General features: G+C 33.2%; 5 protein-coding genes across 11 annotated transcripts; 2 read left to right on the forward strand and 3 right to left on the reverse strand.

Annotated features, from left to right (window-relative positions):
* Positions 1-657: 657 nt before the first annotated feature.
* LOC122602348 lies at positions 658-9,641 on the reverse strand. 7 transcript variants are annotated; one of them, XM_043775046.1, is made up of 6 exons: positions 9,593-9,641; positions 6,623-7,222; positions 4,636-4,726; positions 3,149-3,240; positions 1,884-2,356; positions 658-874 (listed from the first exon to the last, which is right to left on the reverse strand). In XM_043775046.1, the coding sequence occupies exons 5-6, from the start codon at positions 2,344-2,346 to the stop codon at positions 867-869; spliced, it is 471 nt and encodes a 156-aa protein (XP_043630981.1). In that variant the 5' UTR covers positions 2,347-2,356; positions 3,149-3,240; positions 4,636-4,726; positions 6,623-7,222; positions 9,593-9,641; the 3' UTR covers positions 658-866. The 7 variants fall into 7 exon arrangements, 4 of the variants coding, with proteins under 4 accessions (XP_043630981.1, XP_043630980.1, XP_043630977.1 ...); XM_043775045.1 differs by having other exon boundaries at positions 1,884-2,359; XM_043775042.1 differs by having other exon boundaries at positions 1,884-2,382.
* Positions 9,642-23,665: 14,024 nt separating this feature from the next.
* On the forward strand, positions 23,666-24,710 carry LOC122600542 (acetyltransferase At1g77540-like). Its single transcript, XM_043773271.1, has 2 exons — positions 23,666-23,969; positions 24,461-24,710. Exons 1-2 carry the CDS (start codon positions 23,709-23,711, stop codon positions 24,530-24,532), a joined length of 333 nt encoding a protein of 110 aa, XP_043629206.1. The 5' UTR covers positions 23,666-23,708; the 3' UTR covers positions 24,533-24,710.
* A 2,950-nt stretch (positions 24,711-27,660) lies between these two features.
* Positions 27,661-30,252, reverse strand: LOC122600849 (transcription factor MYBS3). The gene is made up of 3 exons (XM_043773624.1): positions 29,708-30,252; positions 28,793-29,001; positions 27,661-28,352 (listed from the first exon to the last, which is right to left on the reverse strand). Exons 1-3 carry the CDS (start codon positions 30,015-30,017, stop codon positions 27,807-27,809), a joined length of 1,065 nt encoding a protein of 354 aa, XP_043629559.1. The 5' UTR covers positions 30,018-30,252; the 3' UTR covers positions 27,661-27,806.
* Positions 30,253-39,943: 9,691 nt separating this feature from the next.
* Positions 39,944-48,636, reverse strand: LOC122600791 (E3 ubiquitin-protein ligase HOS1). The gene is made up of 10 exons (XM_043773552.1): positions 48,427-48,636; positions 47,799-48,186; positions 47,523-47,657; positions 47,268-47,443; positions 46,772-47,164; positions 46,081-46,239; positions 44,771-45,262; positions 43,778-43,915; positions 42,342-42,940; positions 39,944-40,437 (listed from the first exon to the last, which is right to left on the reverse strand). The coding sequence occupies exons 1-10, from the start codon at positions 48,556-48,558 to the stop codon at positions 40,278-40,280; spliced, it is 2,772 nt and encodes a 923-aa protein (XP_043629487.1). The 5' UTR covers positions 48,559-48,636; the 3' UTR covers positions 39,944-40,277.
* Positions 48,637-50,420: 1,784 nt separating this feature from the next.
* Positions 50,421-51,693, forward strand: LOC122600706. The gene is made up of 3 exons (XM_043773461.1): positions 50,421-51,121; positions 51,205-51,284; positions 51,385-51,693. Exons 1-2 carry the CDS (start codon positions 50,594-50,596, stop codon positions 51,259-51,261), a joined length of 585 nt encoding a protein of 194 aa, XP_043629396.1. The 5' UTR covers positions 50,421-50,593; the 3' UTR covers positions 51,262-51,284; positions 51,385-51,693.
* Positions 51,694-72,089: the final 20,396 nt, after the last annotated feature.

The following is a 72,089-nucleotide window of genomic DNA, read 5'->3' on the forward strand; positions in this document are numbered from 1 at the left end:
TATAATTAAACACATATTATTTAAGAGTTTGGACCTAAATAAATTATAAAGTGAATATTTTAAAATATTTAAAGTATATAAATTATAACTAGATACAGGTAGTTTTTGTTGTTAAATCCATTAATTATAACATACCACCAAACTTTTAGAGTTTTAGTCACTCTTTTTTCATTCTTAATTCAAATTCTCTAATTTTTAAGACACTAAACATAGAACAATACTTTTTCAAGTAATGCTATTGTGTAATAATAAAAACCCAACAAAAAGTTTAGCGATATTTAAGAAAAGGTCGTGAGAGGAAACTTGAAATCAAAAGGAACCTAAGATTATACCAAGAATCAATCCTTACTATAAGAATTGTACAATAATAAGAACTCATTTTAATTCTTCATAGTTAAGTTAGTGGTCGAAGTTAAAAACAGTAGGATGACATATGAGGATTGGTTTTATGTTTTATTTATATTGTTTTATTAAATTGTTTGATTAAATTAAATGAAAAGGGAAAAAGAATATTTTGAGTTGAAAAAATCATGAAATGCCAATAAAATGGATTAATTAATCGAAAAGGTTGGAGGCATAAAATGAGTTAAAAAGATATGATTGGTTAATTTAGAAGAATTTAAAATTTAGGAGTGAGCCTTAAGGGATTGGGGCACATTAAAAACCAAACCATGACACATGTAATTTTAATGTCATTGTTACAAGTTACAACAACTAGATCATCAAAAAAAGGACACAACTGCAGAGCACTCCCAACTTCTTTCCAAACATACATCAAGACCATTACTGGAGTAGTGGAGTACCAAAGATTGGCATGCACATCTTGCGGCTATTTGACTTGTGTAAGTTTCTGAATCCTTGGCTCTCTATGGCCCTGAATAAAAAATAGAGAAAGTAAGTCACATAAGGAACAAAACTAAAAGCATACATGATTTCGCTCAAGTTTATCGCAGAGGAACACACAAATGAACACATACATAAAGATAGAACTGCAGACGGAATTCAGATTCATACGGTTAACAGATACGAGAGACAATCATAGATTCAATTTAACAGTTTGGCATTCAAAGACAGGGTTCAAGTAAATAAGCACAGACCTAAACATAGACTTAGCACCTCTTGATATGAAGAAACAAACAGGATTATCTTAACCAAGCCTAATAACTGACCACTTTTTGCATTTGAAGTTGGCCACTTAAAGCACATATATTCCCAATCAATATAATTCATAAGCCCGTAAAGAACAATAGGATAACCATTCATGTGCAAGATTTCTAACAGTGCAATCGTCCCAGATAAAACACCATACACAAGCTTGTTCATATTCTTGGGCAAAGTAACAAAGTTCACACAGGTAGACAGCTGAACAAATAGAAAAACATGCAAAACTTTGCAGGCTGAAGCACATATAAGCAGCAAAACAAGAACCGTGAATGGGGATGCTAAGAGGTCCACCACTCGAATTCCTACAACTAAAGTTATAAAACACCATAATGCCCAAATCAGTAGATTGGTCGAAACAGCATCCAAACAACCAAAGAAAATCCACAGATCACATTCAAAGATTACATAGATGAGGAATTTACAAAGTTATGATCCACTAAAATTTCTTTAAGGAAAATAAGAGGCCTAAATCATAGGCGACCTAACCCAGACTCGAGAATCTGTTGGTCAATCTAACACTAACTAATCCCATGGAATTAGGGGTGTTATTATTTTTATTATTTTTTTTGAAACAACTAAAATCAAAAACATATAGAACAACGTATGTACGTACGCACGTACTCAAGAATATAGTAAAACTGCGAGAGATAACATGAAAAGGAAGTAACAAGAGATTCTTGTCAACCAAGCAATAATGTTGTAAACCGAAGTTGGATTACCAGCATGTGTTGCAACAGCAGAAAAGAAGATCCATTGGGCAATAGAAGCCACAAACTCTATGATCAAACTGGTCACACATAGAGTGTACCACTTATGGAGTGTGGGACCATGTGGTGCTAGCTGCCATTTAATCTGTGCTAAACATAATAAACCTGGAAGTGTAAAGTAGATAAAAGTTGCTGGAAATGTGGGCATGATCATGACTAGAGCTGCTCTATTGAAGTTTCCCAGCTGGAGGAATTTGAGAGCATTGGTTTCTCCTGCTGCCTCTGTTGGTCCAGCTTCCAAATCATCATCTTCTACTACAGCAGCAGCTTCTTCGTCTTCTTGAATTCCAAATGCTCTGACTGCAAGAGATGTTGCTGCATCTCGTAACTTAATCAAGAAGAATCCAGAGACCATGCAGAGGTGCTGGAAGAACGAGAAGGTGGCGGCGCCGTCGTTGGTTTCTGCTGCGTTCATCGTCGCCTGCCTGCTGGTGAGCTGTGGCAGGGGAGGCTGAGTGATATTGTATTATTCTCATAAGTAAATGCTACTGTAATTTATAAAATTTAGCCAAAGGAAAGTATAAAAACGTTGCTTTACCTGGAGGGGCCCAATTAATTCTTACAATGTTGCCAATTGTTGGCATTTCCGAGTTGAGGGCCCCGATTACTTTTTGTCCAAATAACTTTCACATTCCACATAGATTGTTTCTATTTGTTTAGTTAATAATTACTTTTATCATATTTTTATCTCCTTCAGAATGCTTAGTTAGCACAATGTTATGGTGGATATTTTTCCAAGTGATCATCTTAAGTTACTTTTAACTTTAATTGTAAAGTTGGTGCTCTTAACCCTTGGATTTCAATCTAGACAATTTTTGAGTACATTGGTGTTCTATACACATATTCAAAGATTATTTTTGTACGTTGACCCTTAATACAAAAATTACTTTTGACTAGTCAAAGATTATTTTTGAATCTTTAGAGATCCTCTACCGACTTTGGGTATAATGGAAGTTATTATCAAATATACATCTCAAGAACCCAATTAAATGATGATCATTGCCAACAAATAACAGAGCAATATGCAGAATTTATACTTTTAGAATGGCATGGCAGTTTAAGGTTATCAGTTGCGTTGCTATAAGTAGAACAACTAAGCACAACCAGCTACAACATTCTAAATTTACAAAAGTTTTAAACACTAAACATGGCCATACAACACTTCCAACATGTCAAAAGTTGATGCATACAGACACGTGATCAAAGAAAAAACATACCAAATCGGCAAACCTCCCTGTACGGCTGTACCAAGTCGCAGTTGCCCAATAAGCTACAAAACAACTTAATCATGGACGAAAGTTCTTGTTGCCTGCCACCAAAAGGGAAAAATAGTTCACAAGCAAAACAAATAGGTGGATATGGAAAAACCCCATGATTCAAGATCATAATCTCCTAGTAATTACATTGTAGCATCCCATAACCCTCAAGTCATGCTTTAAGGCAATATACTAAATCAAACATGAGGATATGCTAAAATGTGTGACATTGAAGCCTATAACAGTAGAATCATCTGGATAACATCAAAAACTGCTAATACTATAATGACATTATTGTTGCAAGTTAATAATTAAGATGTTGCAGCAGAAGTTTTTTAGTACAATGACGGTACAAGAGTTGCTAGCTCCCAGTGGGAGATATAGGTACAAATGAAAAATATTCCTAATTTACAACTTCAGTCACATATTAAAAATTAATGCTAGAGCCTACTTGCTAAAGATACAACATATACGCCACTACAACAATATATATTGGCACGTCAGACATGATTACAGGTGGTAGTGGTTGTTACATGAGCATGCTGCTAAGGAAACTCTTGAGATATTGGCTCATATATGCCTCAATGCAAGCTTAGAATCGAACATTGGATTGTTGAAAAATCAATAAACCCTCTGATCTTCCAATCCAGATGCTGAACAGATGCGCGGCAATCTTAGAAAAATGGACCAAGCTAAGAACCTTGGCTATTGACTATCAAGTATCAACTCTCGCGTTTATATTCAGTACCACACAAACCATAATCACTAGCCATGCATTTTATCAGGCTAATGAACCAAAAACAGATATCAAATCGTGTGGAAACCCTCAGCGTGTCATCACCTAAAAAAATGACTATATGTTGATTAAAATAACCTTCAAACAACTTAATAGGACAATCTGAAGCAGTTTTGAACTTTTGATCCGAGCAAAGAATAAAATCTAACAAGTGAATAACAGAGATCACTTGTTTACTAGCTTGTGCCCCTACCATTGTGTTTATTAGCAACCATTTGCTTGCTTATGCCCCCACAAATGGCTATACTATCACTCAAGTACTTTCTTATGCCCCTGTGATTGGCTTTACTATCACCTGTTTTACTTGCTTACGCCCCGGGTGATTAGCATTCTTATCACTTGTTTCACAAGCACTGCGATATGATTTCTGCATAAGCACGTAAAGTAAACAAGTAACAAATAACACCCGATGTGAAACCCACATGGTCACAGCTTCTTTCCTAAATGGTCCTTAATGGTGATAGTTGGTCTATAGTCGACCAATTGATATCAACAGACTGCAACATTTTTACTTTAGACATAATTAACAGATCACTTGGTTCAACCAATATTAAGAATTTGATTTGTTTTCCGAAACTTCGTGATTCTTAACTGTGAACATACAATCTTATGACTTTTTCCTAATTATTAGCCTCGCAGATGAGTTAATTACCTGATTGTATGCTGTTTTCTCAGGAAACCGCTTTGAAAAGAACCTTTGACAATTAATTGACACCTTTGTTGTAGCATTTACTTTAGAATACCTGCATAAAAAGGATCTGAATTAGTTACATAGATAAAGACCACCACTATGGTAACAGCCTCCTGCAATGTGCAGAATAATAACAATCCAAGTCACATAATTTGTACAAAAGATCAAACATCAACAAGCCAAAACTCCAGTAAGATAATCAGAACTGCAGAGCAACAGGCATATTCAGTGACAATGGAATATGGTTCCACATTTCCAAATCGAACTCTGGATCTTTTTTTATAGCAAAAACAAGTTCTGCATCCTCTAGCCATACATTTCATCAGCTCATAAACCAAATACAAACAAATCTCTAAAAGCAACATGCTTAAAAAAACCACATGTTATTTAAGCATTTATAATTGTGTTCAGTGAGCCGATTCACATATGAAATGTAACCCGGCATTACAAATGTTCATAGTTAGCATACAAGTATTCTCCATCAAGCATGAAAATAATGAAACGGGGTCTAGAGAAAAAGACGCACACACACTATAACTCAACCTACATGGATATACATAGATTCATGTACCCATCCTTCCAAAATGTGAGACCCTTGACTCAAGCTACTTCACAAAACTCAGATCATGCATCTTACGTGTGGCGGTTTAGAAAAAACTAATGCCTTCACCGAGTATCTTAACAAAGTTTCAATATAAATACATTAACCACTAAAATTAAGGTCTTAGTTGAAGCCGAGACAAATTAAATCTATGTTGTGAAAAAGTAAGCTATGATATCTTTATTCTTCCTGCTACGGGGTGTTGAAATAGTCTAGGAGAAGAGAGACTATAGATAAACATGCTATATGTGTATTCAGATTAGGCGAACTTCAATTTAGCACTACTGACTCATGTTTAATGTCAGTTTATACTCAGTAATACAAAACAGAGCAGTTGGAGGAATTTATACTTTTAGAATTACAGGAAGCTTAGGATCATTAAATGTGTCACAATGAAGCTGGGTGGATTATCTAAGCACAACTTGCTACAGTTTTTCTCAACATGTATCATGGTAATACAACACCTCCAGAATGACTAATGCTGACAAAAACAGACAAATGATCCAAGGAAAAAGCATACTAAATTAGCCTGTTCCAAAGCACAAATACCTAAAAGAAGTTATAACATAACTAAATCAAAGGCGGAGGTTATTTCTAACGATACTAATAAGGAGAAACGGTTCAGATTTCAAAACACATCCGAAACAAATGGATGGATCCTAGAAACTCCAAGATTCAAGCTCCTGTCCTTGTGGCAATGGAGCATCCGATATCCTCCAAGTAAAGGAAACTTACAATATCAATCTTAACCTTATATAATAACCAGTAGAGGCCTCTAAATTAACATAAAAGCAACTAAAATAATGGTGGGTGTTTAAACACCCACTATACGGGGAGTATACATTGATACTTCCCGTATGGTACTTTGACTTTTCTGGCGAGTTACTTCCCATATAACTGTATAAGAGCATACTCGTGTATAGTGGGTGTTTATGCCTAATTGGTGAGTGTATGTATAGACGTTCCCAATCCTAACTTGACCTATTTAATATTAGAACACATAACCTATTTAATATTACAAGACACAACCTGCACACTAAATACAAAATGGAAAAAAATCACCATCTTTCCTAGAAAAGACAATTGGGGCTTTACATTTTGTCACCATTAGCAAGTTAGCACCTAGAGGCCTAACTTATACCGCCAGTTCATGAAGTTTTGTTATATTAGTTATATACATGAGCAAACCAGCTGTGGTACTGTAATATAAATCAAGTTAGAGATATGAAGAATATTGAAAATAGAGTAGATTGCTAAGAACCAATCCTTAACTACCAAACAAGCAATAACTGCATAAAACAAAGTAGGATCAAAACCTGAATCAGAAATGAAAAAGCCAAACCATACATGGGTGTCAGAGGCCACGATGATCTGAGGGTGATTTTGGAAAGGGAATCCAGGCATCCAACTTACCACTGCGACTATAGTTCTGCAAAACCGATTAATAAACAAAATCTGAGTCATCTTCTAGTAATAAACAAAATGCCAGATAACTTTACCATATAACACCAAAATCAAGTGACTAAAAGAATCAGGGAAAGGAAGGTCCACTATAAGCATCACCTACCTAGCTGTTCAAAAACACATAAAGGTATCTATGATGAAAGAATCAAATATCAAAGATAGAACATATTTGCCAAAAACACTAACACATACCTGAAACCCCATATTTTCTTAGCTATGAGTATTCAATAAATTACGGGTGGGAGACGAATTTACAATCTGGTCTTCCATTCCCAACACACCCCAAGACCGCCATCAATATACTGTCAATGTCCTTGTTACAATAACCGGGAACCATCATCAAAGAAAGGATACAACTGCAGGGCACACACAATTTCATTCCAAACAAACATCACGACCATTACTGAAGTACCAAAGATTGGCATGCACATCTTGCGGCTATATGACTTGTGTAATTTTCTGAATCCTCGGCTCTCTGTGGCCCTAAATAAGAATAGAGAAAAGAACATAAGTCACATAAGAAACAAAACTAAAAAAAGCATGATTTCGCTCAAGTTTATTGCTGAGGAATAAATATACACACACAATAAAGAAAACTGCAGAACGCAGATTCATATGTTCAACAGATACGAGAAACGATCTTAAATTCAATTTAACAGTTTAGCATTCAACTCAAGTAAATAAGCACATAACCTAAACATAGATTTAGCACCTTTTGGTATGAAGAAACTAACTAAAACGTTTTGTAAACATCAATCATGGTAACACACACATCCAGCGTGACTCAAGCTGACAAAGACAGACAAACGATCCAAGAAAGAAGCATACCGATTACCGAATTGCCTGTACCTTTTACCCAAAAAAAAGTAAAAAGATCGCCCTGTACCAAGGTCCAATGACCTAAATTAAGCTATAACATGACTAAACCATGGGCAGAAATCATTCCTAGCATGGTACTAATAAGGAGAAATGGTTTGAAATACAACCAAAGCAAATTGGTGGATCCTAGAAACTATATGATTCAAGCTCATGTAGCATTCGACATCCCCCAAGTCAAATTGAAAGGAAATGTACAATATTAGTCATAAACTTATATGATAAACGTAGCGTTTAAGATTAAAACAGTAGACAAATCTAAATTAACATGAAAACAACAAAAATAAAAATTTAAAAAAAATAATGGTGGGAATCTATTAGTCACCACATAAAACCAAACTGGAACCATCATCCATGCATCAAAAAGATAGAACCATCATACACGTAATGAAGAGATCAAGCCTGAGGCGATCTCTAAAATTTAACCTGACCTCGTATGACTATTGAGTACCTTCCTCCTCCAAAACAATATACCAACTCAAAATATAACTTCTAGACAACAAAAAGCAAAATTATTAGTAGCGTGAAACCAAGATCTTCAAGTTGGGGCATCCCATATGGAACATATTTAAGTTTCACACAGGTAGACAACTGATCAAAGAGAAGACGTGCCATAACTTTGCAGACTAAAGCACATATAAGCAGCAAAAGAAGTAATTAAAACAGTTGTAAGTTATTATGAAGAATCATATGGGCTGCATAGCTCAAAAGCACAACCACATCATTCAGATACTAAATATCATCCTAATAATCAACAACTCAACCCATGAAATCAGTCTACGAAAACAAACGAAACCGCCTTATACACCCTAAAAAGGTAGACAGGTCCAAAAAATCCTCCAAAAAACTAGAATTATGATTGGGAAGGGGGTTAGTAATTGATGGGTCAGAACCAATCAAGACCATACAATGTTGGATATTTTAGTGTAATTGGGTTAACTTGTTTGATCAGTATTGTCATAATAATACATCATATAGGATTGGTGGTGCGGAGAGCACGCCTATTTGAATTTATTATGACCTTAGGGGCGAAGCCCCTAAGGTACGGGGGTCCGGGGGCAGCTCCCCTGGGAGCGGGGTCCAAGGGGCGGCAGCCCCTGGCGGGGTCCAAGGGGCAGAGCCCCTGGCTGGGATCGAGCTAAGGGACTAAAATGGGGCAATTTTTTGGAAACTTGAGGGACTAAAATGGGGTCGAGCTGAGGGACTAATGGAAATTTTTTATTTCCATTAAATTGCTATAGTAAAAATCCCTCCGAAAATTAAATTTTCGGAACTTGAGGGACTAAAAATGGCAATTTTGAAACCTTGCAAATAACTGCCTTCTGGTGGATTTATACAACCCGTAACAAACTTTCTGATCATTATTTTTCTTCCTTCTTTCTGGTTCTTTTCTCTCAAATAATATACACACAGAACGTACTTAATTCTCTGAATTGTATCCGATTGAATAGTTTGGGTGAACTGCCAAATTGATTCAATCTGAAAGTGATTACACGCCTTTCAGAGTTTGATTATATCGGTTATCTGTTCGTTATTCACGAATTTCCCCAACATACAAGTGGTTTAAGGGTTTATGTACAATCACAACAGCCGTGAATGGGGATGCTAAGAAGTCCGCCACTCGAATTCCTATTAGTAAAGTTACATAACACCAGCATGCCCAAATCAGTAGATTGGTCGAAACAACATCAAGACAGCCAAAGCAAATACAGAGATTACATTCAAAGCTTACATAGACCATAAATGGGGCAAAAAGTTACTGATCCCATAGGCCTAAATCATATAATAGCTGACATACCTCATATTGAAGAATCTGTTAGTCAATCTAACTAATCCCATGGAATTATGAGGAATCTCATGGTAAACAATACAATGAAAGTATAGGGGTTTTTTTTTTTGGTTCTGAAACAACAAAAATTACAAACAATATAGAACAACATACAGTAGTCAAGAATATAGTAAAACACCGAAACATACCATGAAGATAAAGTAACAAGCAATTCTTGCCAAACCAGAAATAATGTTGTAAACCGAAGTTGGATTACCAGCATTAGAAAAGAAGATCAATTGGGAAATAGAAGCCACAAGCTCTGTGAGAAGACTGGTTACACAGACAGTGTACCACTTATGGAGTGTGGGAGACCGAAAACCATGTGGTTCCACCTGCTGCCATCTAATCTGTGCCAAACATAGTAAACAAGGGAGTGTAACGCAAACATTGGCTGGAAATGTGGGAATGATGACTAGCGCTTTTTCACAAATAGAGTTTCGAGCCGCTCTATTGGAGTTTTCCTCAAGGAATTTGAAAACATTGGTTTCTAAAGCTGCTTCTGGTGGTCCAGCTTCCAGATCATCTTCTTGTTGTTGTTGAGTCCCAAATGCTCCGCCGGCAAGAGATGTTGCTGCATCTCGGAACTTAACTAAGAAGAATCCAGAGACTGAGTGGTGGAGGTATTGTAAGAATGAGGAGATGGCGGTGCCGTTGGTTTCTGCAGCATTCATCCTCGCCTGCTGGGTGGGTGGGTTGGTTGGTTGGTTGAGTTTTCTCTCTTCTTTTTCTTATATAAACAATAAGAACGAGAGAAGATAATTGTTACTCAGAAGCAGTTACATGAAGCAGCAGTGAAGCTTCTTCCTTACAAACATAATTTCGGGGTTGAATTCTGTTTTTGATTTGTTTATTCCAGTTTCATCTCACTTTTGTTCGTATCTGATTTTTTCTTCCAATTTCATCCCAAACGAAACCTTTCATGATTACAACGAAATGTGGTGATGATTTTTATTACTTGAGATGGCCCTCTTTTTTGTTTTTGTTTGTTCACCGCGGCACGAAATCATGAAGCTGGAATAACTCAGAAAGAGAGTGGCGCCTAGCCGTTGAATTTCAATAGTTTAGGATTGAAATATTTGATCTTTCTAAACGTAGATGACTATAACTATCCCCGTAATTTCTAGACTTGTAGTTGTTAGTCATATTTATTTCTAGACATTGATAAATTAGTATACGCTATTTAATGGTGAACAAAATCAATAATTATAAAAATAATATATAATCAGTCTAAGTAGTAAGATGGTAATAGTAATAGTAAAATATCATATGTTTAGTAAAAAAATTTCAGTCATATGTATATTACAACATTACGGTGAGCAAGGAATTTTAATTTCATTAGAATTCTTATGATGCATTAAGTCTAATCATAAACTAACTAAAACACTTATGTCTCTATATATATATAATAACTATACCCTAAATAAATAAATAAATAAAAAACCAAAACCCTTTTTGATTCTTTTTTCTTTTTTGTCGACCAACCAACAAAACATCACAACATCAAATATTTTTTTATTATTATTAATCATCTCATTGTCAAAGCAAACTTTGGTAAGTTTAATTATAATTCTATTGAATCTTGATTTAAATTACAATTAATAATAAATTCTTAAAGATTATATTTTATTCTTTTTTTCAAGGTATCTAAGAAGAAGATCATCAATTTTGGGGTAAAATCACTTGTCTTCTCTTTTCATATATATTAGTCTTTTTATTTATTAATATATATATATAAGCATATCTTTTTATTTATTAATCTTTATTTATACGTAACCTATTTGATGAATATATATATTATGGCAAATTTATAATAATGAATGAAAGGGTTTTTTTTAGGGTTAAATCAAAAGCTTGAAGTATAAATAATATTAATGTTAAAAGTTTACGTATTTATTGTAGCATAATAATTAATGTAATTAAAGAAATACAATTATGAGGGCATGGAAATCATAATAACAGATGTAAATAGATGTTGGAAGGATTTGAAAGTTTTATATAAGTATTTAATTGTAGTAGTCTTTAAAATAGTAAGTTTGAGTTATTTCAGAATCTGGACAGATTCAGTTTGTTAACTTTAAGAGGTCGTATCTTGGTCATGGAAGATGGTTAAGTCACGTTTTTGGTGTCTAAAATTTATTTCAGGAAGTCTACTTTCTGGTGGAAGTAGTTTCGTGTCAAAATATGAAGTTTAAGGTTGTCAAACGAATTTTATAACAAAACTGCGCAAAGCTGAGTTTTCCGAACAGATTTTGGTAGACTTCAAATAGTCATATCTTGGTCGATTTTATGAACTGCAAAATTATTTTTCTCCAGACACGTTTTTGAGATGTTAAGATTGTACAGTAAAAAAATTGGATTTTTTGAAGCTTCGAAGGCCCTTAACTTTTATAAAACTTTTCTGTGCGCAAACAGTGATTTTTCTGACTAGTCTGTAATCATTGAATTTTTAAAAATAGTTAACGTCCCAAATAAATTATGTAAAAATTCATGTAAGTATATAACACTCTAAGGTAACAGTAGTTAAGATTTGGAATCTTGAATCGTTCGTTTCATCCTAATAAAAAATAGATAAAGTTACCAAAAATTTCAGTTAATATGAACTTGTAGAATTTAATCTTAAATTATTAAAACAAATATTATATATCAAGTTATGTGACTTGTAACTTAATAATATATGACAAATCAGTTGTGAATATTTTGAAAGTAGCCATATGTGTATTCCATCAAATACGGGTTACAATGGACGGTTCTTGACCATGTCCATAATTGTAACTTGTTCATATTTATATGTTGTGTAGATTCTAGCGACCTTGTTGGATTTGCATAACTACTTGCTTGTTGAGGTGAGTTTCGTAGCCCCTTTTTTATATTATTTCTTTGGGGGAAAATGATGCTCAAAAATATTTTTATTTCTTTACTAGCTGTGCCAAAACTAGTTTGTTTTATTGGACATATACGTGTACTTATGAAATGTGTATGTTAGCTTGCTTGTATTGATTTCTTTGATGCAATAGATGTCTTTTGATATCTATTGAAGACTATTGGAAAACTATCGACCAACTTTATACTCCAACTGGTAGTTGTTGGTATTTAAAGCATGATTGAGTTGTTAACAGGAGTGATGGGGATTGTGTTGTTGGATAACTATGATGGCATTGATCAGTATTTAGTACGCTACTACATGTTTATATTTACACTATTGTCCAAAACTTGATATATCATGCACAGCAAACTCATTTGTATTCCTTTAAACCTACGAACTCACCAACGTTATGTTGACATTTTCGAGCATTCATTTTTAGGTAATAACAATGCTTAAGAAGATTGAGCTTATGGACTTTAGGAAGACCAATAAAGAGATCCTTCATGGACTCCTAGATTGCATGTGAAACATTGAACGCTATTTGAAATTGTTACTTCTTTGCTATTTGAGGCGTGTTGCCTAGACTTTCCGTTTGTGGAATTACATTTATTTGAATTTCATTTAGTATGACTCTATTATAAAGTCCATGTGCTATTGCTATATCTTTTCGTAATATCCTACGATTCCGCCTAAGGTGGGGTGTGACACAACCCACTAACAGCCGATAAAAATGAAATACAAATTTAGTCCTTCTGTTTGAAGATTTGAAGGGATGTTGAATTCGGTGGTGGCGAAGTCAGGTATTGGTGGTGGTGATGAATCTTGACCGGATTTAGGTTCCACTTGCGCGGTCACCAAAATGTCTGGTATGTTGTTGTTTCCAAGCCATTCTCTTGGTGGGAAGTCTACTATTGGTGGTGGCGACAGATATTAGCCGGATATATATCACAACTTATATATATAGGCTTGGAAACGTTTTTGTGGCGTATTCATTCCCTTAGGGTTTCAAAAAGGGGACAACAACCTCTCAGACCTTTTGGTACTTCAGAAGACGGTCGAAGCAAGCAAATGGAACCCATATTCGGCCAAGATCTGTCACCACCACCAATACCGGACTTCCCCACCACCATATTCGACATCCCTTTAAAACTTCGAACACAGGGACAACTTGTAATTCTTTTGTAACAATCGTTAACGGTTTGGACCAAAAGTGTTAACAGAGCACGAAAGTCAAGGATGAAATTTGTAATTTCTAGCAGTTAGGGATGAAACTTGCAATTTGCGACCAAACCCAAGAGTTAAGATTTGATCCTAGGCATTAATGGAGATGATCCTAAGGCCAAGATTTGGCCCTTGGATCTCAAAAAAAATTAAGGATTCATATGAATATACCACTACATCTAAAATTGTAATATTTCAATAGCTCTTTGTCTCCAATGGACAAGGTATCAATTAAGGATGAAATAAAATGGAAAATTAAATATTAAAATGAGAAGACAGTTGCAAGGATTCCATTCAAATATACCTGATATCCAGCTTTTGATTCTTTTCCAATGACATAAACCATCACCGATTTTTTGACTATTTAGTTACTTCCTTTAGAAAATATCTAATTTGTACATTATAGTCGTGTGGTTTAGATAGCACGGCCCACGGATTGAAAGAGCCAATAACACTTTGTCACATGTCATCTCCTTTCTCTCTACCCAATACCCATCTTCTCTCTCCTCTCTTCCTCCAATCTCCATATCCTCTCTCCAGATCCTCAAAAACCTAATTAGGAATCTCATCAAACAAATTTTTATGAATTTAATTACTGATGAAAAATTGCAATCGAAAAGTAAATTATTATAAATTATTTGTGATCCGGATAAAGGTGTAGCAATCTCATTGCAAGAGTTCAAATTGATTAAGAGGTACCTAACTTTTCCTGATCTCCAAACCAAGCTCTATATATTTTCCATGTTACCATCATGATTATGTTATTTTTACCACAGGTAATTTAGCTATAATTAAAGTTGGTGAAAGCCTTCCTATATCATTTTTGTCGGCTCGAATAAGAATTATACAAGCTATCACTGAATCTCTGTGTCCTTTAAGGGAATTTTCACAACTTGTTTTTGTTGTTAGATTTAACATTCAATCTTTTGTTCCAAGTTTAATATCAATGAGTTAGGTGTTACGGGTTTTAATATTTGTTGGGTTAATGGGTCAAAACAAGTAATAGTTTACTATGGGTGTTGGATGTGTTCGCCCGACATGAAAAAAAACTTAAAGTCATTTTTTTGATTCTTTAAAAAGTTTAACGTCTTGCATATGATTATAAAACATCTGGTTTTTTCAATAATAAACTGAATTCTATCTATGATGCTTGAGGTTTTATTCATTTGAATGCACTATGCATGACTTGTGACTCGATCCCCACCCTTGTTGTGTTTTACGGGTGATGATTCCCTCAAGTTGATACCCTAACTTGACTCAAGTTGAGATAATCTTGACCATTAAATGAAAATCAAGGGCCAAAATTTAAAGATTATTTTTAAATCTTGACCTTTGATTTTCATCTAAGGGCCAAGACACTTCTAACTTGACCCATCAAGTTAGGAGTAACTTGAGAGAATCTCCACCCGTATTTTACATGGTGTTTTGTCTGGGCCATAACAGGGTTGGATTAGGAGATTAAAGTTTGATTCTTGTTTTAAGCATTTTTGTCGTCTTTTTTAAATAGGAGAAATGTGTTCAATATATTTGAAGACGAAGATTTCAAATTAGTTTTCTTTTTTTTCATAAGCCTCTTAGATTATAGAGACTAAAGTTGTGGATGTCTGCATCTTTAAATTCATATTATGTGGCATAAAAGTGTTTGGTGGATAACTAAGCAATTAGCACTTCATGTAGTGCATTCGGTACAAAGTCACAGTATATTTAAAGATGATATAGTCATATACTGTATTATTGGTTTATAGTCCTAGTGATACTTTATATTCTCAGTAAAAACTTTATAGTCCTGTTTGTGGCATCAAAACAAAACACAAATGGCATAAACATGGAGGTAGCCTAGCTTTCTCTTTATATGTTGTCTATAACTGTATAGGTACAAAATCGAATAAAGTTTCAAGGTTATATAGTTTAATGGTAAAGTTTGATTTGATTACCATCAATTATAAGCCATTACTAGACATGCCAATCTTGCCACCTCTAATGAAAATGCAAGAAGATTAAGGTGGCCTTTTGAATTGGGTTTTTATTTAGTTGGTGTATAACACATTTTTGAAGTGTTCCCTTGAAGATGCAGCAAACTATGAAACTACAACTTCAGAAAATTTTGGAGGGACACTTTCATTTGAAGTGGCATATGGCATGGATCTTGCAAGTTATTCATGTATTTGATTCTTGAGAAACTTGTTCTTTGAATCATATAGAATGAATGTTAGAACACACTTTTTAATGTCTAATTTTATATTCAGCCAATTTTGTAAGACTTGTGACATTGTTTTGATGTATGCATTAGACCCTTGTGTTAAATGGTTGTATGATCATGCGATGAGTCTGAATCCGGCAAATGTCTTTTGTTCTAAGATTTTGCTGTCATTTTCCATTGTTCCATTTTTTAGATACTATATGGTTTTGCCATATGTATGTATGCATACAGATACACAATTAATTGAAAGGACAATGAGTTGTATGTGTTTTGATAGAAACAAGTAGTTAATAGAAAAAAGACCATCATCCGTTTGGTCACATTACATAGATGCAGTTGCTTACAAAACAACCAAATTGACTACAGAATTTAAACGAACAAATTAGCTAATCAAACAATTTTTTAGAGCAATAAGCTTTTTCTTGTTTATTCTTGATTGGGAATTTGAATGGAGGATCCGGAGTTTTTTCAACGTTTCCATCAACTCCACACGTGACACGTAAACATCGACTTGTCGAACCTTCGTTCCTTCGTCTCCAAACTCCAATATGCTTTATCATGTTCTCTCGATCTCCAAGATCATTACGCAATGGACGTAGTCCCTTATCCAAGTCTCCTTTCGGATTTCTAAAATAGTAGTGCTTAGGTGACTTCGGATCATAACCCAATTCTTTTATCATCTGATCCACTAAAGCAATGCCAAAAGTATTCGTGCTAAGACAATCTACATAGGTTACCACACCACCATTATAATTTCTTTCCGGTAGAGATGAAAAACTTCCATAATGGTGCAGCTTGATGGTGAACAACCAAGGAACACCCGTTGTTATAAAATGATTGAATTAGTTCAACTACCAATAGAAGCTATAAAACTTTCTAATAGAAAATGATAAAACTTCACTTACCATAAAACTTACCATACATCTCTTTAGTAATATCTTCCTCCCCATGAGATCTAAAATACCAATCATGATTCATTGTGATTTGTTTATGCATGTTATGACTCCATATAGCATGTATTTATATGGACAAAAGTTTGAGTTGTCATTTCACTTAACAAGAACATCTCCAGTGGTAAAGTAGGTAAACAGTCGTTTTGTACTTAAACAAAAGTTTGAGTTGTCATTTCCCTTTTTTTAAGTGCAAGAAACAGTTATGGCTAAGTAAATATGGTATACATAAAGTTTAACGAGACCAAAAGGGAGAAATAATGAAGTTTAACCTTTACTAATACAAAAAATAACACATTAGAAAAAAAAATATAAGTATGCAAATTTGAAATTGTGTTATGGAACTTTTATTGTATCACCTTAAACGCCCATATAAATCCGTCAAAAGTAAACTTTGGCATTGTAGCAGGTCCCGCCTTTAACACTCTATTAGCCATTCTGTTGAAAATCCCGTTTCTTATACATGCATACGTGGTGGACCAGACATAAGAACCCCAAGGACAAGCATTCCATGCATTTATATCCTCCATAATTCTTAATATATTGTTTCGTACCACGGATGTATGCTCTCGTCCGTTAAATATCAGCTCTAAACATATGACTAAGCATACACGTATTGCATCTTCATCACTCAAATCATCAAACCGCTCACTATGAAACAAACTTGTAAAGTCGTATAAGGTAACCGAGGGACTTTCCACATGTCCAAAAACTCGGTCACGAAATGGATTGTCACCACGTAATATGGCGCCCAATCCATTGGTTCGAATGGTAAACCGGTAATCAAACAAAACTACTCACGACCAAATTCTTGGTTAAACCCACTAACTTGGTATATCAATGGTTGGTTTTCACGGTGAACATCTGGGTTTACTGGGATTTGAGTTTGAAGTATCAAGTTAACTAATGTTGGTTCATTGTCTGTATACAAAATATCTAACCAATGACCAAAACAGGTCTCCCTAAACATTAGATCTTTATTTTCATTTTTTCAGAACTTATCCTTTATGAGTGCAAGATAACTCATCTTGCTCCTGATTGTCATATCAGCCGCATAAAGAATCTGTTGATAAAAAAAGAAAATACATACATACAAGTTTAACTAAAAACACTCCCTTTCATATACACATATACAATTAAATCATAAAGAATTTGTAAAAGCTAATAATCTTTTATTTGTTTCTTTCAAAAACAACATTTATGGAATTTAACTACACAAAAAGAAGCCTTGTATACCTTATTTGTGTTTGCCAACGGGACATTTCCAGCCATTGGAATTGATGGTGGTTCTGGCGAACCCACAAAACCACCCAAGCTCACACGCATACCATCACGCCCACATGTAAATAGCAAAACAAGCCCACGACCTCAATCCAACATCTTCAGTCCAAATGATTATTCATTTGAAAATCTTGACACACCTACACCAAAGTCATCAAAATCCAGCATGTTCATCAGATAATTTCATTTTACATTTCTATTATAATAACTTGTTCTTGTGATTATATTAACTTTTGGTATCTTTTCACAAGAAAATTGAAAATAAAGAACAATGGTTCAAAGGTTTACTCTCACTATTTATTGACAAAAAATGGGATTTTCATGCAACAACATCAGTATCATCACTTTATGAATTAGACTCACTTTTATGAAAATAACTTCGGCCATCAGTATCATCACTTTATGAATTCCGAAAATCAACGTTAGTTAAAGACTTCATTTTTTGGAACTTTAACTTATACCCATCAAAAGGTTTGATCTTTAAATCATATGTCTTAAGTTAAAAAGCTCAAACTAAGATTAAATAATCAAACTTGAAGAAATGTGAGATATACCCAACAAATATTAAACATCCAAAAAACTCAAATTTCAAAGACACGTCTTAGTCAAGTAACTTAAACAACGTCAAGAATTAAGATTTCGTTTCTTGAGAGATTTGACTCAAAAACCATCAAACATTTGATCTTTATATAGAAGGAACAAACAAGAATTGCACAATTTAGTTTAAAGAAAATTGAGAAATACCCACCAAAGTTAAGCTTTAACACTTGTAACTGCAAATCTGAATATAAAGTTCAAAACTTGACATCAACCCACTAAATATTTTAATTATTTATCACCAAATTTCCAAAATTTTAATAAATAGAAACAACCCCAAACCTGATGAACTATCACAAAACAAAAAGCAACGCGATGTGTATTTCACGAACCTGATGAAATCTCACGAAATACATGTACTGCCAGCCCAAGTTCACACCCTAAAGATCAGCAATACAATATTGTTCAAAATTCGAATTTCACATGGTTTAGGGTTTTTTTTCAAAAAAAAGTAAAGAATAAAGAGATTAACACAATCTCAATCCATGTTAAATGTTGTGATTTTGCTGTTTTTAGTGACTGATTAAACAAAAAAAACGGTGGATTTGGAGTAATAATTTTTTTTTGAATATGAGATGATAGTGATGGTGTTTGAGGGAAGAAAGAGGCAAGAGAAAGAAAACATCACGGTCATGGGTGGGGTAGGTGGGGAACAGTTGGGTTTGCAAGGAGTCAACAGGTGGTGAGCTCTCATTGGCTCTTTCAATCCGTGGGCCGTACTACCTAAACCACACGGGTATAATGTTCAAATTAGATATTTTTTAAAAATGAGTCTAATTCATAAAATAGGGTATTTATTTTGTTTATTTAGGTAATAATCCCCATTATTAATCTAACTATATAATAAAAGGGGGATGTGAATATAAGGTTGCCGGGTATCTAAGCTTAGGTGTGGAACACTCACATATTGTTTTTTTAATCTATACAAATCATTTGGGGGGGGGGGGGGGGGAAAGGGAATCCATTTATTGATTAAACAATAAATAATAAAATATTAGTATGTGAGGGGTTACACACCTAAGCTTAGATGTCAGACAACCTTATATTCCCTTTTCCATAGTAAAAAGAGAAAACTGTACAAATAATTTATCAACTATATCGTTTTTTTTTCCTTTCAAATTAAACTTTGCATATATCATCTATTTATCTATTACATGTACTAAGTTTTTAAAACGGATGTCACATTGACAAATTGAAAATGAATTTAAATATTGTTTAGAAATCATATTAAACTAGATCAATACCCGGTCGTTGACCAGGTTAAAAACAATAAATATATACTTAAAATGTAACTTTATCTTTAACCAGATTTTTTCTAAACGGGTCTGAGTTGAGTTTTTGAGTTATTCGATTGATCCACCAACCCAAATAAGTTTTTTATAATTAATTTTTAGAATTAATGTTGACTCATTTGGCCTAAAATTTACCCATTTGACCTAGCAACACACCAATGCACATTACCAAAAGACAACTTATTTGACCTAAAAATATTTTATTTGACCATCAAACCACTTGACCCTAAATAACTCAATTTGACAATGATAATGATGACGAGCTTCAAGAAAAGGGTATTGATATCAAATCCTCCTTTGACAATAATAATGATGACGAGCTTCAAGTGTGTTTTATAAGGCGTAAAATTGAGGAGATTCAAGGGCCATCATTTGACATCAATTTTACTTGGAACAATTGGGTCCCTAAAAAAGTGAACATCTTGATTTGGCGATCTGTTTTGGATAGGATTGCAACGAAAGTGGGGTTGCTAAAAAGAAATATAAACATTGGAAATCATTTGTGTTTGAGTTGTAATTCTGGTTCTAAAACTACCGAGCATGTGTTTATGAAATGTCCCGTGGAAAATGAGATATGAAGTAAACTAAGTGTGTGGTGTAATATTTATCCTATACACGCCTTCTCCCTACAAGACCTAATGGATATTCCAAAAAGATGTGTAAGGGACAATAAGAAAAAGAAAGCAGTTCATGTCATCATCATGATAGCCTTTTGGTGTATCTGGTCGGCCAGGAATAGGCTTACTTTCAATCACATTAAGTCATCTCCAGATTATGCTATGGCTGAGATCAAGGTGTACTCCTTGTTATGATTATCCTCAATATCTAAAGGGGCGGCTACTAATTTTATCTCGTGCTTGGCTTAGGGCATTTTATCTTATTTTTGTTTGGGATGTATATGGTATATTGAGGAGTTGTTGTAGTCTGTGTGCTATTGGATTGTTACTGCATAAAAAGTATTGGTGTTTGTATATTGGATCTTCTAGCATCTTGCTAGTTTGGTCATTGTTTATAATATTTTATCTTTGCCGTTAAAAAAAAAATTAACTCAGTTGACCAAAAATAACCCTTTGAACACCTCCCCCCCCCCCCACTTGACCCCAAAATAACGAATACCAATTTTATCCGTCAACACATTAACTTGTCAACCCATATTTAATTTAATTATTTAAAGTTAGTAAGCATATATATTTTTGTTAAAAATCTTTATTAGATCAAAGTTTATCAATTTTTAGAAACATTCAATTCTTATAAAACCATAAAATTTTTTTGCTTATTACATAAATCAGATCGTAATGAAAGTGAATTATTACATAGTCATAACTTTTAAGAGCAATATATAGAACAAATATTTACAATAGTTTAGGTTCATGCAATTGCCGTGTAGTAAGAGTTATAAAATTTATTAGATTAGTTAGATTTATGTGATACTGAACTTGTTTTTATGTTTTACATGATACTTGTTTTTAGGTGTGCTTATCACAATAGTTTAGATTAGTATCTCCTTTGCGATAATACCAAAAAAAGAAAAAAAAACTAATAATCTATTGTGAAATATTTATATGCAATTAGTATTAGTATGAGTTCATATAAATGTCTAGGCGTACCATTAACGTGTCATCAAATACTTTGATTCTCACCATTTATCTTTTACTAAATGTTTAATAAATTCAAATTTTAATTAAATGTGTCCTTGCATATGTAGAATAAAAGAACAAAAAACATTAAAATACAACAAATTAAAATCTTAAAACATACAAATATTGATCCATTGACAATGAAAATAACATTTAAACCTTCAACAATGTGAAATAAAAGAGCATTAAACTTGATTAAATAACAATGATTGATTAATTTTCATTTGTCATGTGTATCATAAAATTAGGAGTGGAAATTGTGTAGATGAAACATTTCATATTTTAAGAAATATAAAACCTTTCGATGTATATATAAAAGTGTATTTAAATGCAAGATATTTGCTTCCAATTTACAGCCTTTTTTAGTTATGACCCCATTGTCATTTTTATTACAAATTTATATGGTAACATGTAACTCTTGAAATACATATGTTCTTTATTAGTTTTACTTTGACTTTTGCATTAATTATAATTTGACTTTGAGTTTTAAGGGCTAAGATTATTTTGTTTAACAAATTTAAATGATCTAGATCAAAAGTTAACAATATTATTTTCTCTTAGTTGTGGTGGCCATATATATATATAATTTCATAAAATTTATGGAATAATAATAAAAAATAAGAGTAAATTACAATTTTCGTCCCTGAAGTTCGCACGTTTTTCACTTTTCATCCCTTAAGTGAAAAAATTACAATTTTGACCTTAAAGTTGGCAGAGTTTTTCAATCATCGTCCCTCGCCAAACATCGTTAAGTTTCAGCCGTTAAGTCGGACACGTGCAACACACGTGAGGGACTGAAACTGCAAAAAATGACAAGTTCAGGAACGAAAACTGAAATTTACTTTTCTGTTGTCATCATCTTCATTTTCTCCGGCTGACTGTCGTCGGATAATTCGCCGGAAAACTTAAAATGCCGATATCTCACTCGTTTCTTCGAATTAGGCCACAAAACCATCACCAAAATTTTCGAAATTAATTTCCGCACGAATCCTATAACCAAAACAAGATCCAATGAATCGGTTGTCACACCCGAATTCTTTGTACCTCAACCTACTAATCTAACTATTGTAACAACTTAATAACCTTAACGATTGACCAATAAACTATATCGAAAACCTTACGATGAAACTAACATCTAACTAAATCACCAAAAATGAAAAGTAACGAATCGCTATGAAACTTAACACAATACTAGATGAATCAATAATAAACTTGTAACAACTTTCAGAATGAGATTTCGACGTAAGGATTTCACGAACAACGGATTTAAAGTTTCTATACAATATATAGAACAAGAGCTATAATCAACCAAATGACGAACTGTAAGTTGCCTTGAACTTTTATTACATAAACTAAGAATCAAGTGACGATTATCAGAATTTTTCATCTGAAATATTTGAATTGCAGGGGCTTGGCAGGCCACTTGGTCCTTTCGTCCCTCTTTGCTTTCTCTTTATATATATTTCTAATTTTTCGATCTTATGTCTTTGCCTCATTGACAAAAACCGAACCCACATGAAGGTCTCTCCCCATTTTGTACTTTTATTTTTGGTGCAGAGCTTATGGAATAATAAATGAGGCACACCATTGGTGTCTTAGTGAGGAACACGTACACCTAATCCAACATGGACTTATTTGCGAAAACAGAAATATTTCATTCTTGGAACAAGCTAAATCGTACAGAAATATTGCTCAAAATCTATGTTATGGGTATTTTGAGTTTTCAGGAAAGTGTTGAATCTGAAATCTTTTGGTTAGGATTCGTGCGAAAATTAATTTTGAGAAGTTTGGTGGTGGTTTTATGGTCTAATTCAAAAAAACGAGTGAGATATTGGCATTTTAAGTTTTCCGGCGAAAGTCAGCCGGAGAAGATGAAGATGATGAAAACAGAAAAGTAAATTTCAATTTTTGTCCCTGAACTTGTCATTTTTTGTAGTTTCAGTCCCTCACGTGTGTTTCACGTGTCTGACTTAACGGTTGAAACTTAACGACGTTTGGCGAGGGACGATGATTATAAAAATCTGCTAACTTTAAGGTCAAAATTGTAATTTTTTCACTTAAGATACGAAAAGTGAAAAACGTGACAACTTCAGGGACGAAAAGTGTAATTTACTAAAAAAAAAATAATTAGTCAAAGTTATGAACGGATCATGACTTGTGAGTTGAGGCCAAGGAAAAAATAAAAATAAAAAAACAGATATATTGGAAGAGAGAGAGAGAGATGGCGACGGGGAGCGGCGGCGGCGGAGGAGCAACGGTGAAGATAGAATGGAACTCGAAAGAGAAAAGGTTCGAAACAGAGGACAAGAAAGCATACCTGGAGTACGAGCTTAGAAACGAGGGAAAGATAATGGATATAACTCACACCTTCGTTCCGACATCCAAAAGAGGATTAGGTTTAGCTTCCCTTCTCTCCGTTGCGGCTTTCAATCACGCTCAGTCCAAGTCCTTATCCGTTATTCCATCCTGTTCTTACATCTCTGTATGCACCCCCTTGTTCTTCTTCTATTTTCATTTCTACTATTTTCTCTACATCCATCAATACTTTATTTATTTCTTCTTCATTTAATAGATTTAGGGGTAGTGTATAGGTAATCGGGTGATGCTAAGATCAAAAGAACATTTATGTTTTTTGCCGTACCAAAAAAAAAAGAGACATTTATGTTTTAGGTACTTGCACTTGGATTCAAACTCAATGACAATTGGTAGGGTTTTTATCTTTTAATCTTTTGCAACTAGCTTGAAATAATGGTGCTTCTGTTGAGACTTGAGACCAAAAGGTCACTTAGTAAAATGTAAAGAATATGACTGTATGAAGACATTTTTCAAAGGAAGTTAGCAACCCATTTATAAATAGCCCCCATACATACCCTCCTCTTGGATGTTTTCTCTTTTATTCGAACTGTTTTATGGTTTGCATCCGGTTGCAACGTGCATGTAAACTGGATCTAATCTATTGTTTTGATATGGCAGGACACTTTTCTACCCAGGAATCCATCTTGGAAGTCTGTGTTGTACTCTCAAGATCTCAAATCTAGCATTTGAGTGAAGCTTACACTTGATCTGTTGTTGGCATCGGTTGGTTAGTGTTGTAGATAATAAGATTATGTTTACTAGTCATCATCATGTTGAATAAGCCAATGCCCATATTCTAGCATATTCATAATTTTGCTTACTGAAGAATATTGTTTACAATAAAGTGAATGCACATTTGTTTCCTGCATATTTGGGATAATTTTCGCACATTATTATTCACTTGAGAGAAAAATATTTACAAGCTTTTATAACTGTATTTGGTTTCACTTTCATAAAGAAAGTTGCAATTCCTTAAATCTTAATAACAGGTATTGTGTTTGACAATTATTGTGTCACCTTCGATCTAGTGAAAGCATACAAGCATAGCTAAATCCTACAAGATAAGTACTATAAACAAAACACTGAAATCCTTTTTACCTTCTAAACTGCATTGATAGAAGATCTTTTCCAAGCTTTTGCAAACCTGATAGAAACATCCTGCGTTCTTCCTGTATCCTTGGAACATCTCGATTTACATAAACATAATAGCATTTCATAAAATAAAGTGTCTCCGCAAACAATAATCAACAAAAGGTTACATCACTTAACGAAATATCAAGCATTTAAATATACATCTAGAATTCAAAAACAAAAAAGAAGCAATTAGTGAAATAATTCTATAAAAGTCACTACTCAACCGAAAACATAAAAAACCACCCCCCAGATACCACCACAAGAAATGTGTTGGCCAAAGCAGTATAAACTCTAAATAACATGGTAAGACCAAAAAATGTGCAGACCAACAGGGTAAATCAACTCATTTCATTTAAGTAACCTTTATGGTGGCTCCAAGCAACACCAACGTTGGGCGGGTTTTATTACGCCTCTAATAAAAACCCTCCTCTTTCATCCGGGCTTGGGACCGGCATAGATAAACTAAAAAGCTTATCAATGGCGGAGTTACAATTTTTTTGTCTTGTTTTGCTAAACATACCACATAGACATGTGTCATGCTTAACAAAACTTTTTTTTTTCTGATTTTTTTTGACTTTTTTGAGGAGAGATTTACATATATTCCCTGTTTATGGGAGATAATTACATATTTCTCCAAAACGCAATTTTCAATGCTCTTAATGCCTGCTTTGGGGAAATATGCAACTACGAACCATAAGTTAAGGATATATGTAAATGCCTTTATTTATTTGGGACAATTCAATTTCTCGCTTGATTGGATCAGAGAAAGAGTAGACAAACTAGAGATGCAAACAAGAACCACTTACAAGCCACACTTGCCAAACGAGCCACAATAGCGAAGCAACCACTTTGATCAAAACCTAATGCATAAATATATCGTTCAGCACCAGAGGCTAAAACAGAAGCTAGAAAACTCGCCACCGATACCGTACTTGCTGTTGGACACTCTGTGAATGGGAAGCCAGGAACCGATCGTGACTTCATATTTAAAAATGCAAAGGCCATAATAATGAAACCATAGGGTGTAACTTCTAAACGCCGCAATATCACATCAACACCCTCTTCTTCTTCCCAAAGGGGTGCCACTACTACCACGAAGCGAACCCATACATGTATCACGAACACCTTGAGACCTCTGGCGAGTAATCCTATTTTACCAGTTGTAACACCTAACCAATAACAGCCTGTAAAAAAACCTCCTACTGGGTTTGGCTCGCGGACGACTGGATCCCTTATAATACCTGACATTTTTTCCTAATTTTTTATGTAATTTGGAACGGGACTGGGGAGATGGGTTTGGCATGTGGCCGTGTGGGTTGAGATTTCAAACCATCTTCATTGGTCACCATTGTTCGGACGGTTGTTCACACTATAAGAAGGCCCCATAATTGATGTAACCAATATGAACAATTTCGATACCATGACACGTGTTTCACTTTTATTTGATTTTTTTCAACTCAAACGAAACTTCCATTAAAGAAAATCACACTCGGACATTCTAACATATCATTAAAGCAGGCCAAGGATCGTACATCAGCACTACACTTACACCCTATTTTTTTTCTCTGTTATTCCTTGCTGAGATGTCAAATTGAAATTTCGCCAGTCAATCCCCCAAAAGCTTCGTTCCTACTAGACCAAATGCTCCATATTATTGTTTGCAAGAAGATCGCGTGAATAAACCTTTTCCATTTCACCGAGTAGTTCAATCCATTAACACTTGGTAATCAGTCACCCACACCGCTCAAACTCGACCAAAAACCAACCACCCACATAACACACCACACGTGATGTGTTGGGGGAAGCAGTATATAATAATATTACATAACTCAAAGAACTCTAGTAATAATTAAATAGCGGATAATTAAATGATTAGATGATTTTAATAAGTTTAGATACATTTTTAATTTTATTCATAATTTCACCCGATTGACATATTCATCAGACTTTCACTTTAACCAGTTAAGCTTGGCCCTTACAAGTATAACATAACCCAATATCACCATACTGTTCGTCTGTTCTTATCAGTTATCATGTTGCGACTTGTGCGGCATCATCACAGTCATCTTTTCCGATCAAAACAAGTTGTCTAATGGAACGTATTTTTCACTATATTTTTACGTCATTTGTCTTTACAAGTTGGTCTACATTTAAGAATATGAGATCAACCACTGGAAAGGCAATAACGGAGAACACTAGTACCTCAAGAGAAAAATATATCGACTGCTTTGTGTATATACCTTTTATCGGGTAAGTTGTCAAAATGTCTTAAAACATACCATACGTTTTTAACAAGGTAAATAATTAGTTTTAAAGCTACCATTGTACAGTACAGAATGCCATAAAAACCAATTGTAATATAAAAATTGGTGACACAGTATGAGCAGAATATTAAGAGTGGGCGAAAGGGGAGTGATTAAAGTTTTAGCCAACAAGGCTAAACAGTCGCCACTTGCCAGTCACGCAATTATGATTTGGTTGTTTATGGTTTAAGACCCAATTCTAGCGGACCGGTTCAGTAGTTGCCAAGAATGGTTTTAGAGAGAAAAAAAAGAAGCCTAAGCTCATCTCATTTAGAACGGGTACTTTCCAAATTGTTCGGACCAATCTCCAAGACTAGGATAGGTCCATTTTATAGAACCTGACCGATCTTTTAGGCAGTCGGTTAACCGATTTCCTAAACATCAAAGCAAAAAAGATATTCACACAACAAGGTGAAAATTATTGTCATGTATACAGATAGATCTTCGATCTGGTGCGAGCTTACAAGCATAGCTACATCCTACAAGATAATTAAGAAACAAAAGATACTGATTTCCATTTAACCATTCTATAGTGCATGAATAGGATTGTGATTATTATCCATGTTCGAAGTTCTAGGACCAGGATTGTTTTCATGGAATGCAGATTGTCGGCTCAACCCACCTCCAACTAGTTTCAGTGAAGTCATTGCACCATCTCCAATCGATTCACCTAATGTCAACTTAGACATACCAACAAGATCATCCACATTAATCGGGCTTTTTGAATGAACAGCTGTTGGCTTAAGAACCTCATGACTCTCTGTTTTGACTGATGTAGACTGATCTTGACCAGACCCTGGTCCAGGCCAATACGGGATAGCAACTGGTATTAGTGGAGACACGTATGCTGGAAACATAACTGGATACAAGCATTGAGAATTTTCAAGATTTAGAGGTGCATGTGTCGTGTCAAGGGGAAGGTCAGCAGTATTTGAATTCGCAGAATCCATTGACTCGCATTCTTCTTCCTCTAGAGTTGGTATGGTCAATGGGTTTTTGACGGATTGAGCCTCTGGTTGTGACGGGTTCCCAGCAGGGTAATCATTGGGGGGGATCATCTGTGTGTCTGGAGACTACACAAAATAAAAATTTAAAAACAAAATCAAAAATTAAATGGTTAGGTACATGTAATAATACTTGCACATCTAACAAACACCACCTAAGCTAGAAGGGGAACAAGACAAATGACACATTTTCTATTATAAACTTTGTTATATACTTATATATATATAAAAACAAAGGCTGAAGCTTACCCAAAGTATACAGCCTCCTAAATTGTTTGATGCTAAGAACTAGATTACTGTTTTTGATAAAGATTAAATTAACTACAGAGTATTTATGATACTAGGTAAAAAATGAGAGAGAGATGTGTTTTCAGGTCAACCCGGCCCATTTTTAACCCGCAAATAATATTGACCCGTTGTAACAAAAACTGTTTAAAACTATCAAGCTGACCTGCACATCTAACCACATATACAAGATTACAAGGTATGACTAGTTAAGTGATACTTACATCTTCAGCTACAATATCGAAGAGGCTAGACCGTCTTTTTCTTCTAGAAATATTGCTTTGTCTGATGAAATACTTTTGGGCATGGCTTGCAACTTGAGTTGGTGTTCTTGTGATCACATAGTTTCTTGCTATTCCACGCCAATCGCCTTTTCCAAGCTTTTGCAGACCTAATAGAAACATCCTATGTTCTTCCTCTGTCCATGGAACACCTAAATACCAAATATCCACATCCTATAATACATTATTTCATTCCATAAAGTATCTACACTATAATTAATCATTACATAATCCCATATAAATTTTACTTTAAAAAAATATTCCACATATATGAATTAAATAAACAACACTCAATATGCAGAACAATGAATAGCTAAAACATCACATCTTATCATACATATAAAAGTTTATAATCATTAGATCCTATATACCCATAAACCATCTATTATTACTTTCAGAGTAATGCTTAGCTATGACTCAAAGTCTACCAAAATAATTGTCCACCTTACTATTTAAGTCCGCCAAAATAAAATCGACTTTCAAAAAAAAAAAAAAAACATAATTCTTAAGTTTCCTACATTACCCTAGTTAATTTTAACATTACAGACCTCAAAAGATAATCAAATGAACAACAAACAGCAAAACTGTCATTCTGAGTAAAAAGTAAGTTGTAATATTTACATTCAAGTATACTTTTGGATCAAAAACTTATCATAATCATCTCAGACGGATAAACTTTAAAATCTAAACATAAACACTCAAATTTAAGATAGAATCTTAACAAGACTAAAAATCTTGGACAAAGAAAAAATCTTTTTCTTGGGAAAAAAACCCAACATCTTGAATTATAAGCTAGCAAAATTGGATAACAAAAAAGAAAACAAGAAACCCACAAAAGTAAACCTAAAAAGTTCAAACCTTTCTTTCTTTCACGGCTAGAACCCGACCCGGCAACAAAATCTTCAGACCCATATCCATCAGCAGCAGCGTTATGATCAGGAGTATCACCAGGTGAATCAAGATCCGTACCACCACCACCACCAGATAACCCATTTAAGAAATTACTACTAGTACTTCCGGATCCATTATAATGGGTTAAATTACCCATACTAGCACTTTTTCGGATCGACCCATCAGTAATTCGGACCCCAAATAACTTAACACCACGGTTAGGACATGTTCTTGAATTGTGCCCATTGTTACTACAATGAGAACACCTTCTTGTCATGGTTTTGGGTTGTGGGTTGATTCCAAGATTAGGGTTTTGTAATTTTGGAAGATAAAGATTGGATTTTTTTTAATATAATTTAAGATTTGATTAGATTGGATTAGGGATTTTGGGTTGATATTGGTTGGGAAATTTATTATAAAAATTTGGATTGGATTGGATTTGGATCAAGTTTCTTTTTTTTTCCTTTCTTTCTTTTTATATATGTATGGATATAGAAGATAGATAGGTATAGAGAGGTTTCAAAAGGAAGAAGAACATAGGAGAGATGGATATCCACATGTAAATAAATAATTATGTGATAGTATGAACCAAGTAAAAAGATCACTTTGTCCTTGGAGTTTTGGTGTTTGACAATGGGCTCCTTGTTTTGTTGGTATCAAGATTTATGTAATTTGGTTTAGATTTTTATTTTATTTTAATTTATAACCATAACAATATCAAGGTGACTCATTTTATGATCCTAGAGTTACAGTAGGTGAACCTCGTGGCTCGTAGTCACTAAGCAGTTTATGTCAAAGATATACCTTGTAACTTTTAAACTAAGAATAACAAGTCTTTACCAATATATCATCGAACAGAATCGTTTGGGTTTGAATATTTGTTTACAAAGATTTACGTTTTGCATAGATTTATGGGTAGCAAAAACGGTGTAATAAGTTATTGTTTGTAGTCTTGGTTATTACTATGTGTGAGTGTGATTTTACATTATCATAATCTCTTAAGTTTGTTTCAAAAACTACCCATGCACAAATTACTAGTTTTTGCTCACCTAATCACATACACCGATTTAAATACCGGTAAATAAATATCAGTATTAACGGTGTCAGGGGTATTCCGATATTTTAAGCCTGGTATTTTTACTATTTAATACCGGCTTGTATTTTCGGTATTCCCGATATTACCATACCGTTATTTCTTAATTTTCAAAAAATATATATATATATATTCTTAAAATTATTTTTATGATACTTTAATGTTATTTTTTCGTTATTTGTAAACTTTAAAACTTATATTTTGTTATGAAATACATATTTAGTATTGTTTTTGAGTGTATTATAATTGTATTTTGACTATTTTCGTTAAATTGTAACAAGTTTTGTAAAATTTTTATATACAAAACATAAATTAAAATATAAATAGTCGTATCGGCCGGTATTTTTGATAATACCAATAATCCGATAATACTGGAAAATTTTTCCACACTGTTATGACTAAAATACCGGTTTTTAAAACATTGGCATACATTGTATTATCTTTGGTAATCATCGAAACATAAATTTTGGTTATTCTCACGTTAATTTCCTTTAATAGATAATCACTAAAAAAAAAGCCATAGTTTAAATAAAACAATAATTTTTCTTTAACTAATCAACTACTTGTAAAGATAACAACATACTTGTAAAGATGAACACTAATATATAAAATCAGCTACAGTGATTAAAAAGTAAAAAAATAATTACCATAAATCAATGTTAGATAACAAATTAAAATTAAATAGCTAAAATTAAAAAAAAAATTGGATGGAAACCCTCTGATCCCATGTACCATTTGGTACCTACTAATCCCTCAGTCAGGCTAGTGTCCAGGTAATTCTCAACCACTTAATAATCCCTTGATTATCTCAAGTTTGCCTTTAACAAGACTCGAACCCAGGACCTCTCCTGAAAAGTGACGGCTGGTGGCCACTAAGCTATTACCTAGTGGTTAAGAGCTAAAATATGGTCAATCATTTTTCATATTAATTAAAAGAAATTAAGGATTGAAGAGTAATATGAAAAAAAGAGATGCCAAAACACCTAGTATAAAAAATAATTTTTGAAAGAAAAACAAACTACTCCGTACTATAACATCATATATTTTTACATGTCAAATAGAAAATAGCCTTGCAAAAAATGTTTACATGTCACGTAAGGAAAAAAAAAAAAACTTCATCACTATATGTTTACAACTTAACATCTAAAACATTTGAACAAAAAGGCATGGGTTAAAAATGAACACAAAGTAAACTACAAGAGCTAAAATGCTAACATTTCAATACTTGCATCCACCGTTACGCGCTTCGGTTCGGTGGACTTGCAAGTCGATATAAGTCGAATTTTGGTCAAATACATGTTCATATTCTTCTTTTCTCTTATATAAAAAGGTAAGATTTTCATGTTCTAACTTACTTGAGTATGCCAGTATTTTTATTCAGATATATGCAATTTAATTGGAATATTATTGTAATCATTATTTTATATTATTTATCGTGTCATCCTAAAAAAATTGCTCAAAAGATAGTTTTTTTTAATCTAATACCTTAGTTTTATAAGAAGGAAAAACATCATAATTTTCTCCTACAGAACTTTTTACTAATCCTATAATACAGGTAATACTTGAGAAACTGATTTTTGACTTTTGAGAAACATAAGTTTTGAGTGTTTTGTCTTAGCCTAATTTTTATACGAGTTATAATGGAATTTGTTATGCGTAATTTACTTCTTTCTTTTTCTTTAGTTTTCTACATTATGCATATAGGGAATGATAAATTGACGATATAAGTTAATTTGTTATTTAAATGACAAATTTTAGTTATCTAAATGTACAACTGCTTACTAATAAAAAAAAGGTTTTGCTAAACGAAACCCTAAGAACTTTCGTTAAGGTACATTAATTAGTTGTACACTTACCATAAAATTCAAGGGTGGACTTTTAATATAAAAATATATAATCTTTTTATGCATGTTAAGTGAAGCCCCAAAGACTTTGTTTAGTATTTTCCTAAAAAAAATTGTCAAATTTGTGTTATTAATTTATCAATTTGATATGCATATTAACATATTGTCGCTCTATTTGTACTTTATTATTTTTGTCATCCTGTAACAGATTATTTGATGTGCAATAAACGAACAATAATTGTTGTCAAAACGTACGATAAATATTGCAACTAAACAAAACAACAAAATTTTAGTCCGAAAACGTACTAGGTAGTAATTAGACACCGATTGCATTATGGACACGTTTAACATGAGAAGAACCACGTTCTTTTGGAGGAGTCTTTGAGGTGGTTTTACTGCCACGCGGGATGTTAATATCCGTTGCTTCTTTACTTGAAGTCAAATTGAGTGAAAATTTAGGACTATACGTAATTACGACTATCCATCTTTTTTACTTTGAGAAATGATATTTGAATTTAAGATCTTGATAACAATATACTCCGTAGTTAATTTAAAACGGTCATTAATATGAATATTATCAAGATCGGGATCGTACAATCCGAAGATCTTATTATTAAGAAACATGTAGGATGTTGGATTTCATGTATACGAGGTTCAAGTTCCATATACATACTGTTCAACTAGATTTCACTATAGTATCTCGCATGATAACTGCGAATTTAAAAAAAAAAAATCATCTTAAATATACTAAGATTGTATGTGACTGTGAGAATGGTGCAATGACCCGATCTTACAAGTAGCTATTTTAACTCTATTTCTTATCACTCTTTTCTATTTATCATATAAATTCCTACTTGATATCTCTAGAAATTTTTTACCTATGTGGTATGCCATTATTTTTTCTTAAACTATTTTAAAAAATATATGATGTCATAATAGATTTTCTTTTATTTTAAAAACTATTTTTTATATTAGGCAATATGCCATTTCTTTTTTTTTATATATTATTTTTTAACCTTAATTATTTTTAACTAATATGAAATATAATATCTTAACTCTTTAACTTTAGTTTCATATCTACCATTGATTTATGATAGTTACTTTTTAATTTTTCATCATCCTAATCAGTTTTATGTATTAATGTTAATCTTTACAAGTATGTTGTTATCTCCGTATCAAATTATAATGTATTGACAACAAATTAAATACATATTTCTATATATTTTTTGGTTTTAAATTTTTAATTAAGCGTCCCGGGTTAAACCTAGGTTGATTAGCTAGTTTAATATTGTAAGATGGTGCAATAATGATCCATATTTTCTACAAGACATTTAATGGGTTTTTTTTCTTTATTACTCCGTATATAGATTCATATTTGATTTTTCCAAGATATATTTATATATATCCTATTACATGAAACGACAAAAATTATGAAATTATATGGTAATTGTATGTTGAACATACCGGGACGCGAAGGACTCTGTAGTCTGTACTCTGTATGTAAGCAAGTAAAGAAAGTAGAACATAGCATTATAGAAATGCTTTTATACCACTAAAACTTTGATATCTTTTACAAGTCTCATATATGCGTCTGGAATTTATTAATCAGCTACTTACGGTTTATACTTTATACAGAATAAAATGCGTATATAAAGATTATTATTCTTCCAAATAATTGTCAACGGCTGTATTACTTTTTTTTTTTTTCAATTAAGTTGTACATGTTTTTTTTTTGTCTTAACAGCTATCAGGTTGGAAAAATTGAAACTAAGTGTGGAGAAAAGTTTGTTTTGATTTTAATAACATGATTCACCGATGTGTATGGCAAAAAATAATACGAGTAATACTCGTAACAATAATAATAATAATGTGATTTCCAACATCAATAAAAGTTTAGCTAATCCGGTTATGATAATTGGTTGACTTGAAAAAAGTTACAACAAATAGCTAAATTAATTACTAAGATTTTGCACGTTAGATATAACTCACAAGTTACCCACGCAAAATGACCAAACGATAGTGACGTCGGCCAAATGTGAGAGATGATTTGCTACTGGTGAGGGTGGTGGTAGCATGTAAGAGATGAGTGGCTGCTAGTAATGGTAGCAGTAAGTAATTGAGTAGTGTAGGTATTTCAAAGAGTTATTGATAATCTGTGCATTTTGTATGATGTTATAGTTAGATGATTAGTGTAAGTATTTTAAAAAAGTATAACAAGTGATAGAGATATCTTGAAGTTTTTAAATTTTAATATATATTAAATATAATTCATTAAAAACTTATTATGTGTTATAGCTTATAGATAAAAGAAAGTGTATATTAAAATTAGAAAACCTATGGACCTATTTTTTGTGCCAATTGCGCATGGAAACGGTGGTAGTTGGGATCTACTTGTTTGACATAACACATGATATCTTATCATTTAAAACCTTATCATATAACTTTAATTTATCCGAATTTTTTGTTGTTGACACTTGGCTTCCTTTTGCTATTAAAGCCCAAAAAAGGAATTTATCTTCACCTTATCTTTTTCTTCACAAATTTATGTTTCACACACATATATGTTAATTAAGGGGTGAAAACGAGGCAGAATTATTTATCATATCTTGTCTATGCTTTCATCTATATAATTTTTTAGAAAATGATTAATCTTCAGAAAAACTATTTTAAAACTTTTAAAAACTCAACTATTCTTCTTATGATGTGTATACATACAAAACTCAGGATTCATTCAAAACACTAATGGATAATTGAGTGTATTGGTCTATTGGATGGATGTGGGAGTATATAAATATCAGGATATGTTATTGGAGATGGAAGTTAGAGATGGAAGTTGGTGATATAAGTTAAGAGTTTTTTTTTTTTCTTAAATTTTTATTTAAGAGACTTTTAGAATATTTTATGACATTTTTAGTATCAGGAGTCTTTTTTTTTAAATCAAATTCTTACGAGACTTTCTTAATATAGATTATTGTTTTAAACCACAGTTTTAACTTTTAAGCTTCTACAACCTCTTCTTACCAAACACATCCTTTCTTTACAGAAAAATTCTTTAAACTACAAGATCAAAACCAATAAGCACATATGAAAAAGGGACGAAAAAATAAATGGGTGATGTGTTAAAATCCTACGAAGAATATATGTATCGTTATTATCCATAACTTTGATTACAAGTCCTGATCACTACAAATTGCTTCAATATATAATGATTTACGTATCCAAGGATAATTTACAATAAAAAAGTAGCATGCTTTTTTTGGATCAAAGCACCTAATCATGTGTGTAATAATAAAGAATAAAACAAATAATTGGTGGCTCAATGAGTTTAGGATAATGTAAAGAATAACAAAATCCAAGAAAGTTTTCCCCATGTCCAAGGGAAAGTTGTAAATTCAATTTCTCTGTATAATAATAACTAATAAGTTAATAACGTAATCTCCTTGTTTTTTCTAGAGGTTTGAGTTGAGCCTTTATTAGTCAAATGAAAATTTCGTTGACTTTATTCTATGAACAACCGAAACCTTTGGTGTTTAGTTTAGATTTGTAAGAATCATATTCGGTTTGGAATATTACTGAAATGGGAATGGGGGGTGCTTAAACTCATCAAAGATGAGGGGCTTGAAATATATATGCAGCGTATGAATACTTTGATTTATATTTTTCGAAACTAAATTTATCTATACTATCTAATCTACATACAATCTTATAGTACATTATGTCATTTTTTCAAATCTCAATTAATTAATTGAACTATCTAAATTACATATCTTCTTTATTCACTAACTAGATTTTAGATTCGTGCCCGATACTGGACACGGAACTTATGACATTATCAATATTATATATTCATATATTAAATATGCAAAAGTTTTTAACTTGAAAGTTGATACATATTAAAAATCCAATTATCTATTTAGATGGACAAATGTAAGTTAAATGAAAACAAAAGAAAAAGTTTAAGTAAAATGAGAACAAAGGTATGTAATATAAAAACTGGGGTTGACACTTTTGGGCCTACTGAATTTAAGTCTATTGAGATGCAACGTAAAGCTATACATTGGTTTCAAATTTCAATGTTACTAACATTTCTGTTTAGGATACCAAAGAATAAGGTGCTGCGAGTTTTACTTCGCATATTATTATCATGAACCACTCGGTTCATATGGTAAATGGTTATGCTCGTCTAGATAGAACGAAACATAATAAAAGAAAAATTAGTGGACTCGAGTCACAACAAAATACATGATACATACATCAAATAAGCAAGTCGTCTAGAAGTAACATAATATAAGAGAATATGTACTAATTAAAGGGAACAAACTATTATTTTATGATGGGTCTATTAGAGTTATCCTTCATCCCTATAAGTAAAACATAAATTAATAATTATCTTAAAAAGAAACAGGATAAAAGCTGCCCAAAGTATATTTAAGCCGTATAACCTTCTAAGACATTTATGCAGTAAATCATATAAATAATCAAAATGCTACTCCGTATAAATTTTTGTAAGAATATGTGGCCAACTATTTATTCATATATTTTAATTATCGGACCAGGTGTTTAAGGTCACGTTGACGGCTGACCAATTTTAGCATACACTTATAATTACTTCATGACGCATAACCAACCCAAACCATTTTGCCATATCTAATGCTAATGAGGAAGAGTTAAAAGAATACATCAAATACGGAAAGTCAAAGAAAACATGAGTACGTACTTCAAAACGAACAGCTTTGGCAAGTTAGAATGCTGGAAACGATTCCATTAAATGGGCCAAGACAGATCAGGTCCATCTGATTAGAATTAGGACTCTTTAAATCCAGCTAGATTAATACACAGATAAATACCAATTATGATTACAATTATCCATATTTGAAGAATTGAAGCAACATATTGTATTGATCCATATTGTGTACGTGTTTTTTATTTTAATTATTTACATGTTATTAATTAAATAAAATCAATTAAATAATGATATAAGTGAGGGTTAATTTGATGAAATCAAACGACGTGATTGGCTGATAAGTCATTAGTTCAACTGTCTTATAGTATATATTAAGATTAAGATTAAGATTAAGATTTAAACATCTCTATCTAATATACTTGTAATACCCTTAAATCTTAACCATTCATTTTTTTTCTCTCTCCTTAAATCTCAACCACTCATTTTTTCCCCTCCTTCATAAATCATTTTATACATCTAATTCATTCAAAATCTTTTATCTCAAAAACTGTATATCGATAAATTATAAAAATTGTATGGATGTTCGTAAAATTTCATGCTCTTTCATTAAAGATGTCATTCGATATACTTTCGACGAATTTTTAAATCCGAGGGCAGAGCTCATACGGTTAAGACATTTGGCTATCATAATCTATGACTTGACTAATCACTCCCACCATCTCAGCGTCGCAACGCGCAGACACTATCTCTCGTATTAATAAATAAACTACCCTTAATCTTTTCAACTCCCTACCTTTAAAATACCCAAAATAACCTTAATTATCAACACATTCCTAACTCACACACAAAATCTACCCAATATATCCCAAAAATATTTTACACCCATATTTATCCAAACTATCTATCTTTTTTATTAATTAATTTACCACCTAATCCTCTATAATATTTACAAAAGATACATTTCTTAATCATAAAATAACTACACTATCATTTACGTACATTATTTTTAAATTAATAACCACATCATTACCACCACCGCCACTAACACCACCCGTTGCCGTCACTGCTGCCGCATTGTGCAGGTACCTATCTCGTTAACTAAACAATTAAGTTGGTAGTCAAACATGTTTCTTATTGTTCACAATCTTTAATCAAATATACCTCTAAAATATCTCATTGAAGATAATGTTAAACGTTAATTACTTACATTTTTACTTAATATATACAAAAATTCATTATGACTAAAAAAAGAAACGAGCCCTATTCCCCTACGACTACTTAAATAGATTCATGTCTTATATAAGACTACTTATATTTAAAATATCTACTGTAAATTTATAATGTAGTTTTTGAATTCCGGGTTGGGTCATAAATCATCAATGAATTTAAATGGTTAACGCAATTATTATAATGGGCTTAGGTTAAGATATAACTTTTTCACACGACTAAAGATAAGTTAGATCAAACCTGTCAACAAATGTAGCCATCAATTCAAACATGAAAAGAACCGATTATCCTAGTATTATTATAAGAAAGTGAATGAAAATTAAGAGAACTATTATCAGCTAGCGTTTTGTATACCTTCTATATCAGGTTTTTTTTCCTTCCATATTGAACATGTTACACACTTACACTGTTACAGATTAAACAACCATGTCTCTTCTTTTCTTTTTATATAGTTATTGCTATAGTTATTCGTTATTATCAGGTAGATCATATTGGCATTTGATGCGCCCATCGATCAGATCGGGATATTTATCCAAAAATGAAGGAAACATAGTGGATATCGTTTTTTCTAATTACAAATTATAGGTTACTTTAACCAAATATACGTATAAAACATTAGATAACTGACAACATTAACCAGCCGCAAAATGTGCATGCCAATAGTCCGTATGTCTACCATATAAACATGATCATATGAGAGAAAGTACATGCGCGTTGCGACGGTGAGATAGTGGAAGTGATAGGTCATAAAGTGTGATAAGTCATAGGAGGTGATAGGTCACAGAGTGTGATAACCAAACGTCTTAGCCGTACGGGCTCCGCCCTCGGATTTAAAATTTCGTCAAAAGTATATCGAATGACATCTCTAATGAAGAATATGAAATTTTAAAAATTTAATTTTAAAAATACCCATATAATTTTTATAATTTATCGATATACGGTTATTGAAATAAAATATTTTGCTTGAAGTAGAGGAATAACATAATTTATAAACGAGAGATTAAAAATTTAGTGGTTAAAATTTAAGGAGAGAAAAAAATGAATGCTTAAATTTTTTTCTGTAAGTGTTATGAATAAGTGAGATGGATATTTTAGAGTTTTAAACTACTTAAAGTTTAAAAAAATGAAAAGAACAAATGCTTAATGTAGTTTATAATGTAGCTGAGATAAAGATACGTGAACTCAAAAACCGAGCTAAGCATATCTATCAGCTCGTGAAGAATGAACATGGGTCGATCAAATTAAAAATTCACCAGGAAGACTACGACCACGTTGTCTAAAAAGCTCCAAGAAACAATCACTACCTAAAAATGTATGATAGATGAATGAATGATTATACCATCTGACAAAATTTCTCATCAGTAAATTTGAACTTTATCCATCATTGATCATATATCAATATTCATAACATTTTCAGATTCCAAACAGCAACTGAATTTAACAATACAAGAGTCCATATATGACTCATAAGTTTTAAATATAACAGAAGCTGTACTTGTAGGCTCATCATAAAATTATAAGATACAAAACTAGGCCAAAAGGGATAAAAGACAAACTGAAACCTGGCATTCTTTCATCTAACAAACAACTCTTGTATCAAGTAATCTAATTGTGCATCAACTGCAACAGTTCAATCAATCAGAACAGGATAGTTGAGGGTGAAATAAGTTCGCAAAATCTTAAAACGAGTCATCTTCTGGTTTTCCGCCTTCTGAATACCCTCGAGGGGGTGGTACCTCCTGTGAGTCTATCGGGACTCTGCTGATCTTCATAATCTCCAACATCATCCGACCTCCATCTCGGTCCACCATTCAAACTTGTTTGCATAGGAAGTATCTGATCTTTGTTGCTGAGGGTCACAGACAGAAAGAGTATATTTATAAATCGAACATTACAATTTTCCAATTACGTATCATTATAAAACATTGATACCATTGACTTTCATCCAAAAGGATTGCAATTTTATGCCGTTATTCAATATATTTTATTAAAATTGATTAACATACAAGTACTTGCAGAAAATCATCCATCAACCAAAAACAATGTTTATAGTGAGAATCGATTTGCACATCACATTATCATTTAAGGTCTTGGGTGTTGTTTGCACCTTGTGTGTTGATCTAGTAACCTTGTGATGAACTTCTTGGACAGAGGAAGACCTAATGTATATTTTCTGAACTGTTTTAAAACCGTTCAGACATCAAAGCGAAAAAATCCAATGACTCGATACAAGGGTTTTGCTAACCAATTGACCATATTCAACATCCTATGCTTTTAACAGAAGGGCTGTAGTTAAGGTTACCAAAAATAAATAACAAAAAATCAATAGTAAATGCCCCACTTTCTATTTTTTCAATAAAATACAATGATTAACACGGAAGGTCAATTTAATATATACCTTATTAATATGAAAAAATTGAGCATTCTTTGGTCAAAAATAAGAGAAAATTTCATATTTCACCTTACTAACATATATAAATATCACATATACCCAAATCAACTTTAAGATATCACAAATCCCCATCTTAGATATAAATATATCAAATCTCCTCAAATCACAATTTTAATAACAATTAATCATTAACTATTATCTTTGAATCATGATATGACCACAATCTCCCTTTTAAGAATCAGTTGAACGAAACATGTTGACATTTCACCTTGACGATGACACAAAGAAAGATGGAGTATTTCAGAATGCTTTCATAGTAAAGTCAAACAAAGACATGTCGTGATTTAAGCTAATAATAGACAAAAATCTAAAAATAAAACAGCTAAAAACATAACTTTTTATTGATCTGGATTTATGGGAAAAATTAAAATAAAATGAACAAATATTATATGTAAAAAGAATCTGCAAGCTGCACCTTGACCACTTTTATCATTGGGCATGTGACTGCTTCCATGTTTGTGATAGCAATTTCTCACTGATGTCCCTCTAAGAACTTACCAATTTTTTTATGTTTTTTTTTTGAACTGACATATGTTTATAGACAGATACTTAGTTTGGTATGAACTAATAACTGGAGTTACTCATTATACCAGAAAATAGAAAATCAAAAGAATTCATAATGAATTGAACGTATATTATATTCTATAATCAATACATATGCATGAGATCAACCCATGTGAATGCATTGGTGATCTAATCAAGGGATCTGTCATATATGTCATGAGAATTAGAAGGAATGTTTGCCGCTATTTAGAGGGTAATATGGTCGCTATATGATTTAAAGATGATAATTAGTGATTTTTGAGATTTAATTGTAATTAAAATTGTGATTTGGGGAGATTTGATATATTTATATTTAAGGTGGGGATATGTGATATTTTAAAATTGATTTGGGTATATTTGATATTTATATATGTTAGTAGGGGGATATATGAATTTTTCTCAAAAAATAAATTCTTCTCTTTACCTTATTGAAATGATTCATTTTGTCCATTCAATAGACCACTCACGATCCCAGCAAATTGTAGCACTTTTATTTTTATAAACAGAGCTGGCATTTCCTTATCCAGGATATTTGAAGCCAAAATTAATGTGTGCCAAGTATCAACTATATAGACATATTTGATGGTATTGATTTTGAACAACCAGAATTTCTTTATATGGGCAGTTAAGATCTACTATAAAAAAAATTAAACTATATGGCAAATCAGAAATTTTCATGTGAGGGGGGAGAATAGTAAGTTTGGGGTGAGATACAGATAGAGTAAAGGATAATGTCAAAGAACTAAAAGAAAGTTTACCTCCAAGACATGTCCATAAAATCACCTGAAGCCTCCATAACATCTCTACCAAGTCTACTTGATCGTGTACCAGAAGCTTTTGAGATCGCATCAAAATGAGAAGACTTAGATAAGCCCCTGATGCTACTAGGCGAATCTTCAATATTAGAACCAAGATTTCTCAAATATGGACTAGAACTTGGAAGCTGGTCAGTTGACCCATTCTGGTCATTCTGGAAATACTTGTTCTTCCGCATCCTTGAAGAACCTCTGTTAAACTCTCTTAAAGGACTACTGGAAGTTGTGATATCATCAAATGGAAAATTTTTACTGATGGATTTAAGCATGCTCATCCCTCTTTCCGCATCGTAAAAGGCATTCTCTTGTGAAACCGAAGGACTACCATAGTTTGATAATCCACCTATATTTGATTTCGGTGGTGGGGTTTCATCGCTCATTCGTAAAATGATAGAAGAGTTAGCATAAGCAGGGACTGGTACTTCGTGATGATTGTGATTTTCTGAAGCATTGTTGTCATTCTCTGAGGAGACTAATTCAGTGAGTTGCCCACTTTTCACCTTTTGTTGTTCAACTTCTGGTAGAAGCTGTATGCTTTTATCCTGTAGAACCACAACTAGATCAATTATACGCCGTTTTTTTTTAACATCTATAACAACTATTATACAAAAATATCAGAAAAAAGGATCAGTACTATTGTCATTGTTTGACTATATTACATCGTCCAAAGCTCAATAAATTAGTTCCGAAGTCCTCACTATAACTAAGTAACAAGAATAAGATTATTGTTTCTGATAGGAATGGCAAAACTGGCAGGGAAGCCAACAGGTCAAAACAAGTGATTATTGGTCTGGTAAACACAGGTTAATCAAGGTTATGTCGACCCACAAAAGAGATTTTACTTGTTGAATGCTTTGTGGATGTTATCTGTTAATTATGATAACATAACTACATAATCAAAAGTTAGAACAACAATCTAACTATGTTTTAATAAAGTGATTGAGACGGTTTCATGCATTTGGAAACATTATGGGTGACTGTCACCCAGTTTGACCCATTTGATCCCCTTCCATTTTAGTTTCGTCTTCTTTTATAGCCCATTTGACCCGTCGCAAATAAAACATAAACCCAATTTGGCCTAATTGAATATAAATGGGCCAAAATCGTCTCCTCTGCTGAGTATACTTATTTTCTACAGTCTCTTAAAAAAACCTTGTCATAAAATCTAAATTGATTCCTAAAGAAATGTTGGCAACAAACTCTACTCAAGAGATAGCTTCCCACTTCATATTTATTGATTACACTTTAACTTTCTGAAGTAACATCGTCAAATCATGTATATCTGTAGGACAGCTAATCCTGTACTTAACTTATCATTTTAAATTTATATCATGTATTCATGTATTACATCAGAATGAAAAATTGTAAAACTAACTTACAACTAATCCTGCTCTCCAATGCTGGGTAGAACTCAATCTTTGAGCTACAGCCTCATCAACAGGATTCCTAGAAACAAAATCCTTCTCAAAGCATTGAAGCTTCCGATCAACTTGATATGCTTCTACGTACCGGTAACGCTATAGCAAGTATAATACAGAATAGTAAGATAAATACAGCAGTACATAAGCCTGATTGCAAGGAGGTTATTCAAAATAGAACATTTTAGTTACTTATAATTAGATGAATGCTGAGTAGTCAGCACATGTTGAATAAAAAAAGAAGCATTAAGTAAATACATTATACATACATGCCATAGAGATAGCATGACATGTATAACAGCGATGCAGAATCAGCCAATTCTCGGCAAGACTTTTGTGAAATCTCACACCATAAGATCTATTCATCAACATATTCAAGGTGGCTACATATTTGACTTCCTATCCATAGAATCAAAAACAATTTCATAGTTCCTAATTTCCTATTGCCTATGAAACTATTGTTTCTCATAGTAATGCTTCCAAACCATTACTTACAAAAAGATCACTTACATAAATTGCAAACTAAGAACCAATCAACATAATAACTATGTAATCTATTTACAGATTTGGACCATTTCTCGATCTGTGCATCTTTATCATTCCATTTTACCAGATGTCCCTAGGGGCAATTTGTAATCTTGTAAGCTGTAACACCCTAAAAGTGTAAGCTGTAACACCGCTAACAGATACATTATAAGCAACAGAATCTTCAATTTTACTATTATTTGATAGCCTGGCAGCACATTAACATAGTCAGCATATAAACTTTTTTTCTTGCATGAAATTGTAATGAGCTGTGTTTCTAAGTTACTCAGAATTAAGTATAGCGATTCATCAAAGTGTTAGGTGATAATTGTAAAGAAGATGAAAATCACTCATCTAGGATATATTTGGTTTGGAGCTTAAGATTTTTATAAAATTCAAAGTAAATAGGAAAGGGAGTACATAAAGTACCTGTAAATAGAACACAACGAGAAGACTTCCTGTGTTTGATAACGGATCGTCCAAAGCACAATCCAAAAGACACTTGTGCAGATGTTTCTCCTCATCCACATTCCACGGTAACCCAATGATACGATCAACCAGATTTCTCCGAATACAAAGAAGACAAATTTCGGTAACAAGTACCTCTAACCAATTATCTTCAAAATCATCATTTAAATCATTAGAAGCATCATCATACATCTCATTTCTTGTTTTCTTTTTCTTAACTTGTGTGCATACTGATTTTTGATACATATATGCTTCAATCAAAAGGCCACATTCGACTCTCACCCGGACAGCAGTGACAGCCTCATTAAGTGAGATTAGCTCTGTCCCACTATCATTTCCTGACCACCTTAATACCATAAGAGCTGCATAAGGATTTTGTCTTTCTAACAGAACCTGTGCCACTTTTGGATGTGTTGTGGGCCTCGATATCTCTGGAAGAAGATGACAAGCTTCCTATGAAATGTCATCAATGAACGCAAGGGGGTAAGTTTTGCATCTAAACATTATCTGAGTTCTGCTAGTAGCCTAGTACTTAGTATGAGAAAAATATGCTGTAACTTTACTAATCACTGTTATGAAAGACTTATTTTTAATGGCGAAATACCTTAGTTAATAGTCACTATTTTGAAATAAGATATGTAACCATCTTTAGGATACATATAACAAAGAAAAAGGTGTCCACACTATTTTAGATCAAGATATACTGGTTTTAAACTAGGACGCAAACTGTACACTTATAATAGCTGCAAACTTTAAAAATTATTACAATGACCCAAAAGTTCCCTTCTCCATAAACAGCGCACTCTAAGTTTAAGCATGATAGGAACTGAATGATAATTCTAATAAAAAACTGAACATGCTAACAAAATGCAAATTCGACATGCTTTATAGAAGGAGAAGTCGCTTAGCCGTTTCTCCCAATGACATTAAATAAACCCAACTTCAACATTAATCAAACATATTAAAGTCTAGCTCATAACCCCAATCCACAGAGTTACCTAATTACTGGACAGACTATGATTGCTTCATTATCAAAATACTATTGACATACATTCAAAACTCATTCAATTATGTGCTTGTTTTATCCATGAGATAGCCTAGCAGAGTAACTATATGATCACATAATATTACAATAATTAAGCTTTTAATGGAAAATACAGATATCTGCGTAAGTTACATGAAAAAAAATAATATTAAAATACTGAAGCCCCTCATACTTTTCATGAAAGAAACTAAAACAATAGTATAGAAGTGAGGAGAGAGAAAGACACCTGCAAAGCCTCGTCACTCAAATCATCTAGAAGATAGAAAGTAAAAGATTCCAAAATAGAATGCCTCGCTATATTGAATGTAGCAGAAAAGTCATCTACACAGAATCTCCACTTCTCATCAGGTATTTTCCAGACTCGGTCAAACAGATAATATAGAAACTGCTTTAGGTCAAGGAATACGAAAGTACTTCTCTACAGACCACTTAAATACACGTCTAACTGCTGTCTTGTTATAACAAGAAAAAGGCAACACACTAATGTAGAAGAAATGGTATACCTTACCTGTGTAATTCATGAATGGGACAATTCAGGTTACGTTCACTATTTATTCTTTGATGGGAAAAACAAATAACATAAAAGAATAATTTGGAGAAACGATAAAAGCAAAAAGACCTTATAAAAGAAAGGGTTGAACAAGTCGAAAATCACCCAAAGTCTTTACTTGATGCATAAGACCTCTATATTGGTTTGTACAAAAAAAAAGCAGATTATTATTAAAGAAAATGTAATCTTGTATCTGTAATTAATTCACCAAGTGTTCAGTAACAATTTTAAAAAAAGGAACAAGAACTGTATCGGGGTGAGCCCACCCCACCCCTTTTCCATCCATACCATATATTTACCCATTTTTCCATGGCCTGCCAAACCCACCCAGTTAACTACCTCTATGCATAATACGTTAGAAGGATACAATTGCTTGTTTTGCTACCACCAGATCTGAACTTCCACACAGAAAGAGAATGTCAATAGCCAGCCTCAGATTTTCAAAAGGATAGCTTCCAACCATCCCCTCTATTTTGACTCGAGAAAAAGATACACCTCCATCCTTCTGAAGAGAAGCAATTTCCAGTTCATCCTCTCTATTAGCTGTATACTCCTGTTGTGTCTCAAGATTTGATAAAGCATCTTCGATAAAAAGCATTGCAGTATCTTCCCTTGAGGTTCCATTAGCGGACGGCCAAGCACGTTTAATTGCCTGTAACTTTCTCTCGCGGACATCAGCACGCCATGAAGAGAAACTATCATGCCTACATAAACCTTCAAGGAACTGATGTCTTGTATACCAAATCATCATCTCCATATGCTGAAAACCCAAGTGCAAAAAACGTAAATGTCATGATTCACAGATCTATTGTCAAGCATACTAACAAGTAAAGCTTAGTTGAAATAAACTATTAAAATCAAACCTGTTTTGTCTTTAGTATGCTTTCCTGTAGGTTGTGAATATCCTGAAGCTGCGCAGAAATGGACCCCTTGAAAGAAGATTCTAACTCGTCAAGGACGGTTGATATGCAGCTTAGTCGCACTGTAAACTTAAGAAGTACACTTGACCTTTCCTTAATTTCCTCGACAGTAAGATTATCTTTAAAGAGTCAAAGAAAATGGTCATTGTCCCCACAAAAAAAGATATACTAAAAATAAACCAATATAATGAAGGATACAGATTGGCCGAGTTTCAGCAATAATATTCTTAAACGTCCTCTTGCACCAGTCTTTGACAACCACTTCATCTAGCAACAAAGCAACAACTGGGTCACTAGAAACAGCACTTTCATCCATACACACATCTGTAATATCTGTCGATAATTTGTTAAGGAAAAAATATCTAGGAAGTATAGAGGTCATAATAAATTTTATCAACGAAAACTTATGTATATGACATAAATAAAGATGTTGTGTCCTGATTCATGAACAATAACAAAGCTGAACAAGGATACATTGACAAATCAGACATAACATATTGTTCTCCAAAGCAATGTCAAAAATTGAATACAGCCTTTCAACATCAGCTGTTGATTGTTTCTCGCCATCTGTTTCTTGAAACCTATCATCATATCTCTTTGAAATAAGACCCGCTTCAATACACTCATAAAACAACCGAAGCGACAGTCTATTCCCAGTCTTCGGTATGGAAATTCTACATATCGGACAAGCATCACATCTCTGACCACATTCTTCACATAAAGACGCATGTCCACATGAATTCAACACGCTTTGAACATTACGTCCACAACTTCTCAAGTCGCGTGTAGCCCTACAATGCTCAACTTTCGCTTCATTACATAGCTCTATCAAATCTATGGATGCCAAATGATCTAATGCGTCCTGAAATCATAACCACTAGCCGCATAAACTTATAAAATATAGTTATTATATTGAATATTTCATTGTAAATATATATAGCCTGAATATAATTCTAAATTAACACAATACAATAATATTCCAGAATTTTTAAATAATTAAATCCCTTTATTCACATACTGTAAGTGTAATAAACTACTAAACATAAATAAATAAAATAGGTATATAGAAATAGGCAGCTGTTAGATATATATATATATATACCTGAACTTTGGCGCAGCTGTAGTTAGGTTGAAGTGAGGGATAGCCAGTATTAGGTCTAACTGCGGCGGCGTTTCGGATATTTGAATCGGAATGTACGGTGGCGCCACCGTCAATTAACATATTTCCGTCCATTTCTTCTGCCGGAGGTCCGAGCTGGTCTTTAATATTGGGGTTTTTGAAGAGAGAGAGGGAGAGAGAGGGAGAGTGAGGGTTTTGATTTATTACTTTTGTTTTGGGGAAAAATTGGGACTTGAAAAGAAGAAAGGAGAAATAAGAAAAAGAGGTCCTTTTAGAATTGTGTTGTTGATAAAACTTGCACAAAAGATCCTTAGGTGGTTTTACTTTTCCTTTACAAATAAGGTTATTCGATTCAAGTTAATCGAAAAAGATAAACCATTTTATTAATCAATACGTGACCTAACCAGAAAATTACCTAGCCATTTCCAAACCCTTTTTTAATTATCCCCCAAGACTTATCCAACAGAGTTTGAATATTGTATATATCTAAAAAATCTTGAAATATATATAAACAGATATTGACAAAATAGTTTATAGTTTTGGTCATTCTTATTTTTATTATTTTGGAATTTACATACCAGAGTTTATGTGTGTAATGTTGCTAGTTTGATACGTTTTTTTAATTACTTTGTAATAAAAACTAGCGTTGTACTCGCGCGATGCAGCGGGGAATAAGAAAAAAACGCCGGTAGTTTGATGGTGGTTTGTGGGGCGGCGGCGATGAAAAAGAAAAAAAAAATAAGCCGGCGGCAGTGGATGGTAGTTTTTGGGGCGGTGGTGGATGGTGTTTACGGGGGATAGCGTACATAGAAGGTGAATTGCGGCGGTGGATGGTGGTATTTGGGGCGGTGGTGGATGGTGTTTATGGGGGAAGAAATCAGAGAAGGGGAGAGGAAGAAAAAATCAGAAATCGGATGAACGTATGTGTGTGTAATGAGCGTGATGGAGAAAAAATAGGGTAGTGTAAATTAGGAGGGCATAAAAGACATTTTAAAGGTAGAGGTATTAAAAGGGGGTGAGGTAGTTTGCTTATTAATGGAGTATAGATTACTTTGATCTTTTCTATTTTAAAAGTAGGTTTTAACTACTTTTAACAAATTTGTGTATTGTTACGTAGGTATTAAACACATAATATCTAACATAGTTATGATAACACATATGAGATTTGATGTAGTCTTTATAAAAAATACTCAATTTGAGCCTTTGAATCATACCATTGAAATTTGATTTTAAAAAAAATAAATACTTTTTATAAGGTATAGCATTGAAATTTTGATAAATGTGGATAGAGAAAAATAAACAAACTAAACTAAAAAAATTTTAATGGGGGTTAATGGAGTTGGTGGCTCATTAGTAAAGTATTTGACTTTGGCGTTATCTATTTGAGTTCGAGTCTCACGTCTCACATTTGTGAGGGTGAACTAATAGGGATTTGTCAAGAGTCTTGAGTTTCATTTCAGGTATTCGTGTAATTTATAAGTATAGGGGGTGTTTGTTATTGTGATTACAATACAGATTTTGCGTTTTCAAAATAGATTATGCGTTTTCAAAACTGCAGCGGGTAGATACATGCTTCTTCAAAACTGCGTTTTCATAGCAAATAATCACTTTTCATACAAACACTTTTTTATTTTATTTACGTTTTACGAACGTAATAGTCAGATAATCACTTCAAAACGCATTCCTAAACACCCTTTAAGTAGTTTAGAATGTCGTTTTAAAAAAAATATAAAAAAATACACGCTTAAATAAATAGTATTTACCCGATGGGCTAATAGCCCAATATTAAGTAAGTCACTTCATAACTTGGATTTAGTTAGAGTGCAAGATTTTCCTCTAATATATTATCGTGTATTTGAACGGACTATTAAGACTTATTTTTAATGAAGTATTGAGTGAGGGTCCGGCTAGAACAAAATATGTTATATTGGTAGAGATATTATTAAAACTTAAAAGTTAAAGATATATAGAATTAGAATAAGAAATAGAAAATAAACGCACACAGTGATGGTGGTCATACCCTTTATATGTTAAAAAGACGACAAGTATACAGACTACAGAGCCAGAGCCACACTCCATTCCAACCTCCGTCTCCGTTCTCCATCCTATAGATACAACCTATACATACATACAAACACAAAACCACACCATGTCTACACTTCCAGCTAGACACAACAAACCACTCCACAATTTCTCTCTCCCGTTCCTCAAATGGGGCCAACGTATCCACATCAACCACCGTCGCCGTAACCGCAGCAACTCACCTCACACCGATTCCGACTCCGATTTCAACAAACCTCACTCTAACCAAACAAACGAAGACGTTTTGGTCAACACAACTGAAAACAACAAGCTATTACCTGAAAACGGCGGCGGTGGTGATGTTGTTGGTACGGCGGTTGACGGTGATGTCAAGCCGTGGAATTTAAGACCTAGGAGGCTAGTTACCGGTAGTGGTGGTGATGGTAATGGTGTGAAATCGGTGCGTGGTGGTGTTGGTGTTGTCGCTGTGACGGCGGCGGCAACGGCGGAGGAAGAAGAGGATCGGAGTAAGAAGAGAAGGCTGTGGATTTCGTTATCGAAGGAGGAAATTGAAGAAGATATTTATGCGTTTACTGGTTCGAAACCTGCGAGAAGGCCGAAAAAAAGAAGCAAAATTGCCCAGAAACAAGTTGATGTATGTAACAGTGATTTTGTTGTATATATATGTTGTACATTAAATCTTGTTGACTTATTGTTTTGTTTATGTTTGTATTGCAGAATGTGTCTCCTGGACTATACTTGGTTGGGATTTCATCGGATTCCTATCGAGTTTAAATTACTACTACTAGTACTGATAGGTATGATTTCTTGGAATTTGGTTAATGTGTGATTATTATGTTGAATTTGCATCTTTTTTGTGTCTATTGGGAGTTTATGAGACGGTTAGATTTGTTGCAGGTGTAGAGATTAAGAAGTGATAGGATGGATGGGATGGCAATCTACTTGGGAAGAAAAAGACTTTTACTTTGTTTTTAATGAAGGCTAACTTTTTTAAGGTATAATGTAGTTGGGTTGTCCATTTTCAAGTAAATGATTTAGTTGCAGGACCTGGTTTAACTTAGCTTTTGTTTTTGGTTTATGATATGGAATGTTATATGTTAATATGATAGATGTATGTAGAAGGTTAAAGACTTAAACTTTTTTGTGTATGTCATGGCTAATGAAGCTCGGCCTGCTCTTATAGAAAGTCTCGTGATTGGTCTTTGATAAAATACATATATGTAGAAAGGTTAAAGACTTAAACTTTGTGTTTGTCATAGCTAATGAAGCTTGGCCTGCTTTTATAGGAAGTCTCGTGATTGGTCTTTGATAAATTTTGATGTGTGTACACATATATTATTGTCAAATACTCGATCTTCTTCGGGGCAGAGCTTTTGCAGCATGTACATCCCTATGTTTATTATCCTTTGTGTGTGCTCATGTGACAAAAGTTGTGCTATTGAAATTCACTTTGCCCATGATAAAAGATGTCAGTAACGTTTTTAGATATTGCAAGTTGTGTGTCTTTCATATCATTTTCGGTTTTCTACATTTCACTCTGCTAGGGTGGTTTTCTTGTTATTCTACCCACAAACAAATCAAAGGAATTCTCTTTGCTTTTGTTTCATTTTGATGTCCTAAAAGTATGTGATCTAAGAATCTGCATCAGCTTCTCCTTCCCTTGATCATCTGTATTAGTTTATGATAATTTTTGCAGAAATGCACGTATTGATATTGATATTAATATCGATTAGCATACTGTTTTCATCATGTGCTTCTAAAGTTAGCCCGTTCTCCTGGAAACTTAGGCAGAGTGGGATGTTCTGTCTTTCACGTTTTAGTGTGTATATGATTGGCCTCTCTTAGAAATCTATTCCGATTTTTCTCATTGATTTCATCATTATTTGAAGATTGATGCTTATGCTCTTAATAGGGAGATAAGGAGATTAGTGAAAATGCTATGTTATATTTGATTTATATGTTTCGATGTTCTTCATGCCCCTTCAAGCTGATTGAGTGATAAGATCCTTGTACCTGTGATCCAAACCGACTTTTTCCATGATTATGTTTCTCTACTACAATTCCTAGTATGGATATTACATTTCTAATTCCATGTGCTTTTCTTTCTTGCATCCTTTAGGTATATCATTTTGTTGTACATAAAACTATCCATTATGTGACCATCATGGCTAATCCCAGATTGTTGTATGCTAGTTTATTGCTTTTGCAACGAGTAGATTTTCCATAAGGCAAAAGACTTTATAGATCCGCCACTTTAACTTTTAGATGTTGGTCTTTTGACCATAAAGATGCAAACTGTATATATTAGAGTCTTTTGTAGTCAGTCTTTCCATTTAAAATTTATTGCGTTTGTGATTGATTGTATCATTCTTTGACTATAGAGTTGTTTCAATAGCTCTGTTTATGACTAGTATGGCATTGGGGTTGTTAGTAGATGAATTGTAGCGTCACTGGATGAATTGTATGTCTTTAGCGTCAATTTTGACCTATTTACTTATTAATTAGTCGATTTGAGCTACATTCTTTATTTTCAGCATGTCAAATAGGTGAGGTAATCACGTCTCCAGAAAGTAGATTTAGTTCAAAGTCACTTAGTCTTAACTATAAAGGGAATTTATTTTTTATGAAAATGCAATATAAGATCCATCAATTATGTTCTACATATTTTTATGCTTGTGAAGAATAATTAGTGGGGGAAAGAAAAAGTATATGCAAGTCATATTGACTTGACCCTTCTCGATTTGATTTCTATGAAAATTGGCTCATGAGCTTAAATTCCCAAATACGTCTTAACCTTTACCGACCAGGCCATTTTGGCACATGTAGTTTTTAGCCAAGTAGCATTGTAGCAAGTTGGGTGTGCTTGATTTTGATAACTGGTCTTTTGGCATCCAACTAGTATAATACCAATGCGTTGCATGGGTTTAGCTTCGTTTTTGTTATACAAGTGTTACCTACTCTGTTAAAAGTTCTTATTACCTTTAAAGAATACTCGAGGTGTGCTGGAGTTCTTGATACCCTTAAAAATATGAATAATAAATAAGAAAGTTGCTTGCGTTTATCTGACTATTGAAATTCTTGAGATCTATAGATTTTTCAAGTTGCTCCAATAACGATATTACCTTTCTGTTGAAGATATCTATGTTCCAGCCAATATTGCACAAATATCAACTCACACAACCAAAAATATAATTATATGATCATCTTTGTTACACAAAGAAAGAAAGATTCATGTCGCACTTATCTTTGTTACACAACCAAAAATATGAATATCTTTGACACAGGCTCAAAAGCCGTTGCTTGGTCAAGTTCTCCCACAAGATCATCCTTTTCAATCTCATGTACATGTAAGCAACAAACCCATCCGCGTTTGGTTCACAGAATGTTTTTGGAAGGAATGAAATCTTTCGAAGGAATTGGAATCTGCAGGAATGGAATTTGACGGAATGTTTTTGATTTTTTGAGAATTCAAGTAACGGAAGGAATGAAATTCCTTCCTCCATCCCCATGGAATGGAAATTCCATCAAATGATGGAATGTTTACATTTCCAAAGAATGAGATTCCTCCTTCTTTGAACAACCAAACGCACTAAGGAATGGAATTCAATTCCAATTCCATCAGATTCCATCAAATTATGTGAAACAAACGCGGCCTAAAGTATCTAACATATCCATAAACCAGAAATGATCACCACTACAGTCTTGAAACTGCGAGCAACAACAGATTATAAAAACCCGTCAAAGCAAAACTTGAACAAGATACAAAATCAGCCTTAGAAATCTTTTAAAAATCTAAACAGAAATCCAAAACCTAGTGCTTACCGTGTTCAGTTCTTGGCTAGAAGCTAAACTAACAACTCTTTTCTTGCTAATCTTGTCAGTTTTCTTGCTAATTTTCTACATACAAAATACACCTAAAATATTAAGTCCAAAATAGAATGCTTTTTTTTTTATTGCAACAATTTTTTTTGTTGAAAACAACCGTCCTTAAAATCGAGATGGGTCAAATTGTCATTACCTTAAAAGAACCCATATTTTAAAGGTCGGCCGAATTCAACCTTGTCTTTTGGGCCGTTTGGGGAGTTTTCTTGGCCAGGTGGGTTGCTTTCGATTCAATTCCATGCTAGTGCTTTCTTTGTTTTGTCCAAATGACTTTTTCATTAGCAAAAAAAAAATAAAAGCTTTTTTAGGCCCGGTACGACTCTTCTGTTGGGTTTTATAACTAATTATCACAACAAATTACAAAGCACGCAACGGAAGACAAGATCTATGCAGTTTAATTAATTAACCAAAGTATAGAAGATGTACCTTATAATGGAGAGATTAAAACAAGAACAAGGTTTAATTAACCTCTCTACGATTGCACACTCAACGTTGGAACGTATGTATGCTAGTACTTGATCACGAACCGGCAACGATTGACTTCTCCTTTCCTTCTTGCTTTGATCGAAATCACCAAGAAACCCAAAGGGGTGAGGATTTCGGTCCTTAGAACCGAAAAGAGAGACAGAAGAGTTTTAGGGTTTTGGAAAACCTTGTGAATTGAATGAATAAAACAATTAACTAAGGCCTCTATTTATAGGATTAGATAACTTGTTGAAAAAGTTTAGGGTTTCAAAAACCCTTTTCCTCCTCCCTTTTGGCCGTCCCCTCTAGAGAAGATTCTATAGGGTTTCCTAATTGTTTTATTAATTACAATCATGTCCTCCGTTAAGTCCATCAGTTAAGTACCGTTAACTATTAACATTTAACAGACGACCGTTAGTTTTTCGTGATCAAACTAATTAATAAATTACATTTAATATATTAATTAATTATATTTACATTCACGTTGAGGTGTGACCCCGTAGGCTTAAATATTTTTCGGACATACGTTCATTTTACGTGATCATATTCTAACAGCTCCCATTTGAGCTCGTAACGAATGAAGGTAATAACATTGGTAAGCGTCTAGCAACACGCCAATGCTCCCGAAAACATTTAAGTATAGTTTTAAACGGTTAAGTCATTTATTATCCCTTTGTTCAGATACCTTTGTTAAATATGAATATGGATCGAGATCATTTCATAATTTAACGATTATGTTTCTCATTCTATAACTAATTAATGATTACCAAATATAATCGAGAACAATCTGGATTTATTTGGGCACGGCCATGCAAACATCTTAATTAGTCAAATGAGGGCGCCAAACGGTATCATACTTCAATTTCAAATTGAAGAAACAAATCCTATAATGACTACACGTGTCAGTCATTATATTTCACGACACTTTCTGAAAATAGCCCTTTATGTACCCCCTTATTCAGGTGAGTTAGAACTACATCTAGTAAGTGCGATTCATACATGCTGGCCTACTTGTATCTCAAGTCAAAGGATCAATAAAAGTAACCATTTGCGAATTTCACTTAATGACGATGATCCATAAAGTGATAATTCGTTAGTGGGGTAGTCCGATATGCATCCGCTATGGATATCATGTGAGTTTGGTGGGATCCATCCATTACATATTCCAAGAATATAACCAAGCACTCACATTTGTCTTCGTTTAATTATATTCTCATATAATTAATTGACAATGGACAATTTAAAATATTCAATAATATATAAAATATTAAATGAAATATTCAAGGATTTAAACATGCAAATATAGGACACATTTTAATATTGAATGAAATCAAACATATAAAGTACTTTATTTCATTATGGAAAATATAAATTGTTTAACATCCCTTATCCAAATACCGAAACAACAGATTTACATGAAATAACTAGCTAATTTAAGACCTCTGCCCTTGGCATGCCTTTCAAGCTTGGGCCTAGACAAAGCTTTTGTGAAAGGATCAGCTAAGTTAAAATCTGTGTGAACTTTGAGTAATTTGATTTCACCTAGTTCGATCTACTCACCAACATAGTGATATCGTCTAGCATAACGTCTAGCACCTTTCTGAACTCCGGGTTCGTTGGCAATGATTAATGCACCAGTATTATCACAGTACATGTCATTGGGTAAGTCACTCGAAGGGATCACGTCAAGCCCGCTAGTGAACTTCCTTATCCAGACTGCTTCCATTGCGGCTTCTGATGCGGCAATGTACTCAGATTCTGTTGTAGACACGACAACTGTGGTTTTTAGCTCATAGCATTCCACCGTGCCTTCATTTAAACAATGAAGACGTATCCTGACTGATATTTTGAATCACATTTATCAGTCTAAAATCCAACATCACAGTATCTACTCACTTTGAATTCTGGATCAGGATTTCTTCCATACACTAAGAATAACTCTTTAGTAGCACACATGTACTTAAGAATGTTCTTTACAGCAATTCAATGATCCTATCCAGGATTTTGCTGATAGTGGCTAACTATATTTTGCGCGAACGCAATATCAGGTCTAGTGCATCTTATCGCATACATAACAAATCCTTCAGCCAAAGCATAAAGGATTTTTCGCATACGCTCCACCTCATTAGGTGTAGAAGCACTGTTCTTGCTAGATAAGTTAAGTCTTTCTTGCATGCGTGATCTTATCAATATAAGCACTTTGACTTAATCTAAACAACCACTTTAATCTATCTCGGTAGATCTTGATTCCAAGAATAAATGCCGCTTCTCCTAAATCTTTCATGGCAAAACACTTTCCAAGATGAGACTTAACATCTTGCAACATTGGAATGTGTTTTCCTATGATTAATATGTCATTGACATATAAGACAAGGAAAGTAACATTACTCCTACTAGCTTTGCGATATACACATGGCTCATCGGGATTTTGAACGAAACCAAACTTTTTGATTTTTTCATTAAACCGTTTATTTCAACTTCTTGATGCTTGCTTTAGTCCATAAATGGACCTTTGAAGCTTGCATACTTTGTTGGGATGTTTTGGATCAATAAAACCTTCCGGTTGATCCATATAGACTTCTTCATCCAAGTAACCATTTAAGAAGGCAGTCTTAACATCCATTTGCCATATCTCAAAGTCATAGTACGCAACTATGGCTAAGAGAATCCTAATAGCTCTAATGTCCGCAACTGGAGAAAAGGTTTCTTCATAATCAACACCGAAACGTTGAGTATAACCTTTCGCCATGAGACGAGCTTTATAGGTGTGTACATTTCCATCCATGTCCGTCTTCTTCTTGAAGATCCACTTACACCCAACAGTCTGAGCATTTTGTGGAAGATCAACCAAGCTCCAGACTTGATTGTCTTTCATGGATTTCATTTCCACCTTCGTAGCTTCAAGCCATTTGTCAGATTCTGGATCTGATAATGCAGCTTTGAAATTCGGAGGCTCATCGAGATCTCCAACAACGTCTTCTTCTACCATCAGACATAGTCTTTCGATAGGACGTCTTGTCTTTTCGGACCTACGAAGTGGACCGCTTCATTATCATCGACTTGAGGTTCATCACTTTGAACATTCCCCCCCCCCAAGTTGATGATTGCTAGTATCTTCAGAAGGTGACACATCTTTCTCTTGAATCTCATCAAGTTCCACAATCCTCCCACTGTTCTCTTGAACTAACTTCTTTTCAAAGAACTCAGCATAACGAGCAACACGAACAGTGTTTTTGGCGGGATCATAGAAGTCGTAACCCATCGTTTCCTTAGGGTATCCGACAAAGATGCACTTAGTTGTTCTGGGTTCAAGTTTGTCAGGCGTATCACGCTTCACAAGTGTCTCACATCCCCAGACTCTTAAGTAAGACAACTTAGGGACATCACCATGCCATAATTCGTACGGTGTCTTGTCAACCTTCTTGGTTGAAACCATATTGAGAATGCGTACAACAATCTTTAGAGCATAATCCCAAAACTAAAATGGGAGAGTTGTACGGGTCATCATTGATCTCACCATGTCTAGCAAGGTTCGATTTCTCCTTTCAAACACTCCATTATGCTGAGGAGTGTATAGAGGAGTAAGCTGTTGGACAATTCCACATGCTTTAAGATAATCCTTAAACTATTGGCTTAAGTATTCACCACCTCGATCCGAACGAAGAATAGTTTTACCGAGTTGATTTTCTACTTCATTTTTAAACTCTTTGAATGTTTCAAATACTTCATGTTTATGTTTAAGCAAGTAAACATAACCATAACTGAAATCATCCGTAGATTAATGAAGTAGCTAGCATTTTTCCTTGACATATGTCTAAAAGGGCTACATACATCGATATGTATTAGTCCAAGTAGTTCCTTAGCCCTCTCCAGTTTTATGCGGAAAGGGTATTCTTGTTATATTGCCGAAAATACAAGATATGCATTTTTCAAATGCTTCATCATTTGATTTGTAAGATCCCTTCACGTTGAAGTTTTCAATGCTTTTCTTGCTAACGGTAATTCGAAAGACACGCATTTATCAAACGATTCATCATTTGATTTGTAAGATCTCTTCACATTGAAGACTTTTAATGCGTTTCTTGCTACTAATAATGCCGAAGACACGCATTTATCAAATGATTCATCATTTGATTTGTAAGATATCTTCACATTGAAGTCTTTAAATGCGTTTCTTGACAAAAATTAAACAAGATGACCATGTCAAAGATAGAGTCCAAGTTAACTTGACTCTTTTGCTATTGAATTATCATTTGAATCTCATCAACACTTATAATTCAGTTAAAAAGATACTTGAAGAACTGGTTAAACTAACTTGCTTCTTCTTCTTGTTCAACTCAGCTAGATACTTAGGACAATTCCTCTTCCAGTGTCTCACTATAGCATAGTGATGACAAGCCTGGTCTTTAGCCGTATGCTCCTTTTTCCAAAGGGTCTTTTAAGGTTTTGAGACTAAACACTTTGTTTCCTCTTACCTAAGTTCTTGCCTTTAGCTTTACGATTGTTTTGCTTTCTAAACCATTCCCCCCTTGATCATAAGAACTTGAGGTATCTCAGATTTCTTGAAAGGTTTTCTTCACACTCAATCAACTTGATATGAAGTCCAACTATGCAAATCTGCAATTACCCTTATACCAATAAGAATTGACAGAAGATACGCATAGTTTAATCCTTTCCATAATGCTCAAAGTGACTTTTCATCTTAAGTACATGAGCATTTACCAGTTTCCCATACTCGTGTTCAAGTTATGGAGTGACTCAATTAGCTAAAGTAATTCAACTCCAACTTGTTTTCCGTACATAGACTTGAGTTATTTGATCATATCACACGGATTTTGCAATCCGAATTGCCTTTTGAAGCTCAGGAGACATGCTTCTAGCATCAAATAAGCAACCTCAATATGTCTATTGTACCGAATATTTTATGCTTCCAACTGCAAAGCAGTGGCATTCGCATTAGGAATAGCGGTATCTGAGTTTCAATGACATCGGTTTTCTTTTCAACTCTTAGAACAATTCTCTATTGACAAAAACAGTCATTGAAATTGGTTTTAGAAAGTTTTCTCTTTATAGCATCGACCTGAAAGCCGATTGGTGTATGTTTTTGTGAAGGATTTGTTGCCATTTACAAAACAGATTTAAGTTCAAAAATCAGTATTTTCGATAATAAATCCTTAAGAAATTAATTACCCAATGTTTATAGAATAAACAATTAATTTCATTAAGGCTAGGATCCAATTGACATGCAACCATTTCATCAGTTGATCTGCTAGAAATGATTGCACTCAAAAGGTAAGTGACGATCAGTAATTGCATTACAAGTGCAATTCCTATAAAGTATGGGACCTACGTAAGACGCTCGATTCATTAAGCGATCTTTTGTAGTCATGTTTTGTCCCATCTTTTGCCACGGGTCAAGGTCTCACCGCTTAACTCGCTTTAAGTCGTCCAACTAAGAACGTGCAAAATTGACCACCACTGTGTACCAGTGAATGGGTTTTGCCATGCAATCGTCATTTCACTACTGTGTACCAGTGAGTAAAACAACGACCCCATGTGTCCTTGACAAATTGGATGGCAAATGACTTAAGTTTGTTGGGTCATTCAATTTGATATGTGATCAAAAAGTTATGTTTCGAAGATTCATGCATATCTTCTAAACATAATATTTAATAAAATCATTTTATAGTCTTAACAACACAAGAGAGCTCGGTAGCTCCATTTGAACGCACAAAGAAGCGCAAGGGCAAAGGTTTGCGATGAACGCAATTAAAAACCCACCCTTTTAGAAGGCTAGCGCACTCCGGCTTATACCTCTCTTAGAGTTTGTTCAAATGGGTGAGCCGGTGTATCTCAAGGTTGTAGGACTCCAATTTTATTAAAAAATCTCTTATTTCGATATTGCTTAGTCAAGTTTATATTTTCTCAAAACAGTTTTACATCACAATTTATATCACAATAAATATGTAAAATCATAAACTTACTAAAAATACAACTTAACAATTTAAGGTAAGTTACTATATATACAACTTAACGATTTAAGGTAACTTACTAAATTGACAACTTAACAATTAAGGTAATCAACCTAATTTTGGTCACTATGGTTTAAGATTTGGCTCCTCTTTCATAAGGAAAGAGACCACATACATCAAGTTTCCTTGATTGCGTAAGCCAAAAGTATAATAACAAATTATCTACCATAAATAAACAAGTTGCTGATCTGGAAAATCCAGCAGCTTCACGACCAAATCTGGCCCTGAATAAGGCCGAACTGGGATTAGCACAAAACACAAAAGTTGTAGCCCTATGAGTCAATCATCTACTGTAAAAATTTGAGCTTCAAACTCCTTACGGTTGATTAGTTATGATTTTTTTAGTGAACTGGTGTCAAACAAAAAATTTCACAAAGCATAATCACATTGTCACATAATTAATTATACAATTATCTAGCATAATTAACCCTAATGATCAAGATTTCATATCAATATATCTAAGTAAGAATCATGAATGATTTGCATGAAAAATTCATGATTTTACTTCTTTTTAACAATTAAAAGTAAAGGTACAACACATAATTACATACGATTTATCACATAAACATGTAATTAAATCAAAACTTGGATTAGGAACTCTAAAAAAAGTTTTTTTTTTCTTATTTTCTGGAAAAAATTTTCGAACCATATATATATATTAAATAAAACCTTTTTCTAATTAAATAATGTAATTAAATTACAAAAACAATTTAACTATATATATATATTCGAAAATTGAAGATCAAGAACCCTAACCCCCCTTCAAGTTTCGATCTTTTGGTAATCAAAAAACATACATAGTAGGCTCGTGATACCACTGTTGGGTTTTATAACTAATTATCACAACAAATCACAAAGCACGCAACGGAAGACAAGATCTATGCAGTTTAATTAATTAACCAAAGTATAGAAGATGTACCTTATAATGGAGAGATTAAAACAAGAACAAGGTTTAAATTAACCTCTCTACGATTGCACACTCAACGTTGGAACGTATGTATACTAGTACTTGATCACGAACCGGCAACGATTGACTTCTCCTTTCCTTCTTGCTTTGATCGAAATCACCAAGATACCCAAAGGGGTGAGGATTTCGGTCCTTAGAACCGAAAAGAGAGAGAGAGAGAGAAGAGTTTTAGGGTTTTGGAAAACCTTGTGAATTGAATGAATAAAACAATTAATTAAGGCCTCTATTTATAGGATTAGGTAACTTGTTGACAAAGTTTAGGGTTTCAAAAACCCTTTTCCTCCTCCCTTTTGGCCGTACCCTCTAGAGAAGATTCTAGAGGGTTTCCTAATTGTTTTATTAATTACAATCATCTCCTCCGTTAAGTCCGTCAGTTAAGTACCGTTAACTATTAACATTTAACAGACGACCGTTAGTTTTTCGTGATCAAACTAATTAATAAATTACATTTACTATATTAATTAATTATAGTTACATTCACGTTGAGGTGTGACCCCGTAAACTTAAATACTTTTCGGACATACGTTCATTTTACGTGATCATATTCTAACACCTTCATCCCACCCAACGTGAGTCGTGAGGAGCATGGATGTTAAAGGTAAAAATGATGGAAAGATGTGGTAAATGATATTACAGATGTGCACTTCACCCACGCTAATTAACGTCTTCCTTGCATATTACCATACTTTGTTGCTAATTAACTGAACCATAGAGCAGTCTAGGCTCAAACCGAACTAACTTTGGTTTGGCTCTTTGAACTGGTCTTATTGTAGCACTACAGAACAACATCAGCTAAATAACACATCACGAACTTGGCTCGTTGTAGCAACACAAAAATAGCTATTAAATCACAGCAATAAACACAAGGTAAATACTATGAAGATGTCTCCTCATTGTATCTACCCTACACAAGGTTGAGATGAGTCTGTCAAAGTGTCAAGCAACGATTGAACTTTTTTTAAAATCCATTTATGGTAGAAGGCATAATTTCACAAGTGTAGAGAAACTCATAAACCGCTACAAGAACCATTGCAAGTATAAACTGCTCTTATAGTTATATAATATAGGATAAGGAAACAAATAGGCTAATTGGGACTACTTTGCTGAAAATGTACCTAGGGTGGAAGCTGCTCCTATAATTAAGCTAATAACTGGGTAAACTTTATAAATTCTCCTCCCCTTAATAATTACCTCACAAACCTATTCAAAACCATTCTCATCCTAAATCTATAGATGTATCGATGGTTATTCTTATTTTTACCATGAGGTAAAACGGTTATCTGCAACTCTATTCATGAGAAAAACCACATCATACGTATCAGTTATAAGAGTAACTCCAACGGCATTTGATCAAAAGCTTTTTTCTATCAAACAAGAGGTCACAGGTTCGATACCCTCGGCCTGTGATTGCCTGCCAGGATCTTGTCCTGACTTTCGTGGAGCTTTTACCGTGTCTGACCCAGTAAAAATTAAAATTCAGTCCGGACACCCGTAATCTGACCCTTGCTGTTCAAAAAAAAAAAGTCATTCAATGACTACAAAGATTATTTTTTATTCATATAATTTGTACATTTACCCCTTAATATCTTTCACTTCTAACCTTGATTTTACACATTTTCACTTTTTATTCTACTTAAAGTTATTTAATTAATCTAATTTGTTTAATATTCACATTTAATTTAATTATTTTTCAAAAATAAGCCTAAAACCGTTATCTTTTATCACCTTTTAATTTTTAATAAAAAACACATTCTAATAACATTTGCTTTTAAATAAAAGAAATAAGAAAAGAAAATATGACATGGAAATGAAAAAAAGTCATTACATGACTTGATGATTGTGGATGCTCTAGCTATGATGTAATTTCAATAGTACACTAATAAAAATATTAAGTAACACGTATTGCTTCAAAAAAACACAAAACTATCAGACTACGCATGCGATCCTAGACCAAGTATGTTTATTGCACTAAAATGATCTCTTTCAAGATCTCAATATCTCCCAGAAATGAAAGTTTTATATGGAAAATGAAAATTTTTTATGATTGATGGTGTAAGAGGTATTTCTTGCAAGAAAATTTGCAAAACTAGTATGTCTGGAGTTTAGATCACCAGTTTTCTCCAGCTCAACTCAAGACTAGTAATGATACCAACCTTACATGGCAATATTTTAAATTTGATGATATTAAATGATGCACTCATTACTTTCAATTAAGTAAATAATAGGTTTTCTAATATATCAGTTTTTTATGACCGAAAAATAAAGAAAAGAATTCATTCTTTTGAAAAGATCTAAACCTATATAAATAAACAAAAGTAATCATGCTAAATATAATTACTGAAAATTAAATTAAAAAAAAAAAAGAGAATGTGATTTCATTGTAATTGACGGCTGTAATTCAATCCTTAAGTTCCCCATCCAAAGTAATAAAAAGTAAAAACAACAATAATTCAATATCAGTACCATAAGATCCAAGTTTTCACACCTAAAAATATTACTTCCCGAAAAATATATGATATATATATATATGTTTGATTTGATTTGATTCAAGCAATATATAACTATTTTAGGCTCAATAATTCGCCTGAAGTCAATGGCAGAAGCAGAATTTTTAGTCTGTGATTGCCAAATCGTTTCCATAATACTAACAAACTTGACTTAGAGCATGAGATTTTAAATATATGTTTTCTGGGTTGTTAATTATCTTTAAACTCAATAAGTTTATAGAAATAGTAATACAAATATAAAATTTTATAAATATTGTGGGGTTGTCATGGCCACCCTTGGCCACCACATAGCTCCGCCACGGCCTGAAGCCCTGAAGTGATGAACGTTGTGATACTCATTGAATCACCTGGAAATAAATGTAAAAGGGAATATCGGTGATCAGGATGACGACTTAAAACATAAAAGGGTAGACGAGTTATATAGTTGCCGACTATCAAACAAAAAGAGAAGACCAGTGTTTACATTGCCGGCTTTTAAGTCATAAAAGTTTAACACCGCCACATGGGAAAAAAAGGATTGCCACATAAAGTAAGCCATATCATTGCCAGTCTTGGGCTGAGCTAGAGAAGGCCTGGGATGTAAACGCCGGAATTACAAGTTTTGCAAACCACAACAAGAAAATCTGGTTTTAGCGACGCCCAAAGTCTTGCAAGAAATACCTCTTACACCATCGACCTTAAATTTTTTTACTATTCATACAAATTTTTCATGCAAGAAGCAACCTAATGTACCACTTGACATTTCTAAATCTGTGTCGTTCTGTATTTCATGCCGATTTTATTACATCTTTTGTTTAAGAAAAATGCTAAATACAACACTAGTTAACATACATAAAGAAATTTGTTCCATATTAGCAAGATCCCTGTCTTAATAAGCATTATTTCTTAATTTTTATGTTACGTTGTATCTTATCGTTTGTTTATCGTTATGCACTAACTTGGTAACTTCAAGGTTGAACGAAATGATCTAACCAGCATATCACAAAAATGCCGAATAGATATAACTTCTCATGATGTTTACTATAAATGCAACCCAAACCTAAAGACTCTTGCACATATGTGTCAAACTTGTTAGTTTCTCAAAATTCATTGGGTTCTTTAAATGCCTTTTTGGGGGGAAATTCATATAAGAGTAAGAAATTTAAAGTCGATGGTGCAAGAGATATTTATTGCAAGAATACTTACAAAACTTGGAAGTGTTATGTTTAGGTCTTCTCCGACTCAACCATAGACCAAAAATGATATCATCGATATTACTTTATGTGGCAAGCCTTTTTGTCCAGATCGTGTTGTTAGAGTTTTATGGCTTAAAAGCCGGCAGTGAAAAAACTGGTCTTCTTTTTCTTTTTCTTTTTATCTAAAAGCCGACAACTATATCACTGGTCAACCTATTATGTTTAAACCCAACATTTCGATCATCGGTCCTCCCTTTTACACATGTGTCAATCTTCGAGTGAGTCAACGAGTATCGCAACGTTCACCACTTCAAGCGAGTTATTGTGCCTTATATATTTATACATTGCTTGTATCAAATCAAGCGTATTATGTATTTTATATTCTATTTGTTTTCTTGGGAAGAAAGATTTTTGGATGTGAAGACTTTGTGAGTAGTTTGTGATAGTTATATTGAATTATTGATGTTTTTACTTTGAATATTTTTGGATGAGGAACTTGGAAGTTATATCACAATTGCCAATTACAATGAAATCAATATTTACATTTATTCATTTCAGAGGAATGAATGCATCATTTAATATCATCACCAACCATCCTTACCATTTTAAAAAATATCATGTAAGTAACGCGGGTGATATCATTATTGAGCTGAGCTTGAGAAAACCGATGATCTTTTTTTTCAATTTTAGTATTTACATTTAGCATGTTTATTCTTTTGATTTAGATTTTTTTACAATGATAGAAAATTTTTTTAATCTGCATGTCATAAAACAAAGATGTATTGAAAAACCTTTTGTTTACTCATTCGAGAGCAATGAATGCATTTAATATCATCAACAACCGCTTTTACAATTTCAAAACATTGTCATATAATGTAAGGCATGTGATGTCCTAACAATTTCAAAACATTGTCATGTAAAATAAGACAAGTGATATGATTACTGGTCTTGAGTTGAGATCAAGAAAGCCGACGATCTAAACTCCGGACAAACTAGTTTTGCAAATTTTGTTGCAAGTAATACCTTTAACACCATCAACATAACTTTTTACTACCCCTGCATATTTTTTCTACTTGATGTCAAGATAAGTTTTACTAATCCTCATGTTTTGATGATGATTAACAATATACAAAGTAGAAGTCTTGGATATTGTAACTTTGTCCATGATCTTTAAGCTTTAGTTATGAAATCAAATTTTGAATCTATGATTTGGTAACATGTTCGTGTGATGCGGTACATATATGAAGGGGATTTATACATAAGGTTGAGTACATGATAGCCACATGTTCACTTTTCTCATATATATATATAGGTCGCGTTTGGTTTACAGATTCGATTCTGATGGAATCTGATTGAATTGGAATTAAATTTCATTTCTTAGTACGTTTGGTTGTTCAATGATGAAGGAATCTCTTTTCGTTGAAATGCAAGCATTCCCTCATTTGATAGAATCTCCATTCCATGGGGATGGAGGAAGGAATCTCATTCCTTCCGTCACTTAAAACTTCAAAAAATGAAAAACATTCTGCCAAATTTCATTCCATCAAATTTCAATTCCTTTAACTGATTTCATTCCTTTCAAAAACATTTTGTGAACCAAACGCGCCCATATAGGGTTCATGTGAGAGACATTTGATATGTAAGAATAATGATAACTCTTAAATTATAACTTGATGTTCATATTTTAATGGTATATGTCAACAAATTTGTTCACATTTGGACATATCAAGTTATACTCTATATTACTTATGTTCATATATGAATGGTTGTTAAATGAACCTTACCATATATATATACAACTCAAGAACCATTCTAGACCACACATTCTTTTCCTCTTTCTCTCTCTTCAATTAAATAATAAAATTCACCCAAATCTTTCAAAATGTTCTAACTCACAAACCGTAAATCGTTAGACAAAACAAAAAACATGGGTAGTCTTAAAATTTCGTCTTCTTTCATTAGAGATCCAATTCGATATACTTTTAACGACTTTTTAATTTTTGTTTTCTTTTTGGTAGTTACACATAACTTACACATGTGTAGGTTGAAATAGGTTGAACTTACACATGTGTAGGTTGAACAAAAATTATGATTCAGAACGGGCTTTGCCCTTAAGAATATTCATAAACCAAAGCTAGTAGGGGTGATAGGTCATAGAGGGTGACCAGTGAGGGGTGATCTACCTAACGGGCTCCGCCCTTAGCCGCTATTCCTTCGCCATGGACTGACGGGCTCCGTCCTTGGCTACCATGGCTCTGCCATGGATTGACGGGTTCCACCCTTGACCTTCATTGTTGTGTACATATGTTCATATACTAATTTACATGTGAAAACAATGATCTTACACATGTGTAGGATGAACCTACACATGTGTAGGATGAACCTACACATGTGTAGGATGAACGCGATGGGGAAATAAACGAAAATTAAAAAGTCGTCAAAATTATATCGAATTGGATCTCTAATGAAAAAGGACGAAATTTTAAGACTACCCATGCTTTTTGTTTCATTTAACGATTTACGGTTTGTGAGATAAAACATTTTAAATGATTTGAGTGAATTTTCTTATTTAATGGAAGAGAGAGAAAATATAAGAAAATGAGTGGTCCATAATTGTTCTCGCGTTCTTTTTTATTTGTGAGTTCTCAAATAACTCTTCTTATATATATATATATATATGGTGAGTTATTTTGAGAACTCTTAAAAAAAAGAACTCAAGAACCATTTTGGACCACACATTCTTTTCCTCTTTCTCTCTCTGCAATTAAATAATGAAATTCACCCAAATCATTCAAAATGTTCTAACTCACAAACCGTAAATCGTTAGACAAAATAAAAAGCATGGGTAGTCTTAAAATTTCGTCCTCTTTCATTAGAGATCTAATTCGATATACTTTTGACGACTTTTTAATTTTTGTTTTCTTTTTGGTAGTTACACATAACTTACACATGTGTAGGTTGAACAAAAATTATGATTTGGAACGGGCTTCGCCCTTAAGGATATTCATAAACCAAAGCTAGTGAGGGTGATAGGTCATAGAGGGTGATAGGTCATAGGGTGATAGGTCATAGAGGGTGATAGGTCATAGGGGGTGACCAGTGAGGGGTGATCTACCTAACGGGCTACGCCCTTAGCCGCTATTTCTCCGCCATGGACTGACGGGCTCCGTCCTTGGCTACCATGGCTCTGCCAGGATTGACGGGCTCCGCCCTTGACCTTCATTGTTGTGTACATATGTTCATTTACTAATTTACATGTGGAAACAATGATCTTACACATGTGTAGGATGAACCTACACATGTGTAGGATGAACGCGATGGGAAAAAGAAAAACGAAAATTAAAAAGTCGTCAAATTTATATCGAATTGGATCTCTAATGAATAAGGACGAAATTTTAAGACTACCCATGCTTTTTGTTTCGTCTAACGATTTACGGTTTGTGAGATAAAACATTTTAAATGATTTGGGTGAATTTCTTATTTAATGGAAGAGAGAGCAAATATAAGAAAATTAGTGATTCAGAATTGTTCTCGCGTTCTTTTTTATTTGTGAGTTCTCAAATAACCATTCATATATAGAGGAAAGTTAGTTTGAGAACCCTTAAAAAAAAAGAACGCGACAACCAATCCTGGCCATTGATTTTGATCTTGATGATATTTAATTTTCTCTCTCCTCATTTTCACCCAATTCATTCAAATGGTTTTATCTCACAAACCGTACATCGTTAAACGAAAAAAAAAGCATGGGTAGTCTTAAAATTTCGTGCTCTTTCATTAGAGATGCGACTTGATATATTTTTGACAAACTTTTAAATTTTGATTTTTTTTTTAATTTTTTTTTTAGCGATAATCCTACACATGTGCAGGACATGTGTAGGGTATACATCATACACATCCTACACATGTGCAGGTAAAAAAAAAATTCGAAAAAAAAAAAAATTCGAAATTTAAAAGTTTGTCAAAAGTATATCAAGTCGCATCTCTAATGAAAGAGGACGAAATTTTAAGACTACCCATGTTTTTTTTTTCGTCTAACGATGCACGGTTTGTGAGATAAAACGTTTTAAAAAATTTGGATGAAAGTGATGAGAGAGAAAAAAGGAGATGAGATGTGTGACCCAGATTGGTTCTCGCATTCTTTTTTTTTTACGGTTCTCAAAATAACTCACCCCTTCATATATATATATATATAAAGAGAGAGAGGAAAGTTATTTTGAGAACTCCTAAAAGAAAAGAACTCAGGAACTAATCTGGACCACTTATTTTCTTATATTTTCTCTCTCCTCCATTAAATAAGAAAATTCACCCAAATCATTTAAAATGTTTTATCTCACAAACCGTAAATCGTTAGACGAAACAAAAAACATGGGTAGTCTTATAATTTCATCATCTTTCATTAGAGATCCAATTCGATATAATTTTGACGACTTTTTAATTTTCATTTTTTTTCCCCATCACGTTCATCTTACACATGTGTAGGATTATTGTTTTCACATGTAAATTAGTAAATGAACATATGTACACAACAATGAAGGTCAAGGGCGGAGCCCATCAATCTATGGCAGAGCCATGGTGGCCAAGGACGGAGCCCGTCAGTCCATGGCGGAGCCATAGCGGCTCAGGACGGAGCCCGTTAGGTAGATCACCCCTCATTGGTCACCCCCTATGACCTATCACCCTCTATGACCTATCACCCTATGACCTATCACCCCCACTAGCTTTGGTTTATGAATATCCTTAAGGGCGAAGCCCATTCCGAATCATAATTTTTGTTCAACCTACACATGTATAAGTTCAACCTACCCATGTGTAAGTTCAACCTACCCATGTGTTAGTTCAACCTACCCATGTGTAAGTTATGTGTAACTACAAAAAAAAAACGAAAATTAAAAAGTCGTCAAAAATATACCGAATTGGATATCTAATAAAAGAGGACGAAAATTAAGACTACCCATGTTTTTTGTTTCGTCTAACGATTTACGGTTTGTGAGTTAGATATTTTGAATGATTTGGGTGAATTTTATTATTTAAATGAAGAGAGAGAAAGAGGGAAAGAATGTGTGGTACAGATTGGTTCCTGAGTGTTTTTTTTTTAGGAGTTCTCAAAATAACTCACCCCTATATATAATTTTGATCTTTTGTTAACGCAAGGGTTCTCTTAAATAATTATTTTATCTTTGCTAAATTAATTAGAAAAGATGGATAGAACATTATATTACATCAGAACAAATATTAATAATTAATGATAAATTTTATGCATATAATGATAAAATTCTAAAGAGAAATATATCATTGTATCTAAAAAGTATTAATTTAGCTGAAAAATACTTAGTTGTGTTGTTAAAAAATCACTAAAACATAAATGGAATTAAAAATAACAATGTGTGCAAGGTAAAATAACATAAGAAAACATTAACACGTTAAGCAAAGATCATATGCAAAACATTAACACAACTAATTGTAAGATTGAATCAGATTTTCAATATGTAAAAAATATCAATGCTTCTGTTTAATTGGTATTAATTTTCTTTTGGAATGACATGTTCTTTTTCCTATATGGTGTCCTTATCATATTAAAGTTATATCAAAAAGTTAAAATATGTAGCACCAATATCATCTAGATATGAACTATTCATTTGTCATTCTAAAAAAATACTCGTAATAATCTAGATAGGAAGTGGAATTTGTTTAGGAAGTGGAATTTGTTTACTTTTAAATGAAAAATATATGGCTAAATAAAACTTGTATATAAAGTTAGGGAATTCTTTTATTAACCTGTTTGATACATATTATTTTGATACATATTTTATGTTAAGAGAGATGATATTAGTAGTATTTGTAATATAAGGAAATCTGAAATTAAATTAAAAAATGATGTATTTGTAAATAAAGGTTAAATTGATATGCTTAATTAAATTGATAGGTTGTCATGTGTCTGATTGATATGTTGTCATGAGTCTAATTGAATTTAAGATAGTGTAGTTGTGTTAAGGTTGAAAAATGTATATTGTAAATAATTTTATTAATTGTAATATAGGTATAATAGGCGGAGATATTTAAATTGTTGAATAAAGAAAAAGAATAATTTAAGTATTTTAAGGGTTGGAAGTTGAAAAGATAAGTGATAAGTTTATTTTATATAAGAGTATAGATAAAGATAAATTATTTGGGTTTTACGGCTCTTTTTAATTTTGAAAAGGGCCTTACAAATTAGTTACGACCCCTATCAACACCGGTGCTATTAGCAACTAATAAGAAGAAAAAGATAGCTCTATTAGCAACAAAAAGAAAAGAAAAAATAGCTCGAATTATTACGATTTTTCAGTGAGGTTGTAGAAGATAGTATACGAAAGTTAAGAATTGAAGCGGTGAGGATGGAACTTAGCCCCCAAGGTAAATTATGGCTCCGCATACACTACACATAATAAATATTTAATAATATCTCTATATTAAATAAAACGGGATTGTCATGACATCATCTAAATAAATTTGTTATAATAGATTTTTAACTTTTAATAAGCTAATTATAAGGTGTATTGTTTCAAGGTTACGAGTATTGTTGGATTGTCGCAAC

This window comes from Erigeron canadensis, chromosome 5 (genome assembly GCF_010389155.1).
Source record: "Erigeron canadensis isolate Cc75 chromosome 5, C_canadensis_v1, whole genome shotgun sequence".
Lineage (NCBI taxonomy): Eukaryota > Viridiplantae > Streptophyta > Magnoliopsida > Asterales > Asteraceae > Erigeron > Erigeron canadensis.

What these genes read in the sequence shown, in the direction of transcription:
- LOC122602348 (XM_043775046.1), bottom strand. Translation starts at nt 2,346, where the DNA reads ATGAACGCAGCAGAAACCAACGACGGCGCCGCCACCTTCTCGTTCTTC.
- LOC122600542 (XM_043773271.1), top strand. Translation starts at nt 23,709, where the DNA reads ATGGCGACGGGGAGCGGCGGCGGCGGAGGAGCAACGGTGAAGATAGAA. An exon ending in CATCCTGTTCTTACATCTCT is followed by an intron (nt 23,970 to 24,460) that starts GTATGCACCCCC and finishes TTGATATGGCAG; the next exon opens with GACACTTTTCTACCCAGGAA.
- LOC122600849 (XM_043773624.1), bottom strand. Translation starts at nt 30,017, where the DNA reads ATGACAAGAAGGTGTTCTCATTGTAGTAACAATGGGCACAATTCAAGA. An exon ending in TAGCCGTGAAAGAAAGAAAG is followed by an intron (nt 29,002 to 29,707) that starts GTTTGAACTTTT and finishes TTTGGTATTTAG; the next exon opens with GTGTTCCATGGACAGAGGAA. An exon ending in TCGATATTGTAGCTGAAGAT is followed by an intron (nt 28,353 to 28,792) that starts GTAAGTATCACT and finishes TATTTTGTGTAG; the next exon opens with TCTCCAGACACACAGATGAT.
- LOC122600791 (XM_043773552.1), bottom strand. Translation starts at nt 48,558, where the DNA reads ATGGACGGAAATATGTTAATTGACGGTGGCGCCACCGTACATTCCGAT. An exon ending in TCGTTGTGTTCTATTTACAG is followed by an intron (nt 43,916 to 44,770) that starts GTACTTTATGTA and finishes TACTTGCTATAG; the next exon opens with CGTTACCGGTACGTAGAAGC. An exon ending in TTTATGGACATGTCTTGGAG is followed by an intron (nt 40,438 to 42,341) that starts GTAAACTTTCTT and finishes TGTGACCCTCAG; the next exon opens with CAACAAAGATCAGATACTTC.
- LOC122600706 (XM_043773461.1), top strand. Translation starts at nt 50,594, where the DNA reads ATGTCTACACTTCCAGCTAGACACAACAAACCACTCCACAATTTCTCT. An exon ending in TTGCCCAGAAACAAGTTGAT is followed by an intron (nt 51,122 to 51,204) that starts GTATGTAACAGT and finishes TTTGTATTGCAG; the next exon opens with AATGTGTCTCCTGGACTATA.